General features: G+C 38.6%; 1 protein-coding gene and 1 non-coding gene across 2 annotated transcripts; one reads left to right on the plus strand and one right to left on the minus strand.

The window, feature by feature from the left end:
* Positions 1-24822: 24822 nt before the first annotated feature.
* LOC142175643 (small nucleolar RNA R71) lies at positions 24823-24929 on the plus strand. The gene has a single exon (XR_012704738.1). It is a non-coding gene; the product is annotated as a small nucleolar RNA R71 (small nucleolar RNA).
* A 5418-nt stretch (positions 24930-30347) lies between these two features.
* LOC107820187 (uncharacterized) lies at positions 30348-32520 on the minus strand. The gene is made up of 2 exons (XM_075242126.1): positions 31593-32520; positions 30348-30564 (listed from the first exon to the last, which is right to left on the minus strand). Exon 1 carries the CDS (start codon positions 32466-32468, stop codon positions 31599-31601), a length of 870 nt encoding a protein of 289 aa, XP_075098227.1. The 5' UTR covers positions 32469-32520; the 3' UTR covers positions 30348-30564; positions 31593-31598.
* Positions 32521-72089: the final 39569 nt, after the last annotated feature.

Consider the following 72089-nt stretch of genomic DNA (forward strand, 5'->3'; position numbering starts at 1 on the left):
TGAGATGCTTTAGCAGTATCCCCCTCTCGAATAAGTCTGATGGATCCCTCCTGATCCCATTCCTCATCAGTTTTTATTACATTCACCTCCCTCACCCCTATGATCTGGGAGAGGGTTATTACGGATATTTGGCGCGGCTTCCTTTGCTTGTATAACCTTGGTGTCAATTAGTGTCTGAATTTTATCCTTAACATGCGGCATTCTTCGATGGTATGACCCTTCATGCCCGAATGGTAGGAACAAGTTTTGTTCGGGTTAACCCACTAGGAAGGGTTCTTAATAGCAACAGCAGGAATAAGGGGCGATGTAACCAGCGACCTTTAGTCTCTCATATAGTTAGGCTATGGGTTCGGCGATTGGGGTGTATTGTTTGGGAGCTCTGCGGTCAAACTTTGGTCGTGGATTTGGGTAGTTTTTGTGGGAGGGTGGAGGTGAATGGTAATATGCATTTTGGGTGTTATAGGTGTGGTAGGTGGTGGTAGGGTATTGGTATTTTGGAGGTGATGGTTGATATATGGGTGGAGGTGTTTGGTACGTAAGGGGAGACTTAGGGCCCTGGGCTACCATCACGGCACCCACTACTTTCTTCTTCGAGATGCCCCCCGATTGCCTTTATTTTTCGGATCGCTAAGTGGAGGACCTCTAGATATGGTGTGGTAAGCTGATGATGCTAGAATGCACGAACCAGCCTTTAGGAATGGAAGTAATCAAAAGAAAGAAGAAAACAAAAAAGGTAATCAAGTCAGTAAAACGAAGTAAAAGAGTGTTTGCAATATTTAAGCATGTATCACATAAGGTCATGCAATAATTTGCGTCCTAATTTTGGGGACTTCATTGTGCCTGAGGTAGGCCTAGGGACACATAGGCTTGGAGAAAATTCATGCCAATGTTTGCCTCATTCCATTAGTGCGAAAATAAGCCAAATCAATCTTTCACTAAATCGACAATAATTATAAAGTCACTAATGGCATTAAGCCTTATTACATCGAAATCTAATATAATATAGAAAGCAGTAAAGGACGTTATTTCCTAATCTACTTGGTCCCTGAAGGACCTTCTCCATGCTTGGCTCTCTTAACCCCATCAATCACATTTCCTAGATCGCGCATGTCCAGTAGCAAGTAAGCCTTTTCCAGCTTCCCTCCTTCATCATCGTCCATGCCTTGGCAATCCCAAAGCCTCTTTCTCATCTTCCCCTCTATCTCCATCAATCCTTGCTCTAGGTATTATAACCTCTCTGTCGACTTATTGGCAATCTCCTTCCATTCCCATGTCGCCTCCATGTTCACTTTATGTTGTTCCAGATTCTTAGCTTCGGACTAGAACACCCTTTTGTGTAGCGTCTTATACTTCACCTATGCCTCAACCACCTCATCTATGATCCTATCTTTCAAATTGACTCCTGGTTTGACATCCCCGGCTATGTCGTCCTCTAACCATGAGAGATAGTAGTACATATGACTGGGGTGATACCTGCCCGGTTCAATAGTCTCTCCTTCCACGATGATCTTTTGGTTCCACATGTGTTGTTCTTCGAACTTGAATGGGATGACATCCCCTTTGAAATCTACCTTATACTTAACCATGTTGGAAACTCGGGGTATGACTTGTTTCCTTCCAGCTTGCCTCATTACCCTTATAGGAGTATAAGGGTAGATGCCTCGCATCCCGATTAGTACTAAGTGAGTAGTTCCTTTGGATCTGATAATAAACTCACTACTAGGAAACCATTCAAACATTCAATGCATTTGCTCGTCTGTCAGATCGCTAAAGAAACGCACCCAGCCTACAGCATTTCAAGGCTTTGCAAACCTGTTTGGAATGAATGTCATCTTCTTTGGATGATGACTGGCTATGTAGTCATTCAGTGGCCTTCGCAGAAGCTCCTGGCGATACTCACCCCTCTGAAAGTGTTCCAGCAATCAAACTTGTAGCAAGATATTACAACCCTCAAAGTGTTTGGACCCATGCTTGCACCGATCCAGAGCACGGTATCTCAGCTAAGATTATCGGGATGATAGTGTACGTTTACCCCTCGATACCCTCTATTAAGGTCCTGATGACCATGGCTAAGCGAGTATGAATTCTTTCCCTTTGCATCGGAAAGATCAACAAACCCAAGAAATAGACTATGAAACCATAAACCCGGCGGTGCACCCATCCCAAAGAGGTAATGGCTAGCTCCTCATGATAAAGGCGATATGATTTTCTATGCCCATAACACTCATAGAGAAATTCAAAGGGGGTGTATGATTTCTTCAGATAGACCAGTTCATCATTCTTCATAAAACCCAATTAGAAAATCGCATGGAGTGCAATTCTCTGATACCAATAGTCCTGGACTATCCCATGGTAATTTGGTCAAACCCCCTATTTCTTCCATGAGAGAAGTCATTTTTATATTGCCAAATCGGAAAACTACTCTTTTCTCATCCCAGAACATGGTTGCAGCCTCGATTAATTCCCTGTTTGGTTGAATGTTCAGCAAAAATGGCAGGTTACCTAATACCCTTCTCACATGATTTCTGTCATAGGGCGCAAGGTCATTCCACCAGTCAATTAGCAGAGGCGGGATATTCTGGACCATACCAAACCTAGGGATTTTGTGCTTCATTTTCTGCAAATAAATAAAAGTAACCCTTTCCCCCTCCAAATTCGACTATTTACGCAATAATGATCAGCATGTTGACACGTTTTCTCCAAGTAATGCACATAATATGATGGTGTCCTTTGGGATTATGGAAATTCCATTGAACTTTGGACAAGGTTCATCTAAGCGGGTTGTTACGTCAATGACGTCTCAATCCGTACTAGGTTTAGCATGATGCATGTACATTTCAAATCGGAGTATGGTTTTCTAAAAAGGTTGAGACTGGTACTCTCAAGTGGACAACGTGAGAGGTAAAGGCATGGGACAATCGACTGCACCGCTGATCGACTAGTCTACCGCAAATAAGCCTTTCCGGTTTAAAAGGGTGTTTTCAGGAAATCGCAGACACTCATCAAGCGCCGCTATGTTGATAATAAGCACGAGTGGTGTATGTTGTTGAAATTATGCTTTATGCAAAAATAGTAACACGTTGACAGATATTTGTGTGATGAAAGTTTGTAAAAAAACAGTAAGTAATATGGTAAAGATGAACAGGAGAAGAAAAAAGGAAAGACAAGAGAGAGGAGCCAGTTTAACTCATGAAAATATGCGAGAACTTAATTAAATGAAGCAAATAGGGAGATAGGGACGGGAGAGACATGATATAGAAGTCTTAGACAAGATGAAAGCAACGGAGAGAGGATGTGCATGTCATAGAAAATAAAAAGAAATAAGGTGAGGGTATATGTACATGTCATAGCAATCTAAAAAGATAAGGAAAATAAGAGAAGGCATGTCATGGCAATCTAAACAAGGGAAAATAAAGGAAGGGATGTACATGTCATCAAATAATCCACATAAGTCGACTTCGTTATGGTAAGAGCCTAAATGTAAATCCCCAGCAGAGTCGCCATGCTGTCGCGCCCTGTTTTCTCGCGAAAGCGGGTTTCAACATGTGACAACTCTTTTAAATGGGTATTAAAAGAGGAGAGTTGCCACCTAATGATTTTAAGGTGCGTTAGGGTACCTATTTATAAATAACTCTGTTTTGACTAGTCTACATTACCAAAGATCGGGTAAGGGCTCAAATTACTTCAAAGAGAAGGTGTTAGGCATACTTCGAGGTCCACAACTGTGGGTCCCGACTAAAGTTTACGCTATGTGGATTATTGAATTATAATTAAGCTAGGTAATCATATAAGTGAAGAAAGACGTGGAATTTCAAGGTTCTATTGTAATATAAGGAAGTCTAAAGAAAATAGCATAAGAATTAAACTATATAAATACAAGTCTCAAAGGTTACAAGGATACAACTGTGTTGGTCTATATTTGATGACTAAGAGTGGACAGCAAGCATATAAAGGGAGGGGGGTCCTAAGTTTTTTAGCCTAAAAGATAACCCCGTGCAACATAAATAATACTTCGTAACTCCCTTAGGGCAGGGGGGTTACTTATATAATTCAGCATGCACAAACTATCATCTCCTACTACCTGATTACTATGTTATAGTTGTTTACTTAAAGCGTTCTAATTCAATTCTAGACCGTCTCCTATGAGTGCACTACCCGCCCCATGCTTATGATACAGGAGGCTTTGGACCTACTATTGGGTGGTTCTAGACTATATCTAGGATGCTCAAAATGATAAAACTAGGCACGCATTCAAATCATATAGGACTTCACATAAAGACAATAAATGGCCCAAGTTTGCCTCCACACATAAGCAAGAAATGCACGCGGGCAGATTTAGGCAGTAGACAGTTAAGATGCATTAGAGTCGCTGAATCCTATAGGCATGGTTTCTATATGATTCTGATTTCCAGCATCGTACGGGTAGTACCACAGCCTAAAATTAATGAACTTGCAGCTTATAAAGGTTACAAACCCCATAGGCATGATATCTAATTATGGCACAATGAGGCGGTAAAATAGCTTTGAGAGCCCAGAATTAACAACGTTGATTTTATAAACATGCTTCTTATGCGTGTGAAAATATCCTATAGACAAGATTTATAACAATTGACAATTAGACTTGATTTTATAACACTTTATCCCTATAGGCATGTCATTTAAGCGAGGTAGTATAAAAGTAACAAAAAGCAACTGATTAATTATTTTAAAACCCTATAGTCATAGTATCTAGATGAGTATTACCAAAGGCGTGTATTATTGTATCTTATAGGCATGTTGTCTAATGGTTAAGCAAGGCGTTTGATTCCTATAGACATGCTGTCTAAAGCGTTCAGTAGTAGTTATGGAAACAAGTGTAGCAATTACTTAAGCTAACATGCTTAGGATAATGTACTAGTATTAGACAAGTTAAGTGAAGTGTGTGTGATTCCTATAGACATGATTGCTATTAGTGTGTAGAATCAAAGCACGTCAAAAAAATATCAAACAAGGCAATTAAACCCTATAGGATTGTTTTCTACCCATTTGTGCGAGCATTAGAATACCCCAGCCTCCCCTTTTTACTAATTTCCCCATTGTTTGTTACTACAGGTCATTACATGCACATTGCAAAAGTAACCCAAGGGTATCCCTATGCCTTCTCCGGACAAACAATAAGCCCAAGCAACAAGCTCACAAGACAACTAGAGTGTCGCGCGCCCGTTTTTCTCACGAAAGCGGGCTTCGACATATGACAACTCCTTTTAGAATAGGAGATAGTGTGCTAAAGGAGAAGAGTCGCCACCTAACAATTTTTAAGGTGCGTTAGGGCACCTAATTATGCAGATAACTCTGTTTGACTAGTCAACGCCACCAAAGATTGGGTAAGGGCTCAAGTTACCTCAAAGAGAAGGTGTTAGGCACTCCTCGAGATCCATAACTGTGGGTCCCGGCTGAACTTAAGATTATGTGGATTACGAATAAGCTAGATGATCAAATAAACAAAGGGAATTCAGAAGTCAAAGAACTTTATTACATACAACTATTTAGATCTAATAACAACATATAAAGAGGGGGGTCCTAAGTGTTTTAGCCTAAAGGATCACCCCATGCAACATAAATAATACTTTGCAATTCCCTTAAGATAGGGAGTTACTCATATTATTCAGCGACTATCATCTCCTGCTACCCGATTACTATGTTAAAGTTGTTTACCTAAAAGCGCTCTAATATAATTCTAAGTCGTACCCTATGCGTGCACTACTCGTCCCATACCTATGGCCCAGGAGGTATTGGACCTCTATTTGGGTGGTTCTAGACCTTACTTAGGCTGCTCAGAAATGTCAAAACTAGGCGACATACAAAAAACACATTGGACTTCAAGTATGGACAATTAAGGGCTTAAGTTTGCCTCCACACTTAAGCAACAAATGCACGCAAGACAAGTTTTCATGTTAGGAAATTCCGAAGTAAGAACCTTAAGCCTTATAGACATTATTTCTATGTGACAAGGCATCAAAGCACACAAGCAGTTTCAGAGGCCAGGCACTGCTCATAGATAGGATTATACACTGATTATTGAGATTACAGGTTTCCAGTTATTAACCCTATTGTGTCTAGGTGACTTACGTAGTAAGGAGTAATGAAGACCATTGGGAGGAGCCCGGAATTACTTATGCTTGATGACAGTGGCATAAACAAGCAGTAAACAGTTTTTAGATGTCCATCATTAATATAGAACGAGTAATTATACCCTATAGGCAGGATCTCTAAACAGTTGACAATTGAAACGTATTTTATTGTTATACTTAGTCCTACAGACATGGTTTCTAGTGAACAGTGCGATACAATAGCAAATGAAGTGATCCAAATCCTATAGGCATGATTTCTAGTATATATGCTGCAGCAATGCAAATTGAAGGAAAGTTCAACGATATTTAGTTCCTATGGGCATGTTTTCTAATAACATGTAGCAACAAGGATAATTGAAGCATTTGAGCTCATACTTTGCTAGTAGACAAGTAGTGTGAGTGTGTGTTTCTCCTAATGGCATGATTTCTATAGTGTACATAGAGAGTGAACGACACATATAGCAAACACATTATTAAATCATATAGGCATGTTATCTACCCATCGCATGTAAATATTCAAATCTACCTCATTCCCTTTTACTAACAACCCCAATTATACAAAGATTATTACAGGCCCAATAATGAGTAAAGGTAACAGTGTTACATAACAGTGATAAGAGGCCCACAACAGGGCTAATAAATACCCAGCATTGCCTGGGCCTTTAATAGCTCTTACACAGCATACCCAGGCCTTCAACAACGAGCCACATTCAATACACGACTCAGGGATCCATAGAGGAGTCCAGAACCAGTTTACTCAACCATGGAACCAAGTGTTGCACCATTTAAATCAGCCAATTCAAGCACACAACACATAATAGGGGGAAGTAGAGTGAATAGGAACAGTTTGAGATTAAGGGAGTGACTAAGGACCAAGCCCTAGTGTGTCAAAGTTCACAAGGGTCTCAATTGGACCCCGAGCAGTGCTTACACTAGGGAGGCCAATAATAGAACCTAGGTAGCCTTGGCTTTCAGCTGGCTAAGAATGAAGAGTTCAGAATAGCATAAGTTGCCAGTGAGGAAAATGGACAGAAGTTAGGAGATACATTCATATCATAAAGTAGACATAGCTAAATTGAGCTTATAGAGTAATTAATCAAATAGGCCAGTAGGTTCAACAGGATAGCAAAGCACCACATAGATAGGCTCATATTGAAAGAAATTGGGGAAGAAACAGGTTTGCAAGATATACATAGATTATCATTCATGACATTAAACCAATTGAGACCTAAGAGGTTCAGATTAATCTAAGCATGCATCTTAGGGTCATGCTAATAAGTATTTAGATATTGTGATAAACACTGGAAGAGACAGGGTATCAAATGAACAAAAGATAGACTGGAAACATATTAGCATGGAAACAAGATCATAGTCGCTAGAAAATGGTTTTAATACAAATTGCAACACATTGTACATGCAAGACAGACATTAGAGAGATTCAGGACAGTGTGTGATAGCAAACACATGTAGGTATTCTAGGATTGATATAATAGACTAATCTACTAGAGAAGATCTAAGTTATGTCATAAAGCAAAATATTTCAAACCGGGTAGAGAGATGAAGTTGAGATAACTGTCAAGATCTTAGTCAATCACTAATGGGGTAGGGGGAGCATGCTGAGTGACAAAAGAGCAGGTGAACATGTCACAATTACCACAGGAAGTTCTAACACTAGTATGACGCATTCACTATAGAGATTAAGGACAAAGCAGGTAAGCATGTATTAGGAAATGTCCAGACACCCATACACTTAAGAGGATCAGATTATCTAAGTTGGACTTAGGCATACTCAAAACTAGTAGCATTAGGAAGAAGTTAGATGCTAAAACACTTAGAACAAAGTAGAATTAACAAAATCATGCACAAAAGTAATCCAGAAAAACATATTAAGCCAGGAATTTCAAAGGCGATAACACATGCAAATCAAAGGCACATAGGGATGAAATTGCAAGAGTCAAGTAGCTTACCAGTTAACGGACAACAATAAAGAACAAAAGATCCACAAGAACCCAGAAACCTCGATGTGTCAAAGTTTCCAAGAGCTTCGATGAACTCAGGGCAATGCTCGCACCATGAAAAGGTAACAAAATGCTAATGGCCTTGACTTCCAGCTGGCCAGTACAGAATACCAAGTAAGAGAGTAGCAAAAATCCCAAATTTTAGTAAGAATCGATTCTTTTTTAGTCCCCCCCCCCCAGAAGGGAAAATGAGGGGGTTTATATAGCAGTCAAAGAAAAGAAAACAACAAATAAGGAAAGAATGTAAACCTTAGTTTTTGAAATAAGGAAAGAAAACATGCAAATCAATTTGAAATCGATTTAAGAGAGAAATTCGGTAAACCTTAGTTTTTTAGGGAAAGTGTAAATCAGCAAAAATCCAAACGAAATCGGACTCACACAATATAGTATTGAACGTATGTAGATGAGATATGGCCCAGATTCAAATGATTGAAATTTAAAGGACAGAATCGGAGAGATAGTACTTGTCGTGTTTAGGCAAGTACTAAGTGATACCATGGGGGAACAACCAGTAGCGGAAAAGCACAGATATGGCAAGTAAATGAGAGGAGAATCCCATTAGGAAGGGATTTAGGGAGTGGCGGCGATTTAGAGTTCTTCAGAGAAGGGGGAGGGTTCCAGGGCGGTGGGTGAGAGGGAAATGGGGATTAGGGTTTGGGGGCTGGGCAAATAAAAGGGTAGGTTAGTTGTGGGCTGTTGATCTTAGAGATCAACGGCTAGGATTTAAAGAGGGATTGGGGCAGGTTAATTAGATGGGTCGCGACCGGGTTGGGTTAGAAAGCTTGTTTGATTTGGGCTGGGGTTATTGGGCTTAGGTATTGGGCTAATTTAGTCCGAAAAATCACTTAGATAATTGGCCAGCCTTTTAAACACGTGTAATTTAGCAAAAACTAATTTATAAAAATAATTAGTAAAGGAGTGAAATATTTTTTATGCACTAAAGTGATTAAGAATAATGATTTAACATTATAAAAATATAAAATGATATTTTTGACACAAATACTATAAATAAAGAGCATTTGTATATGAATATAGGCCATTATTGCAAAATTAAATAAATAGCTTAAAAATGCTAATATAATTATATGGAATGAAATAAAATATTTGAAACATATATTATAGGTGCAAAATAATTATTTTAGGTAACTAAGTCATTATAAAATAATTTAAAAGGATAATTACTAGATATTTACATATAATTTAAATACAAGAAAATTAATTTAAAGCTCTAAAAATTATGAAAAATTATAGAAAAATGTTTGTATAGGTTTGTAAATTAAATAATGATGCAAAAATACTATTTTCAAAGTATGTATGTATATGTATATATATATATATATATATATATATATATATATATATATATATATATATATATATATATATATATATTGAAAAATATGAGTGTAAAATTAGGTATCAACAGGTGCCCATCTTTACCCGAGAATGATGAAAGAGTTGTCGGGTAACGATTATGATGACCAATTTTGGCCGAACTGAGTGAGGGGTGGTGTGATTTGTAAAAATGGGGGTCGAACCCTGATTCCTGAGTTGCCTACATATCCCTGGTGTTACGGGAATCAGGTCGTGTGTAGTTCTGGATCCAACGCTAAACTGAACCGATGGAATTTTTATAGGAACGGTCGTATGCTTCGGAAAGGGTTCTTTTGGGTAGGACAATATCAGATGAATTTGCGCGAAATCATGAATGTGAATTTGAAATGTTATGGATGTATATCAAACGAGTATCTGAACGGTTATCAAGTAAAAGTGGGTAACTGATGGTGGTTGGTTGCGTTTGAAATAATTGCAGGATGTGAACGTTGAACGAAAACCGGAGTGAAGATTGCTCAGGTTAGGAGAACGGTTACTTCTTAGATTACCTGCAAAACTTAAAACATGATGCATGCAAGTATATATGGATTATTGCGAGAATTTAAACATGATGCAAATTCCCTTTGGACCATGAAAGTTGTCTTTGGACGGTGAGGATGATGTCCTTAGACCATGATATCCTGGGTCATGAATCATGTGATAAGGGATTCATAGGCCATGAAAATGGTGCCTCTGAACCATGACGCCTTTGAATAATGATGTACAATACTGAGAGATCCTCAGGCCATGGAATGGTGTCTTCCGGTTATGAGGATGATGCCTTCGGACTATGAAGCCTTTTGGACAGAGATGGCGATGTTTCAGCCCATGAGATGCAAAGATATGATGCTAGGTCGTATGTAAAACGAAACAGAGCTTAAGAAATGCTTAACCGCAGGCGAATAAAAGACAGTACTAGGTCTTAAATAGCATAATGAAGATAGTATTTAATCTTGAGGAAAAGGTAGTGCTTAGCCGTTTGCAATAAGGGGAGGCAGGGCTTATCCTCATGCAAAATAGGAGACAATGCTTAGTCTCATGCGAAGAAGGCAATGTTTAGCCTTATGCAGTTAAGAAGGCAGGGCTTAGCCTCGTGCAAGTGGGAGACAATGCTTAGTCGCATGCAAAGAAAGGCACTGCTTAGCCTTATGCAGTTAAGGAGGCAATGCTTAGCCTCATGCAAATAGGAGACAATGCTTAGTCTCATTCAAATAAAGGCAGTGCTTAGCCTTATGCAGCTAAGGAGGCAGGGGTTAGCCTCATACAAAATAGGAGACAATGCTTAGTCTCATGCGAAGAAGGCAATGTTTAGCCTTATTCAATTAAGAAGGCAATGCTTAGCCTCATGCAAAATAGGAGACAGTGCTTAGTCTCATGCGAAGAAGGAAATGTTTAGCCTTATGCAGTTAAGGAGGCATGGCTTAGCCTCGTGCAAATAGGAGACAATGCTTAGTCTCATGCAAAGAAAGGCAGTGATTAGCCTTATGAAGTTATGGAGGCAGGGCTTAGCCATATGCAAATAGGAGACAATGCTTAGTCTCATGCAAAGAAAGGAAATGCTTAGCCTTATGCAGTTAAGGAGGCAATGCCTAGCCTCATGCAAATAGGAGACAATGCTTTGTCTCATGCAAAGAAAGGCAGTGCTTAGCCTTATGCAGTTAAGGAGGCAGGGCTTAGCCACATGCAAGAAAACAATGAGTGATAATGAAAAAGCAGAGTATTTCTAAGCTGGAGATGCTTGGGATAGATGATTTGCTATCTTGAAGGGAGTGACCTGATGTATCTGCAGATATTATTGTCTTACTGTGCCTGCATCCAAATAAAAAAATTGTGGGTTTTGTGGGGGAGGTTGGTCTGTGCTTTCGCCTTCTCTCTTTGCTTTTGCTCCTGTCTTGAGATCATGTTTGAATTACCCTGGGCAGCATCTGGCTGTTTATAAAAATAAAGTTTTCGAAACATATGTGTACATTTGATGAATGTAGTTATTTAAATACAGTAGTATGCAATATCAAGTAATTTGGATGAACCAATGACTGTAACATATTTTAGAGACATTGCGACTTCTTTGCTTTAGAATTTTTAAGGTCCTCCTCAAATTCTGCCCTAGTTTAAAAGAAATTCTTTGACCGTTCTGTGTATGACGAAGTTGGCTGGACGTGCTTCAGAATTTTGTGGGTCCTCCTCAAAATTCTGCCCCAGTTTCTGACCATGGCAAAATTAAGATCTTATTGAGATGTGACCGAACCCACGGGGCTGCCTACGTATCCCCTCTTAAATGGGAATTAGGTCAAGCGTAGTTCAGTTATATCAGATGAAGAACAACAAACAATCTAAACATAATATATTTTGACTGCGTCTGAGTTGATAGGTTTTGGCCAAACTTCTCCGTCCATTTCTGCGAGTATGAGTGCTCCTCTTGTTAGTACTCTGTGAACAATGTAGGGCCCTTGCCAATTGGGTGAAAATTTCCCTTTGGCTTCATCTTGATGCGGGAAGATCCGCTTTAGCACCAACTGCCCTGGTGTGAATTGTCTGGGCCTGGCCCTTTTATTGAAAGCTCTGGACATCTTGTTCTGGTAAAGTTCACCATGACATACTACGTTCATTCTTTTTCCATCAATGAGAGACAGTTGTTCATAACGACTTCGTATCCATTATGCATCACTGAGTTCAGCCTCTTATATGATTCTCAAAAAAGGAATTTCTACTTCGGCAGGAATGACGGCTTCGATACCATAGACCTGCAAATAAGGAGTTTCCCCAGTTGATGTGCGAACCGTGGTGCAATATCCAAGTAGGGCAAATGGTAACTTCTCGTGCCATTGTTTGTGATTATCTACCATCTTCCTTAGTATCTTCTTGATGTTCTTATTGGCGGCTTCCACAGCTCCATTCATTTATGGCTTGTATGATGTGGAATTTTTATGCTTGATCTTGAAGGTTTCACACATGGATCTCATCAAATCACTATTAAGGTTGGCAGCGTTGTCGGTGATGATTGACTCTGGTACCCCGAATCGACAGACAACACGATCCCTAACAAAGTTTGCTATGACCTTCTTAGTTATAGCCTAGTAAGATGCGGCTTTAACCCATTTTGTGAAATAGTCTATGGCCATTAGAATGAACATGTGCCCATTTGAAGTGGAGGGTTCGATTAGACCGATGAAATCCATCCCTCAAGCGGAGAAAGGTCAAGGTGCACTTGTTGCATTGAGTTCATTGGGTAGCACTCGTATCATATCAGCATGTACTTGGCATTGATGACACTTTTGGACATACTTGATGCAGTCTGTTTCCATAGTCATCCAAAAATATCCTGCTCTTAATATCTTCTTAGCTAAGATGAAGCTATTCATGTGTGGTCCACATGTTCCGGCATGTATCTCTTCGAGCAATTTGGATGCTTCCTTGGCGTCAACACACCGTAACAACCCCAGATATGGAGTCCTCCTGTATAGAATTCCTCTGCTTTGGAAGAAATGGTTGGATAGCCTTCGGAGTGTTTGTTTCTGAGTATGATATGTGTGCTCCAGGTATTTTCCTTTTGCCAAATATTCTTTGATGTCATGGAACCATGTATTTGCATCAATTTCTTCTTCAACGTGAGCACAATAAGCTGGTTGGTTATGAATCCCTACCGTGATAGGGTCGATGAAATTCTTGTCTGGGTGTTGTATCATGGAAGATAGAGTGGCCAATGCATCTGCGAACTCATTCTGGATTCTCGGAACATGTTTGAACTCTATCTTTGTGAATCTCTTCATCAATTCTTGTACATAGTACAAATACGGCAGTATTTTGGTATTCTTTGTAGCCTATTCTCCTAGAACCTGATGGGCCAAAAGGTCTGAGTCACCAATTACTAGCAATTCCTGAACGTTCATGTCAATGTCCAACTTAAGTCCCAAGATGCAAGCCTCATATTCTGCCATATTGTTGGCACATGGAAACCTAAGCTTTGCGGATACTAGATAGTGTTGACTTGTCTCTGATACTAAGACGACTCCAATACCTATTCCTTTGAAGTTTGCAGCTCCGTCGATGAACATCCTCCAACCGTCGTATGCTTCAGTGATGTCTTCTCCCACAAATGATACTTCCTCGTCGGGAAAGTATGTTTTCAATGGTTCGTATTCTCCATCTACAGGATTTTCTGCCAAATGATCTTCCAATGCTTGCCCTTTGACTGCCTTCTGAGTTACATAGATGATGTCGAACTCACTCAGCAATATTTGCCATTTTGCCAACTTTCCGGTAGGCATGGGTTTCTGGAAGATGTATTTTAACGGATCCATCCTTGATATGAGATGTGTGGTGTAGGCACAGAAGTAGTGCCTCAACTTTTGAGCTATCCATGTCAAAGCGCAGCAGGTGCGTTCCAACAAAGAATATCGTGCTTATACGGCATGTTCCTTTCTTCCCGTCTCTTCGTGTTGCCCTAAGACACAGCCGAAAGCCCCATCTAGTAGAGATAAATAGAGTAGTAGAGGTCTCCCAGGTTCCGGTGGGACCAGGACAGGTGGTTTGGATAAATATTCCTTAATCTTGTCAAAGGCTTCCTGGCACTCTTCAGTCCAACTTGTTGCAACGTCTTTCTTCAACATTTTGAAAATCGGTTCACAGATCACAGTTGATTGTGCTATGAAACGGCTGATGTAATTGAGACGCCCTAAGAAACTCATCACATCTTTCTTGTTCTTCGGAGGTGGCAAATCTCAAAAAGGCTTGACCTTTGACGGGTCTAGCTCAATTCCTACGCGGCTGACGATGAACCCTAACAACTTTCCAGTAGGGACTCCGAAGGCACATTTTGCGGGATTCAGTTTCAGGTTGTATCTTCTAAGTCGATCAAAGAATTTCCTCAAATCTGCTATATGATATGTGCTTCTCTTGGATTTGATGATGACATCTTCCATGTACACCTCTATCTCCTTGTGTATCATGTCATGGAAAATGGTTGTCATGGCCCTCATGTAAGTGGCTCCAGCATTCTTTAGGCCAAACAGCATCATTTTGTAACAATATACTCCCCATGGTGTAAAGAAGGCTGTCTTTTCGGCATCCTCTTCATCCATCCAGATCTGATGATATCCCGCGAAGCAATCCACAAAGGATTGAAGTTCATGCTTGGCACAATTGTCAATCAGTATGTGTATATTGGGCAAAGGGAAATCATCTTTGGGACTCGCTCTATTTAAATCCTGATAGTCGACACACACTCTGATCTTCCCATCTTTCTTTGGAACTGGCACAATGTTAGCCAACCAGGTCGGATATTCAACCACTCTGAGAACCATGGCTTGATCTGCTTGGTGACTTCCTCCTTTATTTTCAGACTCATATCTGGTTTGAACTTTTTGAGCTTCTGCTTTACAGGCGGACACATAGGGTTGGTAGATAGTTTATGGGCCACTATGGACGTGGTCAAACCGGTCATATCATCATAGGACCATGCAAAAATATTCTCATACTCCTTCAAGAACCGGATGTATTCTTCTTTCTCTGACGGCGATAGGTGAATGCTTACACTAGTTTCCTTGACTGTTTCGGAGTCTCCCAAATTAACGGTTTCAGTCTCATCCAAATTGGACTTAGGCTTGTTTTCAAAATTTTCCACTTCTCTGACAATTTCCTCGGGTATTATATCCTCTTCCAAATCCTCAAAATCACTATTCTTATGGTGCGTTGTCTCGGTACATGTCACAGTCGTAGGTTCATCAGGATAAGTAATAATAACGCTGAAAAGAAAAATGTAAAAATAATAATAAATACGAAAAGCAGTAATGCATTAAAAAAATCTTAAAAACGTCAACAAGTGTGGCTTGATGGCTCGAGCAATTATTTCAAAACAGAATATTGAAAAATGTCTCAAATGCTCAAAACTATTTTTTAAAGTAATTCATGCTAATTTGCCAGGCTACCCAGGAACTCGACAGGCCCGAGATGGTGCAGCGGTCCAGTTCTTGAGAAGATGCCAGTATGCATGAACCAACCTTTAGGAATGGGAATAAACAAAAGAAAGAAAAAGAAAAAGGTAACCAAGTTAGTAAGGAATATTAAAAGAGTGTTTGCGATATTAAAACATGTTTCACAAAGTCATGCAATAATTCGCATCCTAATTTGGGGACCTCATTGTGCCTGAGGTAGGCCTAAGCGACACGTAGACTTGGAGAAAATTGATGCCAACATTTGCGTCATCTCATTAATGCCAAAAATGTTTACACAATAATGATCAACACGTTGGCATATTTTTCTCCAAGTAATATACATAGTATGATAGCGTCCATTGGGATTGTGGAAATCCCGTCGGACTTTGGACGAGGTTCATCTTAGCGGGTTCTTACGTTAATAACGCTTCAACCCGTACTAAGTTTAGCATGATGCATGTACATTTCAAGTTGGAGTAGGGTTTCTAGAATGGTCTAGACTGGTACTCCCAAGTGGACAACTTGATATGAAAAGGCATGGGACCGTTGATTGCACCGCTGATCGACTAGTCTACCGCAAATAAGCCTTTCCAATTTAAAAGGGTAATTTTCGGAACAGCGCGGACACTCATAAAGTACCGCTATGATAATAGTTGGCACAAGTGGAGTATGATGTGGAGCATGCTTTATGCAAAGATAATAACACATTGCCAAGTATTTGCATGATAAATATGTAAAAAGCGGTAAATACAGTATTAAGGTAAAACATGAAAAACATAAAAGAAAGACAAAGGAAGAAGTTATTCCGTGGAATATATGCGAAAATGCAATAAAGCGAACAAGGGAGTAGGGACGGGAGAGACATGATGTAGCAATCTTTAAACAAATGAAGAGAAGTTTAGAGCAAATAAAGGTGAATAGGAAAGGGATATGCATGTTATAACCAATTTAAGCAAAGGAAGGTGGAGCAGGGAAGGGATGTGCATATTACAACGAATTTAAACAAATAAAAGGAAAATGGGAGAGGGATGTGCATGTAGTAGCAAATAAAAACGGAAAAGGGAAGCGTGTTTATATTAAAGAAGACATATCCATATGAGCCAAATTCGTTATGGTAAGAACCTAAGTGTAAATCTCCAGCAGAGTCGCCATGCTGTCGCGCCATCGTTTTTCTCGCGAAAGCAGGCTTCGACATATGACAACTCCTTTTAGAATGGGAGATTGAGTGCTAAAGGAGAAGAGTTGCCACCTAACTATTTTTAAGGTGCGTTAGGGCACCTATTATGCAGATAACTCTGTTTGACTAGTCAACGCCACCAAAGATCGGGTAAGGGCTCAAGTTATCTCAAAGAGAAGGTGTTAGGCACTCCTCGAGGTCCATAACTGTGTGTCCCGGCCGAACTTAAGATTATGTGGATTACGATTAAGCTAGGTGATCAAATAAACAAAGGGAATTCAGAAGTCAAAGAACTTTATTACAACATGATTAATACAGATCTTAGTGCGAATATAGGGATACAACTATTTAGATCTAATAACAACATATAAAGAGAGGGGGGGTCCTAAGTGTTTTAGCCTAAAGGATCACCCCGTGCAACATAAATAATACTTCGCAACTCCTTTGAGATAGGGAGTTACTCATATTATTCAGCGGGCACAAACTATCATCTCCTGCTACCCGATTACTATGTTAAAGTTGTTTCCCTAAAAGCGCTCTAATTCAATTCTAAGTCGTACCCTATGCGTGCACTACCCGTCTCATACCTGTGGCCCAGGAGGTGTTGGACCTCTATTTGGGTGGTTCTAAACCTTACTTAGGCTGCTCAGAAATGTCAAAATTAGGCGACATACAAAAAACACATTGGACTTCAAGTATGGACAATTAAGGGCTCAAGTTTGTATGTACACTTAAGCAAGAAATGCACGCAAGACAGGTTTTCATGTTAGGAAATTCCGAATTAAGAACCTTAAGCCCTATATACATGATTTCTATATGACAAGGCATCAAAGCACACAAGCAGTTTCAGAGGCCAGGCACTGCTCATAGATAGGATTATACACGCTGATTATTGAGATTACAGGTTTCTAGTTATTAGCCCTGTTGTGTCTAGGTGACTTACGCAGTAAGGAGTAATAAAGACCATTGGGAGGAGCCCAGAATTACTTATGCTTGATGACAGTGGCATAAACAAGCAGTAAACAGTTTTTAGAGGTCCATCATTAATATAGAACGAGTAATTATACCCTATAGGCAGGATCTCTAACAGTTGATGCTTGGAACTTATTTTATTGTTATACTTAGTCCTATAGGCATGGTTTCTAGTGAACAGTGTGATACAGTAGCAAATGAAGTGATCCAAATCCTATAGGCATGATTTCTAGTATATATGATGTAGCAATGCAAATTGAAGGAAAGTTCAACGATATTTATTTTCTATGGGCATGTTTTCTAATAACATGTAGCAGCAAGGATAATTGAAGCATTTGAGCCCACGCTTTGCTAGTAGACAAGTAGTGTGAGTGTGTGCTTCTCCTAATGGCATGATTTCTATAGTGTACATAGAGAGTGAACGGCACATATAGCAAACACATTATTAAGTCCTATAGGCATGTTATCTACCATCGCATGTAAATATTAAAATCTATCTCATTCCCTTTTACTAACAACCCCAATTGTTTATACAAAGATTATTACATGCGCAATAATGAGTAAAAGTAACGGTGTTACAAACAGTGAAAAGAGGCCCACAGCAGGCCTAATAAATACCCAACATTGTCTGGGCTTTCAATAGCTCTTACACTTCATACACAGGCCTTCATCAAAGAGCCACATTCAATACACGACTCATGGGTCCATAGAGGAGTCCAGAACCAGTTTACTCAACCATGGCACCAAATGTTGCACTATTTAAATCAGCAAATTCAAGTACATAGCACATAACAGGGGGAAGTAGAGTGAATAGGAATAGTTTGAGATTGAGGGAGTGAATAAGGACCAAGCCCTAGTGTGTCAGAGTTCACAAGGGTCTCAATTGGACCTCGAGCAGTGCTCACACTAGGGAGGCCAATAATAAAACCTAGGTAGCATTGGCTTTCAGCCGGCTAAGAATGAAGACTTCAAAATAGCATAAGTTGCCAGTGAGGAAAATGGACATAAGTTAGGAGATACATTCATATCCTAAAGTAGACATAGCCAAATTGAGCATATGGAGCAATTAATCAAATAGGCCAGTAGGTTCAGCAGGACAGCAAAGCACCACATAGATAGCCTCATATTGAAAGAAATTAGGGAAGAAATAGGTTTGCAAGATATACATAGATTATTATTCATGACATTAAACCAATTAAGGCCTAAGAGGTTCGGATTGAGCTAAGCATGCATCTTAGGGTCATGCTAATAAGTATTTAGATATTGTGGTAAACACTGGAAGAGACAGAGTATCAAATGAACAAAAGACAGACTAGAAACATATTAGCATGGAAGCAAGATCATAGTCGCTAGAAAATGGTTTTAATACAAATTGCAACACATTGTACATGCAAGACAGATATTGCAGAGAATCAGGACAGTGTGTGAAATATTTTGTATGCATTAAAATGATTAAGAATAATGATTTAACATTATAAAAATATAAAATACTATTTTTGACACAAATAGTATAAATAAGGAGCATTTGTATATGAATATAGGCCAGTATTGCAAAATTAAATAAATAGCTTAAAAAATGCTAATGTAATTATATGGAATGAAATAAAATGTTTAAAACATATATTATCGGTGCAAAATAATTATTTTAGGTAACTAAGTCATTACAAAATAATTTAAAAGGATAATTACTAGATATTTACATATAATTTAAATACAAAAAAATTAATTTAAAGCTCTAAAAATTATGAAAAATTATAAAAAATGTTTGTATAGGATTGTAAACTAAATAATGATGCAAAAATACTATTTTGAAAGTATATATATATTTTGAAAAATACAAAGGCAAAATTGGGTATCAACATAGAGCACACCTGAATCCAGTTCCCAGGTTCAACAACACACATGGGCTAATCCCAGGCCCAATGAATATGTTACTTTTCCAAAGGGATGCCAGATTATACAAGTGACGAAATACTCAAAGAACAGTTTAAACACTTAGTTCCTAAAGTTGTAGCCATCAATAGCTCTAGCCAAGACACATAAATAGGATTATGCTAAATTGAAAGGCACACAAGACACATATGAAGCAAGTCCATGTTTTGTTTTCCAGGACAAACAGGTTTACAGCGACATGATTAAACATTGTAAGATCACAAAACATTCCAAGTAGAATTTTAAAGCGTAGCATGATCCATACCAGCTTGAAAGAGACTTTAGATACAAGAGTCCTAATTATAAAAGGCTAATAGAATCACCGCCAAAGAGGATAGCAATTTTCTCATGAAATTCTCTAACATGGACCTAATATGATCATAAACAGTATAACAAACAACCTGAGCATGAAGAACCGAACATGCTGGGTATTAGTCATAACAGAGAGGTTCTAAATATAAAAAACAGTGTAAGAACTCATGGCATATGAGAATGAGCCAACTTCCAGGTTAACATGGAAAACATGTGACGATCTTGAAGCACACACTTAACTTATGCTCGCTAATAAAATATAGTATAAAATAATTTCGTATCTACAGGGATTGGATAATCGCTATCCAAGAGAATCAACAATTGAGGTTTATATGATTTCTAACTAAAATTAACTAAGAATCTAAAGCTATTGACTAATGATAATCGAAACAAAGATAAGCAAGGAAGTTATCAATGGGAGAAAATAGGGGTTGATAGGATAGGTACAAGATAATTGGTTGGGATCTAACTCTAGGTAATTCACTTCTAATATTCAAGTGAGTCTCTCGAATTCACTCAATTATTAGTTCAAACATTTAGCAAAAACTCCTCTTTCGATTAAGTCTTAACCTCACAAGATGAACCAATTTAAGTACATGAAGATATGCAAGAATGCGTAGTGGATTAGTCTTTAGGAAAACCACTTTCGATTATTCTCCTAACTAGGTTTAGTCAATGATTAAACTAGCCCCTTTCGATTACTAAGAAGAATTAATGAACTCAACTAACAATATAATGCAAAGATATCACAAGTTATGCCTCTCTCAATTACATGAACAAGTGGGTATAGATGCAACAATTAAATCATCCAAAAATGCCTCAATACATAAAACTAGAGTTATAATCCACAAACAATCATCAACAAATCCATCAAACCCTAAAGAGAACTACTCCATAGATATGGAGCAATTCATCAAAAATATAGTTAAAGTAATAGAAAACATAAATTCAATCCAAACTCGTGTCTTGAGTGAGGAAGGAATGATGAAATCCTTGTGCTCGTGTTCTTCCAACTCCTCCTTAGCCTCCATAGGTCCAATATGTGTCAAAAGTCCAGAAAATAATGTTTTCCATGTATTTATACCAAGTAGGGTCGGACCCAGACGAAATCACTTTCTTCTAGCCGAAATAGGAAAATAACTCTGTAAAAATTGCACATGTGCGCCGCATGGGGCGACGCGCCATGCGGGGCATTAGTGGGGAAATTCAGAGATCTCAACAATTCAACAGGCAGCAAAAATACACTGATGTGTCGCACTATGCCTCGCACCCTGCGTCGCACTAGTGAAAATTTCACAGAGTACGACTCAAATCTTGCGTTTTGACATCCAGACTTGGTCTTCGATCCCCGAACACTATCCCGACTTAATCCCTTGGGCTTTTACTCAGACTTCAAAGCTCCAAGTAGCTCGAATTAGCTTCACAACATCTATATCACTCGGAATCACTACTACAAGGCATAAAGCAAATAATAAGTACAAAACACTAGCGATTAAAGCTTAAACACAATTAAAGTCCAGTGAATTAGAGTGCAATAAGTGACAAAAATACGCAATTATAGCCTACCATCAATACCCCACACTTAAACCATTGCTCGTCCTCGAGCAATCAAACTACACTTTATATAGACACGACATATTCCAACAACTCTCATAACTCATCACACCAAGAATATTTACAACAGATTAAGTACAATACTGTAACATCCTAGCCTCAAAATTTGACTCAAAAGCACCATGCATTATTTATAACCCGCTCACTTACTCTAACATAGAGGTCAAGCATTACCTTTTTCTTCGTAAATCAAGTGCCCTCACACAACAATAGAGCATAGTTCCACACGCAACAGAAATTAAGAACAATTAGTAACTCAAGATAAAAAGAATTAGCTCACTCTCAGAAATAACATTCATATGCCACAAAAGACGTACCATAAGCTTGCCCGTAGTGTACTACTCTACTAATTGAGCTCATTCAGTCAAGGATCAAATAGGACTTTATTTGGTTGTAATGTAGGCAGCGGGATGGGTAGGATACATTTGGATATAAGGGTGACTACACCTCCCTAAGCACTTTAATACATACATTTCATTGTTCAACTTTTACAAATTTCATAACAAATTCAAAACCCCACACTTATATCCAACCAAAACTCCACCTTTACATTAATATACATTAACTCCATACTTCTCCAAGCACAATTACATCAACTTACCACTATCAAAGAACATTTTTCACAATCATACACTTATTTTTTTTCTTTTCTTTTTCAATTCAAGTGGCTCTTATTTTTTTCAATACAGTGTAACTTTCTCCTTAGTTCAATAGTTCCACTCAAAAGCCAAACCAACACCTCACACTTCAACTTTTACAAAGTTCATAACAAAATTCAAGTGCTCACGAGAGGTACACGGTTCAAATAGATGGTCAATTCAAACAAATGGTTAGGGATTGTGGTTGCCAAAGAAACAGGATTACAGGCTCAAGGGGGTTAAATACGATACATAACAATTAGGTGGGCAAAAGCATATATCTGGCTCAACAAAGAAACACCTATATCCCTTCCAAGACTGAATAAAACTACCATTTCGCTTTGCAAACACACGGGGCAAGTTCTAGACATCAAATGCAATGCACATAATAACACAAAACCTCACACACACATGGCACATAAATCACTCAGGATCGGACTATCAAGGCACTTTATTCAAAGCAGTTAAGCAAAATTAAGATCAAACAATTTAAGGTACTTATACAAGAGTCAAAAACTGAACCTAAGCGTCACAACTAAAGCACTCACTATTCTTAAGGTATAATAAAGTTAAGAGATATTTTCTTCAATTCAAATCACAACACAAGGTTTCCCACTCCTAACAAAAATAAAAAGTAACTACACCCGGTTCAAACAAAACCCTTGGAAAAGAACCGCGGCACAAAAGAAAAACCAAGGGAGAACTATTACACTACCTAACAAAAGAAAATCTTTTTGTCTTTTTCTGTTCGACTTTAATCTCTCAAGAAACCTGTCGATAATATCCATCGTCGAGAAAAATCAAAATTTTTTAAAATTTTTATGTTTTATTTTTTAATTTTCCAACTACTACAACTAACAAAAATAACACATATACATACAACATACAATTATCCCCCATCCCACACTTTAAGTTGTTACATGTCCCAATGACACACAATTAAAAAGTATAAGGTAAAGGAAACTTTCCTGAACATCTAGTCGGAGTCTGGGTCGAAGTCGGGCTCTATTCCTCACCTTCGAACTAATGCGCACATCCAAGCAGACAGCTTCTTCTCAACCTTCTTGGGGTATACCCCACACTTATCTTTTTCGCTCACTCCAGCCTTTTCCTTTCAGCCCTTCACTTTCTACTCAACACTCGCAGCTAGTTTTTCTTTTTTCACCCCTTTTCTACATTCATATCAAAAGTCATTGTCCTCTCACTCACTCTAAGCATGAGTTTCCTCTCATGTATATCCAATATTGCTCTACCCGTTGCTAAGAATGGTCTTCTTAGGATGAGGGGGAACTCCTTGTTCTCCTCCATCGTCACCACTATAAAGTCTACAGGAAATATGAACTTATCCACCCAAACTAATACCTCTTTCACTATCCCCTCGGGTATTAGAGTCGTTTGGTCCGCCAACTGCAAAGATATTGGCACCGACCTTATCTCTCCAATCTACTTCTTTAGTTTCCTATAAATAGATAGAGGCATTAAATCAATTGAGGCACTAGAATCATAAAAGATTTATCAAAATTTATAGAACCTAAAGAGCAAGATATAGTAAAATTCCCTGGATCTCCACACTTTTGTGGGAGTTTGTTTTGCAATATCGCGTTGCAATACTCTGTGAGCTTGACCACCGAGGTCTCCTCTATTTTCCTCTTCTCTGTAAGGATCTCCTTCAAGAATTTGGAATAAGCAGGCATTTGTGAGAGCACTTCTGTGAATGGTAAGTTCACATGAACCTGTTTCAGCACATCTATAAATCTCTCAAATTGCTTGTCCAGCTTTTCTCTATATAGCTTTTGAGGGAAAGGTAAAGCAGGCATATGCTCGCTCTCATCGTGTTCCTCCCTTATTGATTTTTCTTCCTTCTTCTTCTTCTCAGTTTTCATCTGGCCTTTCTTCATTTTATCATCAACATTTTTCAGCTGCTCCCCACTTTCTTTTTCGAGTTTAACATCATTTTGGATCGGGGTGGGATCTTTCAACACTTACCCACTTCTCAGGGTTACAACATTCACTGTTTCTTTGGGATTCTTTTTAGTGTCAGCAGGGAGAGTTCCTGGATCCCGCTCGGATAATATTGTTGCAATCTGTCCCACTTGTCTCTCCAGGTTTTGAAAACCAGTGCCCAATTCTTTGATAGATGCTCCAGGAGCGTCCAGCCTCTCATATGTCTTGATAATGAAAGCCTTCATTAAATCCTCTAGACCAGCCTGAATGGGCTTATAAGGCTGAAATTGTTGCCTCTACTGATTTTGGTATGTTGGAGCTCCTTGTCCCTAGAGTCTAGAGTTATTTTGTTTCCAAGCATTCGCAGTACCTCCAGGTGAACTCCATGAAAAATCGGGGTTCCTCTGACCCATTGCATTAAAATTGAAGTTCCCTACAGCATTTACTTCCTTAGTTGAGGCTTGGCACTCATGAGTAGGGTGACCTTTTCCACAAATATCACATGCTATATGAGGCTCATTTTGTATCGAGGCTAAGGTCAGGTTTCGTATTTCTTTGGCCATAGCATCAAGTTGTACCTGCACAGAAGTAGTAGCATCAACTTGGTGAGCGCCAGTTGATCTTTTTCTTTCAGCACTCTCAAAGGGCCACTGATTTGCATCTTCAGATAACTAATCAAGGATTGTGACTATCTCCTCCGGAGTCTTCTTCATCAATGGGCCTCCAGCTGCATTGCTCAATGTTCTACATGAGGCCGGTGTCAATCCATCCCAAAAGTCCTGGAGTTGCATCTAGAGTTCAATTCTGCTATGTTGACACTTTCGCACAATCTCCTTAAACCTCTCCCACGCTTCAAAAATAGTTTCAGTATCTTTCTGGCAGAAGTTATGGATTTCTCTTCTAAACTTGTCCGTTTTAGCTGAGGAGAAATATTTATCAAGGAATTTTCTGGTCATCTCATCCCATGTTCTAATTGATCCCGTGGGCAAGCTCCAAAGCCACTACTTTGTATCAACTTTGAGCAAAAAGGGGAAGGCCCTTAAGTACACTACATCTTGTGACACCCTATTATATTGAAATATGTTCATAATCTCCTCGAAGTCCAGTAGATGTGTTTTTGGATCTTCATTTGGCTTCCCTTTGAAGACACATCAATTCTGCAGAGTTTGAAGCAACCCTTGATTCAATTTAAAGTTGTTTGCTGCAATTGGAGGTGGTCTAACACTTGATAAAACTTGATTGTAGACCGGTCTAGCATAATCTCCAAGTTGTCTCCTAGGCCCAGGAGCTATATTTCCGAACTGGTCTATAGCCAAGGGTTGATTTTGAGCAATTCTCCGACCCCTCTCTTCTTCATAGATAATCTGTGCATCTCTAATAGCTGCTTCCTCAGCATCCCGTGCAGCTTATTCTCTTCGTTGGGATGCTTCTCTTGCAGCCAAATCTACATTATCATCACCATTTCCAACCATAGTCTCTTTGGTTGAGGATTGCCCAACCTTTTCTGATGTCTCAGTGAGATTTCTCTCCTTCCTCAACTGTCACAGTTGTTTTTCTATCTCTGGCTCGTATGGTAGCACTTCTTTAGCAGAAGCTCGAGTCATGCACCACTCTAAACATGTCACTTGCGCACAGTCAAAGAATACCAAACGTAAAAAGAGAAAAAGAAAAATTCCTGAATTAGAAGTACAAACTATTTCAAACACTATTGATTGTCAATCCCCGGCAACAACGCCAAAATTTTACGAGCTCGAAACACACACTTAAATTATGCTCGCTATTAATATATAGTATAGTATAATATCGTATCTACAGGGATTGGATTTAAACAATATTCTCGTAGTTTCTAGCTTGATCTCTATCCAAGAGAATCAATAATTGAGGTTTATATGATTTTTAACTAAAATTAACTAAGAATCTAAAGCTATTGACTAATGACAATCGAAACAAATATAAGCAAGGAAGTTATCAATGGGATAAAATAGGGGTTGATAGGATAGGTGCAAGATAATTATTTGGGATCTAACTCTAGGTAATTCACTTCTAATGTTCAAGTGAGTCTCTCGAATTCACTCAATTATTAGTTCAAACGTTCAGCAAAAACTTCTCTCTCGATTAAGTTTTAACCTCACAAAATGAACCAATCTAAGCACATGAAGATATGCAAGAATGCGTAGTGGATTGGTCTTTAGTAAAACCTCTTTCGATTATTTTCCTAACTAGGTTTAGTCAATGATTCAACTAGCCTGTTTCGATTACTAAAAAGAATTAATGAACTCAACCAACAATATAATGCAAAGTTATCACAAGTTATACCTCTCTCGATTACATGAACAAGTGAGTATATATGCAATAATTAAATTATCCAAAAATGCTTCAATACATAAAACTAGAGTTATAATCCACAAACAATCATCAACACACCAAATCCATCAAACCCTAAAGAGAACTACTCCATAGATATTGAGCAATTCATCACAAATATAGTTAAAGTAATAGAAAACATAAATTCAATCCAAACTCGTGTCTTGAGTGAGGAAGGAATGATGAAATCCTTGTGCTCGTGTTCTTCCAACTCCTCCTTACCCTCCTTAGGTTGAATATGTGTCAAAAGTCCAGGAAATAATATTTTTCCATGTATTTATACCAAGTAGGGTCGGACCCAGATGAAATCACCTTCTCCTAACCGAAATAGGAAAATAACTCTGTAAATATTGTACAGGCGCGCTGCATGGGGCGACGCGCCATGCGGGGGATTAGTGGGGAAATCCAGAGAGCTCTGTGCATATGGAATTCACATGATCACAGATTGATTTCAAGAAAGTAGCAGGTTGTATATGAAAGACTTAGAAGGAAGAAGTACATTCGAACAAGTTCTGGGCATGAATTAGTTTCCTGGGAGTTTTAGCAAGGCATGAAGATGGGCAAGCAATAAATATAGGAAACTCATGTATACATAAACATAGTAGACTAAGCAGGTTTAAGATGATCAGAAGTCACACACAATGAGCAGATATAAAAATTTTGGATTTAGGCAGGTTTGGGTGCTAGAAAATACAAGACTGCAGACTAACTTCAAGAGTGGATAAGATTGCAAACAAAGACAACACAACACCGAAATCATATTGGTTCACAAAAAAAAATTCGAACAACATGGATATACAGAGCATGAACACAAGTAAAAGATGGTAGAATTGCAAGAGTCAAGGTACTCACTAGTCACAAATTAACGAGCAAGTAAAGGAAAAATCAAATGCCAAGAGTAGTTCAGTCAGCTGTAGTAGAGAAAGAACAGCATGACTCCCGAAATCCCAGTGCGTCAGAGTTCCCAAGGGTTTGAAGTGAACCCCGGGCAGTGCCTGCACTGAGAAAAGAGAAACAATTGAATTCTGGTGGCCTTGGCTTTAAGTCGGCCAAGGTCTCAAAATTTAGAATAGTAGAACGAGTGAGAGTAAGAGAGTAATAGCAGTGGTTAAGGTCTATCCTAGGAGAGTTGGGGGATGGGTTTATATAGTAGCAAAATTAAACACACAAACAAGGGAAAATAATCAATTAAACAAAGAAAAAGGAAAGAATAGCATGCGAAATCGATTCAGAATCAATTTAGGAGAAATCAAGTAAACCCTAGTTCAAGATGGAGAACAAAAAAATAGCAAAAGATCTCACTGAATCGGACCCATATGGCCTAGTAGTGAGTATATATGGACAAAATATCGTCTAAATCTAGAAAATCGAAGGCGATGGCACTTGATTTGAGTGATTGGTACTTGCCAAAAATGGGGCCAGTACTATGTAATATCATAGTCTTGTAAGAAACAACGATATAATCCATAAAAGGTAAGTGAATCATGTAGGAGATCCATGGCTTGATCGGATTTGGTGAAGACTGGGGAAGGCGGCTGCTAGGGTTTCTTTCAGAGAAGGGAGAACATTTGAGAGGGTTTAGGGGCGGTTGTTAGGTAGGAAATGAGGTAGGGTTTCCGGGTTTGGTTAATTTAAAGGGCTTGGGTGAGCTAGGGTCGTTGATCTTGAGAGATCAACGGCCAGGATTTAAGAGATGAACGGGGCGGGTCGAGAAAACGGGTTCCGGCCGGGTTGGAATAAAAGGGTCATTTGGTTTGGGCCAGGGGAGATTGGGCTACGGTTTAGGCCATCTTTTGGTCCGAAAATTGGCTTAGGATTGAGGTATGAACTAAAATATGCGAAAATTATTTAAAATAATTTATAAAAATAATTTATAAATAATACAATATTACTTATGCAGTAAAATGATTTAAAATAATAGCTTAACATAATAAAAATATAAAAATGCTATGTTAGCATGAATAATATAATAAATATAATTATGCGTAGAACATAGGCTATTATTTCAAAATTATGTAAATAGCTCAAAAATGCAGATATAATTATATGAAATGAAGTAAAAATATTATAAACATGTATGTGGATGTAAATAATAAGTTTGGATGATTAAGTCATCACAAAATATTTTAAAAGGATAATTAATAAATATTTGAACAATTTAAATGCAATAAAATTAATTTTAAAGCCTTAACATTATGAAAATATTACAGAAAATACTTATATGGCTCTTGTAAATTTGTGATGATGAAAAAAGGATATTTTGAAAATATACATGATATTTATAAAATATGAGGACAAAATTGGGTATCAACAATATACAAAACAAAACGAATATAATCATAAATTCGTGTTGCATGACCCCGAAACTCCATAAATGAACTCGAAAGTCATGGTGAAGCATTGAGTATTGGTCACTAGGTTGTTTTCTATAGACCTACTAAATGTTAAGTCAATCAGAGTCCGTCAAAAAATTTCTACTAAGTTAGCATGTACTAATATACACTAAAAATTGGATATAATCACAAATTCGTGTTGCATGATCCCGAATTATCATTAAATAAACCCAAAACGCCAAACATAGATGTTAGTCATGGAAAAGCGGCGAGTATTTGTCACTAGGCCGATTTCTATGGACCTACAAAATTCCAGGCTAATCGAAATCCGTCAAAAAAATTCTACAAAATCAGCATGTACTAATATACATGAAAAAGTGGATAATCATAAATTCGTATTCCATGACCCTGAAAATCATGGTGAAGCAAGGAGTATTGCTCGCTAGGCCATTTCCTATGGACCTAGAAAAATTCAGTCCAATTAGAGTCCGACAAAAAAATTCTACAAAATTAACATGTACTAATACATATAAAAAAGTGGATATAATTACAACTTGGTGTTGCATGACCCCAAAGCGTCATTAAATGAACCTGAAACGCCAAAATGCAATGTTAGTCATGGTGAAGCGATGAGTGTTATTCACTAAGCCTTTTTCTATGGACCTACAAAATTTCAGGCCAATCGGAATCCGTCAATTTTTTTTTTACAGAATTAGCATTTACTAATACACACAAAAAATTAGGTATAATCATCAATTTGTTTTGAATAAATCCAAAACACCAAAAAATAAACTCGAAAGTCATGACGAACCGATAAGTATTAGTCACTAAGCCATTTTCTATGGACCTACAAAGTTTCAGGCCAACCGGAGTCCGTCAAAAAAAATCCTACAAAATCAGCATGTACTAATACAAATAAAAAAATGAATATAATTATAATTTTTTTGCAGCAACTAAGAAGAAGAAGAAGAAGAAGAAAGGAGGAAGAAAAGGCCTGAAATTATATATATTTTGAGTACTAGTTAAATATTTTTTTAAAAGTGGATACAAGTTAAATAGATCATGTAAATATCATTTATATCTTCTTTGGGTAGAGGTAAGGTTTGCGTACATTCTACCCTCCCCAGACAGGCAGACTCCACTAGTGGAATTACACGTTATTATTGTTGTTGGGTACAAGGTAAATAGGACGACAAGTAAGGCACCCCTGAAATTTTTACCTACTTTTTTCTGACTTGTAACTCCGCCCTCGATAACCTGTGATTTGTGAACATTGTATGGACTAGATTGTTCGGTTCAATCAATAATGTGTCCAAAATTCCATGGTCCTACTTGTCTCATTTTGACGATTTTTCTCTTGTTTGATATCTACATCTTAAGTTACAATCTTCAAATTTTACTGTCCTGAATATCTTACTTGGGTTAATATACGATAGCATCCTTCGAGGCAGACGATTACCTGTGTGTTCAGTAAAACTCAACAACTTTAGTTTAAATTTTATATTTATATTAAAAAGTTCACAAAATATGTACAAAACATTTTCCATAAAGTTTCTCTTATAACACAGACCAACAAACGATTTCAATAAACTAAATTAGACAAGATTAAAGATTGAAAAATAAGTCCACTTAAAGATAAAAATTTACTTGGTTCTTCACTTCTTTGCAACAAATGACATTGAAACAATAATACACTGAAATAATTTCATAAATAAATCGCTATTCAACAATAGCACAATCCACAAAGATACAATTTTGAGGGAAGAGGAAGAGAAAATAAATCAAGAAACTCGACATCCTCTCATGTCGATCCAGGCAATTAATCCTTCAAATCTTAGCTTGGAACCTGTAATTCAGACAGAATTTATGATTAATGAGTTTAAGTTCCTTACTTTAAAAAAAAAAAAGAAGCAAAAAGACCAAAAAAAAAAAAAAAAAAAAGGAAGAAGAAGAAGAAGAATATTGCCGACAATTACTTCACAAAAAATCTTAAAATTATAAGGTTACTTCTACTCAGACCTCTACGTTAATTCACCCTAATATTAAGATCCACTTGACTGAAAAATTTAGCTTCTAGTCTAGTTATATATAAATGAAGAAAATAATTACTATCCTAGTCCCAATGGTCTTGGTTTTGTAAATTGACCTACAATACAATAATAGGTAATAACTATTATGTAAAGTCAGAGTAAAAATCTACTACTAATCAATCAATTTGCATTAATAGTGTAAGTTTTTCTTTTACACTGTCAAGGCATAATTAACTTAAAACCTTGTACTATATCGAATAGTACTAACGTACAACAATCATTCTACATGATTTTCTATCCTTTTTTTGGCCAAAATTTTTTTCCACTGGCATTACCAATTCTTTATTAATAAGTCGAGTTATGCAATCAACTTTTTCCTCAAAATAGGAACAAAAGCAAACGCGCATACAATGCAGCCAGAAGTTTTTAAGATGAGGTTATGGGAAAAGGATTTCACTTACGAGTTTAACTTACATATACTAATAATATTATGATTGACTATACTACTAATATATTTTAACTTGTCATAACAGTCATTACTTTGTTATATAAATAATTTTAACCCGATTTGAACTTGAAGAAGCGAGCCCGGTTAACCAGACAAGCTGGAGGGACTTCCAAAGTGTGTATCTCTTCTTTACTTTTAAGTGACAAGAAGGTAACAAAGGGTTCTCAAAGTATATATCTCTAGTAGTCCTTTCTCCTGTTAAACTCCGTTCAAGTGGCAAGAAGCCAAGTACGGAGTAATGGACTTCCTTTACTTCGTAACCTTAGCCTGTTAAAAAGTTATACATTGTCAATGCAGATTAATTAAGCTTAATGGAAAAAGGTATATATACTTAACTTAAATCTAGAGAGAGCAAGTGTAGCCAGGTGGTGGAGTCTTCCCACAGGTAACAAGGAGCTGAAGAGCAAGAGGGACATAGATTTTAAGGTTAAGAAGCTTGACTTTAAGTGTTGTGCAAAGGCAAGCAGCAGCTTCAAGTTCCACAAGTCCCTGTAGAATTGGACAACATTCATTAACGGCGGGATCACCAATTCCAATATGAACTAGCCCACCAAGAAGATCTACACAAGCTCCAAGTTTTAGTGTGTCAATTGGGCATGTTGCCTTTGTTGTTGTTGGTGGAGGGCATGGTTTTCCTTTTGGGGATGGTGTAACTGGAGGAACAGTAATTGGTGGAACTGTCACTGGCGGAATTCCTATAGGTGGCAAGTTGATAGGAGGTTTTACAATAGGTGGTATACCAATTGGTGGCTTAACAACTGGTGGAACTGTCACCGGTGGAATTCCGATAGGTGGCTTAATAACTGGTGGAATAATGGGTGGCAAGTTGATAGGAGGTTTAATAACCGGTGGAACTGTCACTGGTGGAATTCCGATAGGTGGCTTAATAACTGGTGGAACAACAGGTGGCAAATTGATGGGTGGTTTTACAACTGGTGGAACTGTCACTGGTGGAATTCCGATAGGCGGCTTAATAACTGGTGGAACAACGGGTGGCAAGTTGATGGGTGGTTTTACAATCGGTGGAACTGTCACTGGTGGAATTCCAATGGGTGGCAAATTGATAGGGGGTTTAATACTTGGAGAGGGAGTTTTGGGCTTTTTGGGTTTGTGAGAGGGTTTTCCACAATATCCACAACCAAGAATGGGAGTGAATGAAGAAAGGAAAAGCATGGAAATGAAAAGAAGACATGTTATTTTAGATGACTCCATTTTCCTACGAGGAAAGGAAAGAAAGAGGGAATAGGTTGAGATTTTGGTACAAAAAGTATGGTGTTATATAGATATGAAAGTGAATTGATGATTGGTGAATGCAAACAAAATAAACCCTAAAACCAATGCACGTGAACAAGGGGTCTATATGGCCAATTTTTGCTAGTTGGCAACTCAATTGTCTTGCATGTGCATGAATCTGTATTAGTACTTTTACTTAATCTTGATTATTATGTCTATATCATGATTACACATGTCAATCAATCAGGGGCGGAGACACCTCTTCGCCGGAAAAATTACAGTACTATATCGCTAGATAAGTTTTTTTAAATTTTATATAGATTTACTATACGTTAACTTTTCTTGACTTTTCGATGTATCTAATTATTTATATTTTGACACCCCTGGATGAAAATTCTGGATTTGCCACTGATGTCAAACTTAGCAAGGAAGCTCATTAGCTTCACTTGCCCTCTATAGGAGGCTCGCTCTGCGAAGATTCGAATCATTTAGAATATATACATGCAGAGAGATTTAGAATTTGAAGTCTATCAAATTTTATAGCGATTTCTAACTAATATTATAATAATAAATAATTACAAAATCAAATATTTATAAATACTTAGTGAATTTATGTATAAAATTTGAGCAAAAATTATTAAGTTCACATAAATCTATAACTAATACAGTAAATCTGCCCCGGAATACATGGCCAGCTCCATGAAGGAAGGAATTGAGTTATGAACGTTTTCAATATGAGTCTTTTCCTGTATTTATTCGATAAAAAATGCATGTTAATCTTTGATCTAAGTCAATTTTAATACAATATCTTTGTGGACAATATTAAGTATATAAAATGTGTAAAAATTGGAGCGTTATACAGATAGTTGATACAAAAACCAGACAAATCAACTTCCTGGCTAGAGCTATCCCGTAACTTATGCTACACAAAAATTTGAATGACAGGAAATCCATGTTACAAGCTGCAGGATAGAACAAATCTTCCATTTGTACACAACAAAAGAAGGTATTTTTAATAAAATAGTACTTCTAGTAAGAATTAGATGGATCTACATGAGCAAGTTGTTTTTTTATCCCGGAATGACAAAATCTAATTAACACTAGCCAATATACAAGTGAGAACTGTGGCATTGCATGCAGAGGCGAATCCAGAATTTGAATTTTATGGGTTCGGAATTATAATCCTTAAGTTATTGGGTTCTAAATTAATAATGTGTATATGTTCAATTGATTTCTTAAGACAAATACATGGTTTGAATAAAAGCTATTAAAACCCGCATCCCACGCTCTGGCTCTGCCCCTGATTGCATGAAAGGAAAAAACTTTTATTTTCTTTGTATATGTTTAAATTTTGAAGGATAAAGTTACTATCAACTTAATTAGTGACTAACTACATAGAAACTATGCAAACATCTAGTTTTATTTTTTGGTAGGAAGTTATTAGGGGAATTCGGTTTTATGACTTATTTCTTACCCGAAAAACGGATAGAGTTGAATTTGTACGTAGTTCTAAGGATATGTGGTACAATTTTAATATAAATCATAAGGATAAATAAAAATGTCAAGTATGGATTGCAAAGAATACGAAATAAATAAGGTTGTAAAGAAGATGAATTTTAGGACTAAACAAGTGGAATTAATTTAAGAAGCTTGAAAGAACAATTCTTCACTATGGGAGAATATGGTGCTTGGATTACAATGTAAGTATAAAACTTAACTTTTACAGAAATGATGACTATCTCCTTTATAGTAGAGGGATCTTACTTTAGATATAATTAAAAATACGTAGTGGGAGACCCATAATAGATCAGCTTTTTCACAATTCTTGCCAAGATTTTCTTCTCTAGTGGGACTGCAACGGCTCTTGTATATAAGCTCGATATTGACTCGAGTTTTCGGTCTTAACTCGAGCTATCGATCTCGGCTTGAGCTCGATTCTGAATCGGACCCATGAATTGATTCGGGGTCAATGTTGGTCGGTCTCTGGATCATAAGCTCGATAACTTTACTTTGCATCATGGCTCAATTTGGATTCGAGCTTGATTATAATATCGAGTTGTACATTGATCGGCCCCTCAGACTCAAAGCTCGTTTGTACCATCTTCGGAACCAATCTCGAAGTATTACTTCGATCGATTATGTTTCGAACTCGATCAATCGTACGAAGGCCGAAATCTATTTCGACCGTATACAAATAGTCCCCTCGTTTCTCAGGAAGAATATGGTGAGAAACGATATGATTTTTCAACGGCTCGATCGGATTATAAGTTGACATTTACGTTGGGCTCGACCATGACGCACGTGATAGCTGTCCCGTCGATTTAGTCATTCAAGATATTTAGTGCATGTCAGGCGGTGGTCGGCCACCGCTAATACTGAACCGTCATTGCTTACCTATAAATAACCCTTCCTTTTATCATTTATCACTTTTACATCTTCAATCTTCCAAATTTCCCAATTCATTTTTCGTGTTTTCTGAGTCTATTCGCAAATCTGTGATTCGTCTTTGCAAAATTCTTCTTCTGAATTACCAAATCTTTGTCACCTTCTTTAAATCTAAAATGGTGAAGACATCCAGAACTGTCCCCCAAAAAGAAAAAGCTTCTTCTTCCCAACCCGCCGCCGATAAAACACTGGTTGATCCCCGTCCTGAAGAGTGTGTTCCGGCGGCGTGTGTTCTTACTTCCGATTTCAAACTTGATAAAGGTTCACCGGTCCCTAGCCGATGTGATCCCGTATCGAGATATATTTGTTCGATAACTCAGGAGCACATCGAGCGGATAAAGAGAGATTGTAACTGGGAGAACAAAGAGGTGGTAGTGCCGTCTCCCGAAGAGGATATTACTACTCACGTGAGAGGATTTTTAAGTGTGTATACTTACCCTTTCACATTAGGTCCCCTCGACCCTGTTATCATAGATTTTTGTCATAAATACTTAATAACCCTAGGTCAGATACATCCTTCCTTTTGGCGGATCGTTATTTTGATCCGATATTTTGTGAGTAAAATTAAGGGGATACCTTTCACCCTCGATCATCTTATCCGATTATACCGTCCTCGCCTTTTTTGATGAGGGTTAATAAAACTCCAACGTCGAGCTACTAAGGCTTTGTTCTCGAGTATAGACGAGGATAAGGATCGAGGATGGATGGGCCGGTTCATTCGAGTGAGGACTTCGGACCTGATCCCAACCGAAAAGATGCCTTTTCCCGAAGAGTGGAACATGAAGCGTAAGTGTAGTTCTGCTGTTATCTCCTATTATGCTGTTCTTTCATTTCTTTTCTCACCAATATTGCCCTTTTGTGATGCAGTAGTTCCCTGGATGCCTGGCGTAGTGCCCGATCTCAAGAACTGGGTATGAGATCTGGTTTTGACCTCCTCATATTCCGAGCGCTCATGGCACGACTTGTCAAAGGGCCGATGGGAGGCCAAAATTCACGGTGAGCACTTCTCTCGTATCTTTTAGTAATTCGAATAAGATGTTTTTCACATACTTTAGTAAAACTTTTCGTATGTAGGTATGGGCAAGGATGCGGTTTTGAGGCCATCGTCTGCCGAGGAAGAGTCTTCGGCCTCTGTCCCAAAGCCGGTGAAAGATAATAAGAGGAAAAAAGCCCCCGTCCTCGAAGATCAAAAATCGAAGAACAGGACGGCTCGTAAGATGAACAAGAATGTCATTCCTTTAACCGTAGAATCAGTTCTGCATCTGAGGGATGAAGAAGAAGAAGATAATGATGGGTCTGCTCTGGTGGCCCGAACAAAGAAAACCACCGACGTTTCACAGGCAACTGGATCGATGGTGGTTCATAAGGCTCCGCCTCGATCTGAGGATATATCGGAGGGAGATTCGGGCAGAGTCCCCGAGTTGCTGGAGATCGAAGATGTTTCCCATCGAAGCCGACGGATGGGGGATGTGTCTGAAAGGGCTCTTCCCGAATCTTTTCGGACCGAAGAGAATGTCCTAGATGACTCATTTGGGGCAGTAGCAATCGAAGGCTCGCCCACCTTTCCTGCTTTTTCTGCAGGGGCGATTCGGGAAGCCCAAGCTTTGGGGGCCCTCGAATTAGATAGGCCTCACGATGGGGAGGATCCTTTTCGTGACCTATTCATTGGTGTCGAAGACACTGCCGGTACAAGTGATGCATCAGATCTTTTTTACGGAGTGCAGCAGGCTTTGAATCAGGTAGGCCTTAAATCATATAGCGTTATCTTTAAGTTTTCTATTATTTTATGACTTCGTTTCTTCTTTCTTTGTAGGCCGCGACAGTTCATCGAGAATCATGTTCTTGGTCTTGAACCTAGCTGCGTCGATATGAGGCTGAGCTTCAACGGGTTACGGAGGAGAGGAACTCCTTAAAGCTCCTTTTGGGCCAAAAGGGAGAGGAAATAAAAGACCTCTAAGCTGAGTTGGCCAGGGCTCACCAAGATCAGATCGATCTATCCAAGCAGGTAATAATTCTTTTAAAAGCCTATGGGCTTGATACCGGAATGATGGCTAATCTTTCGGTCTCACAGCTGTAGTAGAAAATTGAAATGATAGGAAAACTCCGTGAAGAGGTCGATGTGATAAGAGCGGAGTCTTTGAAGTGGAAAGAAGGAATGGACCTCTTTGCTGCAGAGAAAGAAACCGCTCGAGCCCAATTGTCATTAGCCAAAAACCAACTTCAAAAAATGAAGGAGAAAAGCTCAGTCCAAGCAAGAAGAATAGAGGAGCTCGAGGCTCGGTTGGCCTCTGTGCTTGCCAAGGCCGAATCTGACGCTGAAAAGGCAAAGGCCGGTGCGGATGCACTCGTGGCCATCTATCGGGCCGATGCTGAAGCTGCCCAGGTACAAGCACGAGAGGCAGCCGAGACCGCCGATACTCGAGCACATTGGGTTGTCGAACTTTCTAAATGCCGATCTCAGAGGGAGACCCTCGAGGAGATCCATGCTCGAGGTTTCGACCTCGCTGAAGAGATAAAAAGGGCCAGAGAACCCGAAGTCAATTCTGAAGCCTTGGTTTTCGATGACAGTTGATGATGACAATGATGATGACGATGGGAGTAAGAGAGGATCTGAGAATGGGGGGGAGCCCGATAGAGAAGAGACCGCTCCTGGGGATGACCAGGAAGCTTAGTCCTTAATTTTTTGATTGTAATCAATCATGTAAACAATTTTTGTATATAAACATATCCCCTTTTTGCCGACTTGCTTCTATTTTGTTTCCTGTCTTGTGAAGATTTTATTCACGCGTTATGAATATTTTCACAAGGATTTAAATAACTTAATCAAATTTGGACTTTGTAGCCTCTATAACCAAGTGAGCGCTTACTCAAACTTGAAATAAGGTAGCTCGTATGCTTAGTGGTCGAGTTGAGTGATTGTCTGAACATAGGCTTTACTCAAACTTAAAGTGATGTAGCCCTTGGGCTTATTAGTTGAGCCAGTGATCCGAGCTCGAAGTAATGTATCTCGTAGGCGTAACGGTCGAGTGAGTGCTTGCTCGAACTCAAAAATAAATAACCCGTAGGCTTAGTAGTCGAGTGAATGATTCGAACTCGAAGTAATGTAGCCCGTAGGCATAATGCTCGAGTGAGTGCTTGCTCGAACTCGAAATGAAAGTAGCCCATAGGCTTAGTAGTCGAGTGAATGATTCAAACTCGAAATAATGTAGCCCGTAGGGGTAATGGTCGAGTGAGTGCTTGCTCGAACTCGAAATGAAAGGAGCATGTAGGATTAGTAGTCAAGTGAATGATTCGAACTCGAAGTAATGTAGCTCGTAGGAATAATGGTCGAGTGAGTGCTTTCTCGAACACGAAATGAAAGTAGCCCGTAGGCTTAGTAGTCGAGTGCATGATTCGAACTCGAAATAATGTAGCCCTTAGGCATAATGGTCGAGTGAGTGCTTGCTCGAACTCGAAATGAAAGTAGCCCAAAGGCTTAGTAGTCAAGTGAATGATTCGAACTCGAAATAATGTAGCCCATAAGAGTAATGGTCGAGTGAGTGCTTGCTCGAACTCGAAATGAAAGTATCATGTAGGCTTAGTAGTCGAGTAAATGATTCGAACTCGAAGTAATGTAGCCCGTACGCATAATGGTCGAGTGAGTGCTTTCTCGAACTCGAAATGAAAGCAGCCCGTAGGCTTAGTAGTTGAGTGAATGATTCGAACTCGAAATAATGTAGCTCGTAGGCGTAATGGTCGAGTGAGTGCTTGCTCGAACTCGAAATGAAAGTAGCTCATAGGCTTAGTATTCGAGTGAATGATTCGAACTCGAAGTAATGTAGCCCGTACGCATAATGGTCGAGTGAGTGCTTGCTCGAACTTGAAATAAAAGTAGCCCGTAGGCTTAGTAGTTGAGTGAATGATTCGAACTCGAAATAATGTAGCCCGTAGGCATAATGGTCGAGTGAGTACTTGCTCGAACTCGAAATGAAAGTAGCCCGTAGGCTTAGTAGTTGAGTGAATGATTCGAACTCGAAATAATGTAGCCCGTAGGAGTAATGGTCGAGTGAGTGCTTGCTCGAACCCGAAATGAAAGTAGCATGTAGGCTTAGTAGTCGAGTGAATTATTGGAACTCGAAGTAATGTAGCCCGTAGGCATAATGGTCGAGTGAGTGCTTTCTCGAACTCGAAATGAAAGTAGCATGTAGGCTTAGTAGTCGAGTGAATGATTCGAACTCGAAATAATATAGCTCGTAGGCGTAATGGTCGAGTGAGTGCTTTCTGGAACTCGAAATGAAAGTAGCTTGTAGGCTTAGTAGTCGAGCGAATGGTTTGAACTAGAAATAATGTAGCCCATAGGCGTAATGGTCGAGTGAGTGCTTTCTCGAACTCGAAATGAAAGTAGATTGTAGGCTTGGTAGTCGAGTGAATGATTCGAACTCGAAGTAATGTAGCCCATACGCATAATGGTCGAGTGAGTGCTTGCTCGAATTCGAAATAAAAGTAGCCCGTAGGCTTAGTAGTTGAGTGAATGATTCGAACTCGAAATAATGTAGGCCGTAGGCGTAATAGTTGAGTGAGTGCTTTCTCGAACTCGAAATGAAAGTAGCCTGTAGGCTTAGTAGTTGAGTGAATGATCCGAACTCGAAATAATGTAGCCCGTAGGCGTAATAGACGAGTGAGTGCTTGCTCGAACCCAAAATGAAAGTAGCCCGTAGGCTTAGTAATCGAGTGAATGATTCGAACTCGAAATAATGTAGTCTGTAGGCGTAATGGTTGAGTGAGTGCTTGCTCAAACTCGATCCTGTTTGCATAATAAATCTCGAAATAGAGGAATCTTTCTTGGATATAAGATATCGGTAAAGAAGAGAACTTTCTTTGCAAGTCATTATACATGTGTTCGTGTTTTTCATCAGGGCTCGAGCCAATTACATGAGCATGGTTTGTTTTGACCATTTGGCTCTTACAACTTTTCCTATTGGAACCCTGTTATGAAATAACTTTCTTGCATCAGAACTTGATATATTTAAGGGCTAATGCCCACCCATTATTCGAGGTCGAATGTAAAGAGGCCTCGGATACTGTCATATTGTTTCCAAGTACAGCACGATTATTGGTTGCCTCATTAAAAACCTTGCAGAAAAACCCATTTGGGATAAAACCGGTCTAAGGGAAAAAGAGTGCAACATGTGCTTTCAGACCTAAGGCTTCGTATTGAAGGGTCCATCTTAGCTCCTGATCATACTTCTGCAGGGGTTAGTTTTGAAATGTAAACGAATACGGGAGAGTCGTACCTTAGCAGCAGTATCGTTTTAGATGCAACACATTCTAATTGCTTGATAGTTGTTTGCCGTTTATAACACCGAGCTTGTATGATCCCTCTCCGACGTTTTCGAGAACCTGATATGGTCCTTCCCTATTCGGTCCTAGTTTTTCTTCATTTGGATTTCGGGTATTGAGGGTGACTTTCCTTAGCACTAAGTCTCGGGGCTTAAAATGGCGGAGCTTGGTTCTTCGATTATAGTATCTTTCGATTCGTTGCTTTTGGGCGGCCAATTGGATGAGGGCAGCTTCTCGTTTTTTGTTCGATAACTCGAGGCTAGTGTTCATAGCCTCGTTATTTGATTCTTTTGTAGTATATCTAAATCTGGCACTGGGTTCGCCGACTTCGACTGGTATCAAGGCTTCGGAGCCATATACTAAGGAGAACGGGGTTTCCCCTGTACTAGATTTTGATGTTGTTCAATATGCCCAAAGGACTTCGGGTAGGACTTCTCTCCATTTTCCTTTAGCATCGTTCAGCCTCTTCTTTAGGTTTTGAATGATAATTTTATTCGTTGATTCAGCATGTCCATTCCCACTGGGGTGATACGGCATTGATAATATCCTTCTTATTTTGCGGTCTTCGAAAAAATTTGTCACTTTGCTGCCGACAAATTATTTCCCATTGTCACACACTATTTCGGTCGGTATCTCGAATCGACTCACGATATGATCCCAGATAAAGTCTATAACCTCTTTCTCTCTTACTTTCTCAAACGCCTGTGATTCAACCCATTTAGAAAAATAGTCAGTCGTAAATAAAATGAATTTAGCTTTACATGGGGTTGATGGAAAAGGGCCGACGATATCCATTCCCCATTTCATGAATAGTCATGGGGATAGGACTGAGTGAAGTTGCTCTCCGGGTTAATGGATCATTGGTTCAAACCTTTGACATTTGTCACATTTTCGAACAAATTCCTTTGCATCCTTGCCCATATCGATCCAATAATACCCTGCCCTGATTATTTTTCGGACTAATGAATCGGCACCGAAGTGATTCCCGCAAGTACCCTCGTGCACCTCACGTAAGATGTAATCGGTATCTCCCGGACTTAAGCATACTGCCAATGGTCCATCGAATGTCTTTCGGTATAGAGTTCCATCTGAAGCCAACATGAATCAAGCAGCTTTGGTTCGTAGAGCCCTTGAATCTTTAGGGTCTGATGGGAGCTTTCCGTTCTTTAAGTATTCAATATACTTGTTTCTCCAATCCCAAGTTAAGCTCATAGAATTTATCTCGGCATGACCTTCTTCGATCACGGATCTCGAGAGTTGAACGACAGTCCCTGAGCTCAACTCACCTTCCTCGACCGATGATCCCAAATTCGCAAGTGCATCAGCCTCACAGTTTTGCTCTCGTGGAATATGTTGTAAAGTCCATTGTTTGAAATAGTGCAAAGTGACATGTAGTTTGTCCAAATACCTTTGCATTCTATCTTCTCAAACTTCGAAGGTTTTGTTTACTTGATTTACCACCAGCAAAGAGTCACACTTGGCTTCAATGACTTCTGCTCCAAAGCTTTTAGCTAGCTCGAGACTTGCAATCATGGCCTCATACTCGGTCTCGTTGTTAGTCAACCTAGTAGTTTTGATAGATTATCTAATAGTGTTACCCGTGGGCGGCTTTAAAATGATGCCTAGACCGGACCCCTTCACGTTCGAAGCCCTATCCGTAAAAAGGGTTCATACCCCCGATGACGTACCCGATTTCAACAAGATTTCTTTTTTGACTTCGGGTACGAGGGTTAGCGAGAAATCGGCCCCGAAGTCTGCTAAAATTTGAGACTTGATGGCCGTACGGGGTTGATATTCGATATCATACCCACTGAGTTCGACGGCTCATTTGGCCAATCGGCCTGATAGTTTGGGCTTGTGCAAAATATTACGAAGAGGGTAAGTGGTTAATACGCATATGGGGTGACATTGAATGTACGGTCTTAATTTTCTATAGGCGCTTATCAGTGCAAGTGCCAATTTTTCTAGGTGCGGATATCTAGTTTCTGCTTCCCCTAAGGTCCGAGTTATATAATAAACGGAAAATTGTGTACCTTGCTCTTCTCAAACTAGGACATCACTTACTACAATTTCGGATACTGCCAAGTACAAACAACGTTTTTCGTCTATTTTTGGAGTATAAAGTAATGGCGGGCTCGATAGATATCGTTTTAATTCCTCTAATGCATGTTGGCATTTCGTGGTCCAAGCGAAATTGTTCTTCTTTTTTAGTAGAGAGAAATATTTATGGCTTCGATCTGACGACCTCGAAATGAATCAGTCCAAGACTGCAATAAGTCTTGTTAACCTTTGTACTGCTTTCACGCTGTCCACGATGGTGATGTCCTCGATCACCTTGATTTTATCGAGGTTAATCTTGATTCCCCGATTTGACACCATGAAGCCGAGGAACTTGCCCAAACCGACACCGAAAGCACATTTTTCGGGGTTGAGCTTCATGTTGTATTTTCTCAAAATCTCGAATGTTTCCTGCAAATGGGTCAAATGGTCCTCTGCGTGCAAGGACTTAACTAGCATGCCATCAATATAAACTTCCATTGATTTACCTATTTGTTTTTCGAATATTTTATTTACTAGGCGTTGGTAAGTAGCTCCTGCATTTTTTAGCCCGAGGGCATCACATTATAACAATATGTTCCATATTTGGTGACAAATGAAGTCTTTTTCTGGTCTTCCGAGTTCATTTGGATTTGATTATACTCGGAATAGGCATCGAGAAAAGTAAGGATCTCGTGGTCGGCCGTGGCATCGATCATGCGACCGATGTTGGGCAGCGAAAAGGAATCTCTGGGGCATGCTTTCTTCAAATCCTTATAATCCACACACATTCTAAGTTTGTTCCCTTTTTTAGGCACTACAACAACGTTGGCTAACCATTCGGGATATTTTACCTCCCGAATAGACCCTATCTTGAGAAGTTTGATTACCTCGTCCTTTATGAATGCATGCTTTACCTCGGACTGGGGTCTTCTCTTTTGCTTCACCGGTCTGAACCTAGGGTCCAAGCTTAGCCGATGTGTCGTTATGTCCGGTGGGATCCTTGTTATATCTAAATGGGACCAAGCAAAGCAATCAATGTTATCGATAATAAATTGAATAAGTTTCTTCCTGAGTTCGGGGATCAACCCCGTTCCCAGGTATACCTTCCATTTGGGCTAGTGCTCGATTAGTTTGACTTGCTTCAATTCCTCAATCATTGATTTGGTAGCGTCGGAATCATCGTGAATCATGAAGGATCGAGGGATCCTCTATTCATCATCTTTTTATGTCGTCTGGTTATCTGGTCGGGTCAAAGCCGATGTATGTGATTGCTATTTGGTATCTCGTTCCCTTTCTGAGCCCGATCCCTTTACTGGCGAAGGTGAGGATATTGGTTTCACTTACTCTGTGGTGAACATTTCTCTTGTGGCTGGTTGTTCTCCGTACACTATTTTGACTGCTCTCGATGTTGGAAATTTAAGGACCTGGTGCAGGGTCGAAGGTACAGGTCTCATATTGTGGATCCATGGCCTTCCAAAAAGGGCGTTGTATCTCATATCGCCTTCGATCACGTGGAACAACATTTCCTGGATGTTCCCGGCCACGTTTATCGGTAAAATCATCTCACCTTTAGTGGTTTCACATGCCATATTGAATCCATTTAGAACCAAGGTTGCGGGTACAATCTGGTCTTGCAGGTCGAGTTGTTCTACGACCTTCAATCTGATGATGTTGGCCGAGCTACCTGGATCAATCAACACACGCTTAACTTTAGTTTTATTCATGAGTATAGATATTACCAGTGCATCGTTATGAGGTTGTATGACTCCTTTTGCATCTTCATTATTGAAGGACAAAGTTCCTATGGGTGTGTAATCTTAAGTTCGAGATCGCTTTTCTCTCACAATCGATGTCTTAGTGTGTTTAAGCATCGGTGCCTGAGGGGTATTGGCGTCGCTGATGATCATGTGAATGACGTGTTTTGTTTCTTCTTGTTCATTTTGCTTGCCGAAATCCCTGTTTTTAAAATGGTTCTTCGCCCTGTCGCTTAAAAATTCTCGAAGGTGTCCTTTGTTGAATAACCGGGCTACTTCCTCTCTTAGTTGCCTGTAATATTCCGTTCTGTGGCCATGGGTGCCATGATATTCGCACATTTGATTGGGATTTCTCTGGGCAGGATCGGTCTGCATGGGTCGAGGCCATTTAGTGTCTTTGATGCGTCCGATGGCCGAAACGATGGCGGATGCATCAATGCTGAAGTTATATTCCGATAACTGAGGCACTTCCTTAGATCCGGCAAGCCTATCGAACCTACTTATGTTCATCAGCCCCCGGGACCCTTGACCTTGATCACTTCTCTTGTTATTTTGTTCGAGGTTATGTCTCGATTCGCTGATTCTGCGGTTTCCGTTGTACAGTCGGTATCGATCCCCGATCAGACCTTTTTCTCAATTAATATCCCTTCAAACAGTGGATTCAGCCCCCATTTGGTCATCTTCGACCCTAATTATTGATTGGTATCGATTGTGCACGTCGGCCCACGTGATGGCTGGGTACTCGATCAGGTTATGCTTTAACCGTCATGAAGTCGTCGAACTTCGTTCGTTCAAACCTTGAGTGAAAGCTTGAACAGCCTAATCGTCCGTGACTGGTGGCAGGTCCATTCGTTCCATTTGAAAACGAGATACGAACTCCTTCAGTATCTCGTTAACCTTTTGTCTTACCTTGAAGAGGTCTGATTTCCTTTTTGCGACTTTTATGGCACCGGCATGTGCTTTCACAAAAGAATTTGCTAACATGGCAAACGAGTCGATGGAATTTGGTGGTAGGTTGTGATACCAAATCATTGCTCCCTTCGAGAGGGTTTCTCCGAATTGTTTTAACAACATAGATTCGATTTCATCTTCCAAATCATTCCCCTTGATGGCACATGTGTAAGAAGTGACGTACTCGTTGGGATCGGTCGTTCCATTATATTTGGGAATTTCGGGCATACGGAATTTTTTAGGGATTGGTTTCGGGGCTGCGCTCGAGGGAAAAGGTTTTTGAACAAAATTTTTTTGAATCCAACCCTTTTATCATTGGTGGAGCTCCCGGGATCTGATCGACTCTAGAGTTATAAGTTTTTACTTTTTTATCGTTGGCTTCGACTCGCATTGTGAGTTCCTCGAGCAATTTAGAAATTTCGGGAATAGTCCCCGATTCTTGCTCATTTGACTTCACTATGGCTGGCTCCATTATGTGGGTGATTTCTCGAGGTGGATTGGGCTCCGGCCTGCTTTGTAGCTGGGTTTGGCTTTGCAACTGAGCTATTGCTTCCTGTTGAGTTTGCAATATTTCGAAAATCATACGCAAGCTAACGTCATTTTTCTAGACATTATGGGTATCTCGAGCTGCGGACCGAGTGCCACCATGAATGCTATTTTCGGGTTCAGAATGTAGGTTTGCCTCAATGGCTATATGCAAATTGATATCTATCAGCGCTCCGATTCGAGCTCCAACGGCGTTTACAAGTGGTCTTTGGGTACTGGGTGTCAAGTTATTGTTCTCATCTTGAAGTCCGGCTCCGTTGTCGATTGTGAAGCCATTTGATTGATAATTAGTCGTTGCTAATCCGAAGTCCAAGATATTTTCGGAAACAAGCGCAAAACACAATGGCGTATTTTTTCAGATTCGTATCAAATAACCATTGTTATCCTTAGCCCTACGGTGGGCGTCAAACTGTTTACCCGAAAAACGGATAGAGTTGAATTTGTATGAAGTTCTAAGGATATGTGGGGTAATTTTAATACAAATCGTAAGGTTAAATAAAAATGTCAAGTATGGATTGCAAAGAATACGAAATAGATAAGGTTGTAAAGATGATGAATTTTAGGACTAAACAAGTGAAATTAATTTAAGAAGCTTGAAAGAACAATTCTTCACTATGGGAGAATATGGTGCTTGGATTACAATGTAAGCATAAAACTTGCCTTTTACAGAAATGATGACTATCCCCTTTATAGTAGAGGGATCTTACTTTAGATATAATTAAAAATACGTAGTGGGAGACCTATGATAGATCAGCTTTTCTATAATTCCTGCCAAGATTCTCTCCTCTAGTGGGACTGCAATGCCTCTTGTCTATAAGCTCGATATTGACTCGAGTTTTCGGTCTTGACTCGAGCTTTCGATCTCGGCTTGAGCTCGATTCTGACTCGGACCCATGAATTGATTCGGGGTCAATGTTGGTCGGTCTCTGGATTATAAGCTCGACAACTTTACTTTGCATCATGGCTCGATTTGGATTCGAGCTTGATTATAATATCGAGTTGTACATTAATGGATATTCCTAAATTAACAACTTAATTAATGATTAACTACACAAAAACTATGCAATCATCACGTTTGAAGTTATTTAGGGGAGATCGGTTTTATGACGCATTACAAATGTTATTCAATTTTACTTTTATAGCCATTTTATAGGAGATCAATAAAATAAAATATTATATGAGATCAATAAATGACGCACATAAGATTTTTGTACGATCATTTTATTATATTCAAATTATAACCGGTCATGGGAGATAATGAGTCACAAGAAAGTTAAACAACTAAAAGTGGAACACAAGAAAGATAAGAAAGAAGGAAGATCAGCTTTATTATGGATTTTTATGTTTCTTTTTGTCACTTTTTTGGTTAAATACCTTTGGTACCACCACTACGTTAGAATTCATGCAAATCCATACAATATTATTAAGTTATAATATTCTGGAAATTACCTGTATATTTCTCCATTACATAAGTTATATATTTATTCTTGCTTATTTTACGCGAAATATTTCTGTTAATTAGTTCAAACAATGACAATAAAATGGATGAATTAATTTCTAATAGCTCCATCTATCCTGCCATATGAGAATGACGACCCTTTTGCAAATGTATAATTTGTTAATTTATTTTAAAAAATAAATATAAATTCATAATTTCCCACCGAATTTGGTCGGAAATTTCAAAAAACTGGAGATTTCATTTTGAAATTTTCGACCGAATTCGGTCAAAAATTATGAATTTCTAGGCAAAAACAAATTAATTTTCGACCGATTTCGGTCGGTTTTCTGGGTAAAAACTGGGCAGAAAATGCATGTTTTTAAGTTACACCACCTGCCAATTACAACCAATATCCATCCTATAATGGCAGCATTACATTGCTGTTATTCAACCATAATTAATCAACAACAATGAATATACTAACAACAACAACAACAACAATTAACTAACAAAAACCATTATCTAATTTTATTTAAATAAATAATTAGCTGTAAATTGTAATATATTGTTAATATATTTTAAAAAATAAATATAAATTCATAATTTTCGACCGAATTCGGTCGAAAATTTCAAAAAACTGGAGATTTCATTTTGAAATTTTCGACCGAATTCGGTCAAAAATTATGAATTTCTAGGCAAAAACAAATTAATTTCCGACTGATTTCGGTCAGTTTTCTGGGTAAAAACTGGGCAGAAAATGCATGTTTTTAAGCTACACCACCTGCCAATTATAACCAATATCCATCCTATAATGGCAGCATTACACTGCTGCCATTCAACCATAATTAATCGACAACAATAATATAGTATATATATATATATATATATAAGATGTATATTAGTTGTATATATACTACATGGATGTTTTGTGTCACGACCCAAAATTTCCACCTTCGGACCGTGATGGCACCTAACATTTCACTTGCTAGGAAAGCCAACGTTAGAACAATATTAACCAATTTTAAATAATTTTTAAATTATTAATAATCAAAGAAACAAACGCGGAAGCAAAGTTTGATATATAGCGAATAATCCATAAAAATAATGGTGTCTAAATACCATCCCAGAATTGGTGTCACAAGTGCACGAGCTTCTAGAATAAATACAAATAAAGGTCTGAATAAAATAAAGTTGTCTGGAAATAAACACACAGCTAAAGTAATATAGACGGGGACTTCAGAACTGCGGACGCCATGCAGTTATACCTCAAGTCTCCTCTGGTAGCAGAAATCCGAGCAAGTCTATGGTACGTCGTTGGGACCAACTCCAAAATCTGCACAAGAAGTGCAGAGTGTAGTATCAGTACAACCGACCCCATGTACTGGTAAGTGCTGAGCCTAACCTCGAAGAAGTAGTGACGAGGCTAAGGCGGGTTACTTACATTACCTGTACGCAATATTAGTAACAACAACAATAATAGAAATAAATCAGGTAACTCATTTATAATAATTGAAGCCAACTCAGCAGTTATAACCAATTATCATTTTCATCAATTCGGTTGCAGCGTGCAACCCGCTCTCACAATATATTCACATTCAATTCTGTTGCAGCTTGCAACCCGCTCATCCAATATATTCATTTTAATCAAGTTTGTTGCGGCGTGCAACCATATATATATATATATATATATATATTGACTTTTAAATAAGTCTGTTGCGGCATGCAATCCGATCCTCCAATATGGACTTTTAATAAGTTTATTGCGGCGTGCAACCCGATCCCCCAATATGGACTTTTAATAAGTCTGTTGCGGCGTGCAACCCGATCCACCAATATGGACTTTTAATAAGTATGTTGCGACATGCAACCCGATCCTTCACTATATTCATTTCAATCAATTCTGTTGCGGCGTGCAACCCGCTCCTCCAGTATATTTATTTACCAATTCTTATAGAAGAAATTTTCCCAATAAATGCAACAATTAATATGAAATTATAAAACAACAAGCATACAATAATTATGATTTAATCATGAAACAAACAATGTCAAATAGCAAATTATTATAGAAATCAGGGAGAAAATAGGCAGTTTAATAATTAATATGATAAATGTCAAATAACAATTAAGACAAATAATTCAAGTAGCATGTAACAATTAATGCAAGAATTCAAGAATTAATATTTGGCAAAGAATAGGAGAGAAATAATTATTATAATAATTAATTCATGATTTAAAATAATTTATGATTTTTCAAGTAATTATGCAAACAATTAATTTGACGACGTATAGACACCCGTCACCTCGCCTATACGTCGTTCACATGCATTTCACATAACAAATGATTTAAGGGTTCTATTCCCTCAAGTCAAGGTTAACCACGACACTTATCTTGCTTTGCAAATTTCAATCAATTACTTGACCACAGCTTTTCCTTTTAAATTTGTCTCCAAAAGTTTCAAATCTATTCACAAACAATTCGATATACTCAATACTAATCATAGGAATTAATTCCATATGAATTTATAAATTTTTCGGATAAAAATTCGAAAGTCATTAAAATATTCGGTAGTGGGACCCACATCTCAAATCTCGAAAAACTTATGAAATTCTAACACCCATTCCGAGACGAGTCCAACCATCCAAAAATTATCCAATTCCGATATCAAATGGACCTTCAAATCCTAAATTTTTGTTTTTAGAAGATTTTATAAAAATCTGATTTTTCTTCCATAAATTCATGGATTCATGATATAAATAAGTATAAAATCATCAAATATAGTCAATATAGGATAAGGAATACTTACCCCCAATGTTTTCCCGTGAAAATCGCCCAAAATTCGTCTTACCCGAGCTAAAAAATGGAAAAGAGTTGAAAATGGGTCGAAACCCCATTTCCAGAACTTAAGTTCTGTTTCTGGGATTTTTACCCTTCGCGAACGCGGTCAGTGCCTCGCATTCGCAAAGCACAAATTTGTGTTGTCCAATTTTACTCTTCGCGAATGCGAGGGCAACCTCGCGAATGCAATGCTTACCGGGCTTGGCCTTCGCGAATGCGAGATGCCCTTCGCGAACGCGAAGGCTAATTTTCCTAGCCAGCCTCTTTCCCTTCGCTAACGCGAGGCTTCGATCGCGAACGCAAAGTTTCGTACCTTAAGCCTTCGCGAACGCGGCCCCCTCTTCGCGAACGCGAAGAGTAATTTTCATCTGCCTCTAGTTTCTTCTGCGCGAACGCGAGCCACCTCTCGCGAACGCGAAGAAGGATACCAGAAGCAGATTTCTGCAGTTTTTCCCAAGTCCAAAAATGATCTGTTAACCACCCGAAACCAACCCGAGCCCTAGGAGCCCCAAACCAAACATGCACCCAAGTCCTAAAATATCATACGAACTTGCTCGCGCGATCAAATCGCCAAAATAATACCAAGAACTACGAATCAAACACCAAATCAAAGAAAATTTCCAAGAAAACTTTAAAACTTATATTTTTACAACCGGACGTCCGACACACGTCAAATCAACTCCGATTCTCACCAAATTCAGCAGACAAGTCATAAATATTATAGTGGACCTATACTGGGCTCTGGAACCAAAATACGGATCCGAGGTCAATAAATCCAATATCAGTAATTTTTTAGAAATCATTAAGCTTTCAAGCTTTTAATTTTTCATCAAAATTTCATAACTCGGGCTAGGGACCTCGGAATTCGATTCAGGGCATACGCCCAAGTCCCAAATCACGATACGAACCTACCGGAATTGTCAAAATACTGATCTGGGTCCGTTTGCTCACAATGTTGACCAAAGTCAACTCAGTTGAGTTTTAAAGCTCTATTTCAACTTTTTAATCCATTTTTCACATAAACACTTCGCGAAAAATTGTACGGACAGCTCACGCAAGTCGATGAATGATAAATGGTGATTTTTGAGGTCTTAGAACACAGAATTACTTATTAAATTTAAAGATGACATTTTGGGTCATCACATTCTCCACCTCTAAAACAAACGTTCGTCCTCGAACGGAGTTAGAAATAAAGTACTTGAACTGGAGAAAAGGCGTGGATATTTACTCCGCATGTACGACTCGGACTCCCAGGTAGATGCCTCTATCGGCTGACCTCTCCATTACACCCGAACTGAAGGATAACTCTTAGACCTCAACTATCGGACCTGCCGGGCTAAAATAGCCACTAGTTCTTCCTCTTAAGTCAAATCTTTGTCCAATTGGATTGAGCTAAAATCTAACACATGGGACGGATCACCATGATATTTTCGTAGCATAGACACATGGAACACCGAATGAACTGCTGATAAACTAGGTGATAATGCAAGCCTGTAGGCTACTTCACCCACCCTTTCAATAATTTCAAAGGGTCCGATATACCTAGGGCTCAACTTGCCCTTCTTTCCGAACCTTATTACACCTTTCATAGGTGAAACCCGGAGCAATATGCTTTCTCCAACCATGAATGCAATATCACGAACTTTACGGTTGGCATAACTCTTTTTCCTAGACTGATCTGTGCGAAGTCGATCCTGAATAATCTTGACCTTATCCAAGGCATCTTGTACCAAATCGATAACCAACAACCGAGCCTCTCCCGGTTCAAACCAACCAACTGGCTATCGGCATCGCCTTCCGTAGAATGCATCATATGGAGCCATCTGAACGCTCGACTGGTAGCTATTATTATAATCAAACTCCGCAAGTGGCAAGAAATGATCCCATGAACCTCCAAAGTCTATAACACAAGCACAGAGCATATCTTCCAATATCTGAATAGTGCGCTCTGACTGTCCATCTGTCTGTGGATGAAATGTTGTACTCAACTCCACCCGCGTGCCTAACTCACATTGCACAGCCCTCCAAAAATGTGAGGTAAACTGCGTACCTCGATCTGAAATAATAGACACGGGCACACCGTGAAGGCGGACAATCTCACGAATGTAAATTTCAGCTAACCTCTCTGAAGAATAGGTAACTGTCACTGGAATGAAATGTGCTAACTTGGTCAACCTGTCCACAATAACTCAAACTACGTCAAATTTTCTCTGAGTCCGTGGGAGCCTAACAACAAAATCTATAGTGATGCGCTCCCACTTCCACTCAGGAATTTCTAACTTCTTAAGCAAACCACCAGGTCTCTGATGCTCGTACTTAACTTGCTGACAATTCAGACACCGAGCTACATATGCAACTATATCTTTTTTCATTCTCCTCCACCAATAATGTTGCCACAAATCTTGATACATTTTGGCGGTACCTGGATGAATAGAATACCTGGAACTGTGTGCTTCTTCAAGAATTAATTCACGAAGCCCATCCACATTAGGCACACAAATACGACCTTGCATCCACAGAACCCCATCTTCCCCCACAGCAACCTTTTTGGCATCACTGTGCTGCACCGTGTCCTTAAGGATAAGTAAATGAGGATCATCATACTGCCTCTCTCTTATGCGCTCATATAAAGAACACCGAGCGACTGTGTAAGCTAGAACCCGATTGGGTTTTGAAACATCTAACCTCACGAACTGATTAGCCAAAGTCTGACCATCTGCAGCTAATGGCCTCTCACCAACCGGAATATACGCAAGCCTTCACATACTCACAGCCTTTCTACTCAAAGCATTGTCCACCACATTGGCCTTTCCAAGGTGATACAAAATGGTGATATCATAGTCTATCAACAACTCCAACCATCTTCTCTGCCTCAATTAAGATCTTTTTGTTTGAACAGATACTGAAGGCTACGATGATCAGTAAATACCTCACACAAGACATCGTAGAGGTAATGCCTCCAAATCTTCAGCGCATGAGCAATGGCTGCCAATTCTAAGTCATGAACAGGATAATTCTTCTCGTGAACTTTCAAATGCCACGACGCATATGCAATTACCTTGAATCTTGAATTAATACTGCACCAAGCCCAATGTGAGATGCGTCACAATATATCGTATATGATCCTGAACCTGTGGGTAATACCAACACTGAAATCGTAGTCAAAGCGGTCTTGAGATTCTGAAAGCTCAACTCACACTCGTCTGACTATCTTAATGGGATACCTTTCTAGGTCAATCTGGTCAATGGGCTTGCTATAGATGAAAACCTGTCACGACCCCAAATTCCCTCCGTAGGATATCGTGATGGCACCTAGTCTCTAAGACTAGGTAAGCCGATCAATGCGGAATAATAATAAATATCTGAAATAAATAAACTACAATTCAAACAATTTCAACTCCCAAAAGCCGGTACAAATAAGTCACAAGCTTCTAAGAATTTATTCTTAATGTCTCTATATATCAAGGTCTAGATAAAATATAAGGAAACAACATAAAATGATAGAAGGGGACTCCGGAGTCTGCGGACGCTGGTAGATATACCTCGAAGTCTCCGTGCGCAGGTAACTCAATGACGTCTAGGCTGGTAAAATATACCTGGATCTGCACAAAAAGATGTGCAGAAGCGTAGTATGAGTAAACCACAGCGGTACCCAGTAAGTGCCAAGCCTAACCTCGGTAGAGTAGTGACGAGGTCAGGTGAGGCTCTACTGGAATATAATAATGGCATGGTAAAATATTTATCAATGTAGTAAAATAAAATGACATTGAAAATGAATCAAATAGTATGTCACATTTAATGACACCAAATAATTGCAAATAATATCTCATGAAAATCAAAAAAGAATTTCCTTCAACTTTATGAAAATCACAATAATAATCAAAGGCAACTACGGCCATAAATTAATTTCAACAAGGGCACTCCCGAGGTACCGCCTCGTAGTCTCAAATCATAAATAAATTCACAATATCTCATTTCCTTATATCACCGTGGGAGCCTTCACAATTTATTTAAAGAAAATATTTTTTTCGAAATAACATCCCGCGTTTTAGCCACCCTTATCACACCGCATGACTTCTAGTAGTTTCCTTACTAGCCACGCGTATCAAGCCACCCTTATCTCACCGCATGCGTTTCAACACCCAGACCTTATACCACCGCATGCGTATCAATATCACAAAATATCACAATTTGTACCTCAAGTGCTCAAATAATTTAACTTGCCAAAATAATTCAACAACAATATTTTTTCACAATAAAGAGCTCACGGCTCATGCCAAAATAAATCATCAATAATAGTTTTCCACAATAAAGAGCTCACAGCTCATGTCAAAATAATTCATCAATAATATTTTTCCACAATAAAGAGCTCATGGCTCATGTCAAAATAATTCATCAATAATATTCTTCCACAATAAAGAGCTCACGGCTCCCTCACAATGAGTATAAAAATATTCAGGAGTAAATAATATAGGAAAATAATATTTCAAAATTTTTACTACGTTTCTTCAATATCAAGTTTAAAAATATCAAATACTTCATATTAATAATATTTAATTTAAAGAAAATCAACCTTCAAATAATGCACAGAATAAAAGAAACCAAGTTTCAACTAAACAGGTAAAACAATTAGTAAGAAAAGATCAAACAATTTTGAAGTATATATCTCACATCAATGATGAAGAATATAACAAGATAAAATAATTTAATAAATGCGCAACAGTGATCTACATAATTTAAAAATATAATCTTTCGCAAATTAACCCGTGTACACACTCGTCACCTTGTGCACACGACTTTCAGCACATTTCAATAATCACATCAATACCAATTCTAAGGGGAAATTTCCCCCACACAAGGTTAGACAAGTCACTTACCTCGACTTGCTCCAATTTAATCAAGTATTATGCTTTTTTCTCGATTTTCTGACTCCGATCGACTCGTATCTAGTCATAATTAATTTGATACAGTCAACAAAAATTATAGTAATCAATTTCATAAGAAAATATTACATTTTCATTAAAAATCCGAAATTAGCTCAAAATATGCTCGTGGGGCCCACATCTCGGAATCCGGCGAAACTTATAAAATCCGACAACCCATTCAATTACGAGTCCATCCATGTCCCAAAATACCATAGGAACTTAGTCGAGGCTTCAAACTATGTCAAACAACATCAAAACGACGAATCACACCTCAAATCAAAATCAATGAACTTTGAACTTTCAAATTCTATATCTTATGTCGAAACACATCAAATCAATTCAGAATGACTTCAAATTTTGCACACAAGTCATAAATGATATAACTGAGCTATGAAAATTTTCAGAATCGGATTTTGACCCCGATATCAAAAAGTCAACCTCTCGGTCAAACTTCCCAAAAATTCAACTTTCGGCATTTCAAGCCTAATTCTACTACGGACTTCCAAATAAAATTCTGATCACGCTCCTAAGTCCAAAATCACCATACGGAGCTGTTGGAATTATCAAAATTCTATTCTGGGGTCGTTTGCACATAATTTGACATCCGGTCACTATTTGAACTTAAACTTTTAATTTTTCATTAAAATTTCATATCTCGGGCTAGGGACCTCGGAATTTGATTCCGGGCATACGCCTAAGTCCCAAATCACGATACGGACCTACCAAAATTATCAAAACACTGATCCGAGTCTGTTTGCTCAAAATATCGACCAAAGTCAACTCAGTTGAGTTTTAAAGTTCTAATTCACATTTTAATTCATTTTTCACCTTAAATTTTCCGAAAAAGTTTTACGGACTGCACACGCAAGTCGAGTAATGATAAATAGTATTTTTCGAGGTCTTAAAATACAGAATTAATTATTAAATTTAAAGATGATATTTTGGGTCATTACATTCTCTACCTCTAAAACAAACGTTCGTCCTCGAACGGAGTTAGAAAAAGTACCTGAGCTTGTGAATAAGTGTGGATAACGGCTACGTATATCATGCTCGGTCTACCAAGTCGCCTCCTCGACCGGATGACCCCTCCACTGAACCTTCACGGAAGCAATGTTCTTTGACATCAGCTTTCGAACCTGCCTATCTAAAATAGCCACTGGTTCCTCAATATAAGATAGATCCTTGTCCAACTGAACCGAACTGAAGTCTAACACATGAGACGAATCCCCATGATATTTTCGAAGCATAGAAACATAGAATACCAGATGAACTGCAGAGAGACTAGGTGGCAGCGCAAGTCTGTAAGCCACCTCTCCAACTCTTTCAAGAATCTCTAAAGGCCTAATATACCTAGGGCTCAAATTGCCCTTCTTCCCGAACCTCATCACACCCTTCATAGGCGAAACCCGGAGCAATACCCGCTCATCAACCATGAATGCAACATCACGAACCTTCCGATTCGCATAACTCTTCTATCTAGATTGGGATGTACGAAGTCAATCCTGAATCAAGTCTGTACCCAATAGCCTAGCCTCGCCCGGTTCGAACCAACCCACTGGGGACTGGCACCACCTACCATACAAGGCCTCATACGGAGCCATCTGAATGCTTGACTGACAACTGTTGTTGTAAGCAAGATACGCAAGTGGTAAGAATTGATCCCAAGCACCCCCAAAATCTATCACACACGCACGAAGCATATCCTCCAGTATCTGAATAGTGCATTCGAACTGCTCGTCCGTCTGAGGGTGAAATGTTGTACTGAACTGTACCCCAGTACCCAACTCATGTTGTACTACCCTCTAGAACCGTGATGTAAACTGCATACCCCGGTCAAAGATGATAAATACCGGTATACCGTGAAATCTGACAATCTCGCGAATATAGATTCGAGCCAACTGCTCGAAAGAGTAGGTAGTCATCATAGGATTGCAATGAGCTGACTTGGTCAATCTATCCACAATCACACAAGCTGCATTGAACTTACTCTGAGTCCGTGGGAGCCCAACAACGAAATCCATAGTGATCCTCTCTCATTTCCATTCTGGAATCTCTAACTTCTGAAGCAATCCATTCAGTCGTTGATGCTCATATTTCACTTGTTGACAATTTAGACACCGAGCTACATACTCCACTATGTCTTTCTTCATCTTCCTCCACAAATAATGTTACCTCAAGTCCTGCTACATCTTTGCAGCACCCGGATGTATGGAGTACCGTGAACTGTGAGCCTCCTGGAGAATCAATTCACGAAAACCATCTATATTAGGCACACATAGCCTGCCCTGCATATGTAATACATTTTCATCTCCAATTGTGACTTCCTTGGCATCGTCATGCTGAACTGTGTCCTTAAAGACAAGCAAACGGGGGTCATCATACTAACGTTCCATGATACAGTCATAAAGAGAAGACTGAGAAACCACACAAGCAAAACTCGGCTTAACTCGGAAACATCCAATATGACAAACTGGTTGGCCAAGGCCTGAATATCCAAGGCCAAAGGCCTCTTTGCTACCGGTGAATATGCTAAGCTGCCCAAACTCTTCGCCTTAAGACTCAAAGCATCAGCCACTATATTGGCCTTCCCAAGATGATAGAGAATGGTGATGTCATAATCCTTAAGCAACTCCAACCACCTCTGTTGCCGCAAATTAAGATCATATGTTTAAATAGATGCTATAGACTTCGGTGATCGGTGTAGACCTCACAATGGACACCATACTAATAATGCCGCCAAATCTTCAAAGCATGAACAATAGCTGCTAACTCAAGGTCATGGACCGAATTATTCTTCTTATGAACCTTTAACTGTCTGGATGTGTAGGCAATCACCCTACCGTCTTGCATCAACACTGCGCCGAGGTCAATACGCGACGCATCACAATACACAATATAAGATCCTGAACCTGTAGGTAATACTAACATTGGGGTTGTAGTCAAAGTTGTCTTGAACTTTTGGAACCTCTCCTTACATTCCTCGGCCCATATGAACGGAGCACTCTTCTGGGTCAATCTTGTCTTAATAGTTATTCATAATCAATTACAAAAACGTCAATTAACTTCATGTTAACAAAAATCTCGTTTTAAACCTTCACAATAATGATAACGAGATACGAGACATGAAGACCTCATAATTATTTACCCGAATTAACGAGTCACCTTTAACGTCACCTAGGAGGGAACCTACCTCGTAGGTTAAAAATCAATAATTACAACACAAAATTGGCAAGTATGCACAGAGAATTTCATATAGAATTTTAAATAAGCCTAACAGGCATGACTCCCTATTAGTACTATAGTACAAGTTAAAATTCACAAGAGAGAACTTAAACACAAGAATTTTCCTCACAACGATCTCGTCCTTATATAACTTCCACCGCAGCTCGTAGCCCGGTTTAAACATATCAGTTTATATTAAAATGCGAGGATCTCGTCCTTGGTTCTGAATCACAAGTAATATGCACATTGTGCCAATTGAAAATTTCCATTTTCTCCTTTTAAATAATTTCGGTTACACCAAATCACAACACATAATGAACCCCATACCGGTAAGGCATATAATTCATAATTTGTAATTAATTATTCAGAATTTACATCAAAATTTACCGAAATGAGTAACAGAAAGTCACATTTAGCCTCGCAGCTCTTATTAGTGACCAACACGAAATGATAGGCGTAGTTATCTCCATAAAATCTCCCAACAGGGGTAAACACATAAGTAAATTATAGAATTATGAAGCTCCCTCATAAGTGGAGCACAATAGGAAGACTCGTTTCGATATTGAGAACCGAATCAACTTAAGGAAATTATTCCTTTATATTAAATCGAGGTCGTACCTGTAACGACACCATCTGATGTAGCGACCTCTGCCATACCGTAAAATAAATATATCAACGTCTGGGTCTCCACCTCTAGGACACCTTTTACCCGTCTGTCCTCCACCCTTAACTGATCGTGTGGGTGGTGTAGTAACTGCAATGGGGCACGTAGCCTGAGAGCTTTGATGAAATATGTCTCTCCCATGTTTGGGATAATTTTCTCATGATGTGCCTAGTATCACCATATTCATAACAACCCTTTTGCGGGTTAGGCTGCTCATATTGAGTCTGTGCAGATAACTGGAATAACCATTGTAGGAACTCATGTCGGTAGTGCATTAAAAGAACTTACTGGAGCACCCCGAGTAATCCGATGTGCGGACTCGGCTGGCCGACTGCCCGAGCCCCCTCCATAATGATTTATACTTGCACAGTAGAATCCACTAAATCCCCCAGAACCTTGAGACGTCTTGGTCTCCTTAGTTTCCTTTTTTTTTTCTTTTATTTTTCACCCCGAACACATTCTAATATCTTGGCAATTTGTACAACTAGCATAAATGAAGTATCAGCTTGTAGCTCCCGAGTCGTACAAAATTTTACGATCATAATTAAGTCCTTTAATGATTCTGTGGACTCGCCCTCTGGTTGTAGGAAGCAACGTAGGAGTATGATGGGCTAACTTATTGAACTTGATGGCATATTTTAACATCGTCAATGTTGATATGATGCAACCGTTCAAACCCTATGCGCCACGCATTACAGAGAGTCCAGAAAACAAACTCTTTCAAAAGGGTTTCTCAGAACTGACCCAAGTGGGCGGTGTTGCATTGGCTAGTCTGCTCTCTTCATAGGCTTGCCACGAACACCGGTGGAGAATTATCTCTCCCAAGGCGAATTTCTTCTTTTGTTATACTGACTCTATACTATTGAGCTGACCAATTTCTTAACATACTCTTCGACTCTTCTTTGGGGTAACCCTTACCCCTATTTATACACAACGATCACAAAAGTAGAGCTCCATACAGACAAATCTTTTCATGAACCACATAGTCCAGACTCTCGTCAACAAGTGTACTTACTCCGAAGCACCCCAAAATCTGCAACAATGACGTCCACGCTGAGTAGACCTTCTACAAATTTAGTGTTGTTTCTATAACTCCTTTGATATTGAAGTATAGGATTATTAAGGAGGCGTACATACCGCAAGTCCTAACCTTATCCTCCACAAAATCTCATGTCTTAAACATGTGTAAATTTTAGGGAACCTTTCAGTACCACATATATACATTTCAGGCCAAAACTGATATAATACATGACCTCGCAATCCACCCATTGGTAGTGGACTCCCCCCCACTCGGCGCTAAGTCATAAGTCACAACGTCCAATGGTCCTCAATAATAACCTTCACATCTTGTATAAATTAAGCAGACGCCAACATCCGTTGCACCCCCACATGATTCACTAGGTGATCTCTCAATATGTCCGCATCTTCAGTCGGAACCACACGTTGAGGCAATGTTTGAGCATACCTGGCTCCCTCATAGTCCATATACGGCATTATGAACCGTCGACACACAATTGATACTGAGTGCGCAATGTCATACACGAGTGGATACAAAGGAATATAATATATATGTTTCAAGCTAAATCAATGTCGCACGATAAGGAGTCAAAGAAATGAATATTTCCTAACAGTTCCATAGTCTCTCGAAGATAAGTACAGACGTCTCTGTACCGATCCGCAAGACTCTACTAAACCTGCTTGTGACTCATAACACCTATGAACCTAGTGCTTTGATACCAACTTGTCACGACCCCAAATTCCCTCTGTAGGATGTCGTGATGGCACCTAGTCTCTAAGACTAGGTAAGCCTATCAATGCGGAATAATAATAAATATCTGAAATAAATAAACTACAATTCAAACAATTTCAACTCCCAAAACCCGGTACAAATAAGTCACAAGATTCTAAGAATTTATTCTTAATGTCTCTATATGTCAAGGTCTAGATAAAATATAAGGAAGCAACATAAAATGATAGAAGGGCTAGCAGATATACCTCGAAGTCTCCGTGCGTAGGTAACTCAATGACGTCTAGGCTGGTAAAATGTACCTGGATCTGCACAAAAAGATGTGCAGAAGCGTAGTATGAGTACACCACAGCGGTACCCAATAAGTGCCAAGCCTAACCTCGGTAAAGTAGTGACGAGGTCAGGTGAGGCCCTACTGGAATATAATAATGGCATGGTAAAATGTTTATCAATGTAGTAAAATAAAATGACATTGAAAATGAATCAAATAGTATGTCACATTTAATGACACCAAATAATTGCAAATAATATCTATGAAAATCACAATAATAATCAAAGGCAACTACGGCCATAAATCAATTTCAACAAGGGCACTCCCGAGGTACCGCCTCGTAGTCCCAAATCATAAATAAATTCACAATATCTCATTTCCTTATATCACCGCGGGAGCCTTCACAATTTATTTAAAGAAAATATTTTTTCGGAAATAGCATCCTGCGTTTTAGCCACCCTTATCACACCGCATGACTTCTAGTAGTTCCCCTACTAGCCACGCGTATCAAGCCACCCTTATCTCACCGCATGCGTTTCAACACCCAGACCTTATACCACCGCATGCGTATCAATATCACAAAATATCACAATTTGCACCTCAAGTGCTCAAATAATTTAACTTGCCAAAATAATTCAACAATATTTTTCTACAATAAAGAGCCCACGGCTCATGCCAAAATAAATCATCAATAATAGTTTTCCACAATAAAGAGCTCACAGCTCATGTCAAAATAATTCATCAATAATATTTTTCCACAATAAAGAGCTCATGGCTCATGTCAATAATTTATCAATAATATTCTTCCACAATAAAGAGCTCACGACTCATGTCAAAATAATTCATCAATAATATTCTTCCACAATAAAGAGCTCACGGCTCCCTCACAATGAGTATAAAAATATTCAGGAGTAAATAATATAGGAAAATAATATTTCAAAATTTTTACTACGTTGCTTCAATATCAAGTTTAAAAATGTCAAATACTTCATATTAATAATATTTAATTTAAAGAAAATCAACCTTCAAATAATGCACAGAATAAAAGAAACCAAGTTTCAACTAAACAGGTAAAACAATTAGTAAGAAAAGATCAAACAAATTTGAAGTATATATCTCACATCAATGATGAAGAATATAACAAGATAAAATAATTTAATAAATGCGCAACAGTGATCTACACAATTTAAAAATACAATCTTTCGCAAATTAACCCGTGTACACACTCGTCACCTTGTGCACACGACTTTCAGCACATTTCAATAATCACATCAATACCAATTCTAGGGGAAATTTCCCCCACACAAGGTTAGACAAGTCACTTACCTCGACTTGCTCCAATTTAATCAAGTATTATGCTTTTTTCTCGATTTTCTGACTCCGATCAACTCGTATCTAGTCATAATTAATTTGATACAGTCAACAAAAATTATAGTAATCAATTTCATAAGAAAATTTTACATTTTCATTAAAAATCCGAAATTAGCTCAAAATATGCTCGTGGGGCCCACATCTCGGAATCCGGCGAAACTTATAAAATCCGACAACCCATTCAATTACGAGTCCATCCATACTAATTTTACCAAAATCCGATAACAACTCGACCTCCAAATCTTAAATTTTCGTTTTTGGAAGATTTTGCAAAAATCTTGATTTTTCTTCCATAAATTCACGGATTCATGATGTAAATGAGTATGGAATCATGAAATATAATCAATATAGGATAAGGAACACTTACCCCAATATTTTTTCGTGAAAATCGTCCAAAAACCGTGCTCCAAAAATCCAAAACGAAATGAATGAAATGAGCATTTTTGGTCCTTAAGTTTCTGCCAATCCGTCACTAAAAGTCTATTTTTCGTCACTAAAAGTCTACCAGAAATAGCTCTACCAGTTTTACTTCAATTTATCATAACTTTATGTACAAATGTCCAAATGATAAATGGTTTAACTTTCTGGAAACTACGGAAACTACAATCCACCGACTACAACTTTCATGTTTTGCAATTATTCCGATTCTTTATGCATTGCGAGATATAAACTCCCAAAGTCGGCTGCATGCATCAGAATTTCTGGCGAAACTGCTCTACCAGCCTTCATTCAATCTATCATAACTTTTTATACAAATGTCCAAATAATGCATAGTTTAACTTTCTGGAACCTATAATCCAACGACTACAACTTTCATGTTTTGCACATTTTCTGATTCCTTATTCATTGCGAGATATAAGCTTTCAAACTTGGCTCCACGCACGAAATTTCTGCAACAGAAATTTCTGCAAATAGAAATTTCCAGCACTTTGTCCGAAATCCATTCCGTTTACCTTCCGAAATTCACCCGAGACCCTCGGGACCTTAACCAATTATTCCAACATGTCCCAAAATACCATACGAACTTAGTCGAGGCTTCAAACTACGTCAAACAACATCAAAACGACGAATCGCACCTCAAATCAAAATCAATGAACTTTGAACTTTCAAATTCTATATCTTGTGTCGAAACACATCAAGTCAATTCGGAATGACTTCAAATTTTGCACACAAGTCATAAATGACATAACTGAGCTATGAAAATTTTTAGAATCGGATTTCGTCCCCGATATCAAAAAGTCAACCTCTCGGTCAAACTTCCCAAAAATTCAACTTTCGGCATTTCAAGCCTAATTCTACTACGGACTTCCAAATAAAATTTCGATCACGCTCCTAAGTCCAAAATCACCATACGGAGCTGTTGGAATCATCAAAATTCTATTCCGGGGTCGTTTGCACATAATTTGACATCCGGTCACTATTTGAACTTAAACTTTTAATTTTTCATTAAAATTCCATATCTCGGGCTAGGGACCTCGGAATTTGATTCCGGGCATACGCCTAAGTCCCAAATCACGATACGGACCTACCAAAATTATCAAAATACTGATCCGAGTCCGTTTGCTCAAAATATCGACCAAAGTCAACTCAGTTGAGTTTTAAAATTCTAATTCACATTTTAATTCATTTTTCATCTTAAATTTTCCGAAAAAGTTTTACGGACTGCACATGCAAGTCGAGTAATGATAAATAGCGCTTTTTGAGGTCTTAAAATACAGAATTAATTATTAAATTTAAAGATGACATTTTGGGTCATCACAAAACCCTTCCTCGAACCGACGATAATAACCTGCTAAACCTAGAAAACTTCGGATCTCTATAACTAAAGTAGGTCTAGGCCAATTCTGAATAGCCTCAATCTTCTTAGGATCCACCTTTATGCCTTCTGCCGATACAACATGCCCCAAAAAGGCAACTGAGTCTAACCAAAACTCACATTTTGAAAACTTGGCATATAACTGGTAATTCTTCAAGGTGTGAAGCACACTTCGAAGATGTTGCTCATGTTCCTCTCGACTGCTGGAGTAAATCAAGATATCATCAATGAATACAACCACAAAACAATCCAAATAAGGCTTGAACACCCGATTCATCAAATCCATAAATGATGCTAGGTCATTTGTCAACCCAAATGACATCACTAGGAATTCGTAATGCCCATACCGAGTTCGAAAAGATGTTTTAGGGATATCAGATGCCCTAATCTTCAACTGATGGTAACCAGACCTCAAATCGATCTTCGAAAATACCTTGGCACCTTGAAGCTGATCAAATAAGTCATCAATTCTTGTCAACGGATATTTGTTTTTGATAGTGGCCTTGTTCAACTGCCGATAGTCTATACACATCCGCATAGAGCCATCTTTCTTCTTTACAAATAATACTGGTGCACCCCAGGGCGAGACACTGGTCTAATGAATCCCTGATCATGCAATTCTTGTAACTGCTCTTTTAATTCTTTCAACTATGGCGGGGCCATACGGTATGGTGGAATAGAAATGGGCTGAGTGCCCGGAGCCAAATCAATACAGAAGTCAATATCTCTGTCGGGTGGTATCCCCGGCAAATCTGCAGGAAATATTTCTGGAAATTCATGAACAACTAGTACTGAGTTCATAGAAGGGACATCCACACTGGGATCGCGAATACAAGCCAAATAGGCTAGATACCCTTTCTCTACCATACGTCGAGCTTTCGTATAAGAAATAACCCTGCTGGTAGAATGGCCAGGAGTTCCTTTCCACTCTAGCCGAGGTAACCCCGGCATAGCTAGGGTCACTGTCTTGGCATGACAATCCAATATAGTATGATAAGGGGACAGCCAATCCATACCCAAGATGACATCAAAATCTACCATATCAAGAAGTAGAAGGTCCACACTAGTCTCAAGATTACCAATAGTAACCACACACGAATGATAGACATGATCTACTACAATAGAGTCTCTCACCGGTGTAAATACACACACAGAAGCACTCAGAGAATCACAAGGCACAACCAAATATGAAGCAAAATAGAAGGACACATAGGAATAAGTAGATCCTGGATCAAATAGAACCGATGCATTTCTATGGCAAACAGGAATAATACCTGTGATCACAGCATCAGATGACTTGGCCTCAGGCCTAGCTGGAAAAGTATAAAATCGGGGTTTGGCCCCACCACTCTGAATTGCGTCCCTAGGACAACCTCTGACTGGCTGGCCTCCACCTCTAACAGTCTGACCTCCACCTCTAATGGCCTAACCTCCACCTCTAATAGCCTGACCTCCACCTCTAACTGCCTGAACCATACCTCTAGCTGGCTGAGCAGGAGGTGAAGCAATCGGTGCCGGTATGATGGCACGAGAATCTTGCCGAGATTTGTTACTCGCCAATCTATGGCAATACCTCCTGATGTGACCAATGTTCCCACACTCACAACACTCATCTTGATGCCATGACTGCTGAAACTGATCTAAATAGGCCGGATAACCCCTGTAATAACTCTGGAGTGGTGATGCACTGATAGGAGCTGAATGTGCACTGAATACTGGCTGCCCAGAGTAAGGCATAATAGGACCATGACTCCCTGAAGCACCGGGAGATACTTGAAGTGCTAAATGAAACGGTCTGGGAGGATGACCCCTACCAAAATTACCTCTGCTTCCAGGCGAGGAACCACTGAAACCATCGAACTGATGAGACCTCTTATCGGACCTCTGCCCTATCTCCTGTGCAAGAACCATCTCGATCCTCCTTGCGACATTAGCAGTCGCCTGAAAAGAAATCTCACTTCTGGTCTCCTTGGCCATCTGAAGTCTGATAGGGTGAGTGAGTCCCTCAATAAACCTCCTCACTCTCTCTCCCTCCGTAGGTAGTAAAAGGAGAGCATGACGGGCCAAATCCACAAAACGGCAGTCATACTGAGTAACAGTCATACTGCCATGCTGTAGACGCTCAAATTGCTTGCGGAATTCCTCTCTCAATGTGATAGGGAGGAACTTTTCCAGAAATAGCTAAGAGAACTGCTCCCATGTAAGTACAGGTGATCTGACTGGTCGGGTTAATGTATAATCTCTCCACCACCTCTTGGCGGAACCCGTCATCTAAAATACAGCAAAATCAACCCCATTGGTCTCATCTATACCCATGTTCTGCAGCACCTCATGGCAGCATTCAAGATAATCATGTGGGTCCTCAGTAGGTGTACCACTGAAGTGAACTAGAAAGAGCTTGGTAAACTTATCCAGTCTCAATAAGGCCTCAAAATACATGGTGGGCCTATCATCGATCTGTGCCGCAACAACTGGCTGAGCTACCCCAACTGGCGGGGCTGTTGGAGCCTGATTCTGGGGAGCCATCTGCTCCGGAGCGGGAGTAGTGGGAGTTTGTGCTCCTCCCCCATCCTGTGAGATGGCTGGTGCCCTAGAAATGTACCATTTTGGGCCACGCCCTCCATAAGACTTATCAAACGGACTAGAGCGTCCTGAAGTACTGAAGTGGCTATGAATCATTCCGAGACCTGAACTGGTTCAACTAGTACATTCTGAACTGGAACCTCCTCCTGAAGGTCTACCTGAGGTTCTACAACAGGTGCAGCTGCTCGAGCTCTGGACGGAGCTCTACCTAATTTTTTTCAAAGTGTAAAGCACAACATTTTTTCCCCATTTTGGCATCATCGAAAAGTTGCATAAATAAATAAGATAACCAGATTTTAAAACTTACTCATGGCCACTGGAGCTACTTCAAATGCAATCATGGGTTAATCATCATAGATCAAGCTAAGAATTTTAACCATCAAAAAAATATAAACAAACAGTTAGAGCAAAAGACAGTGAATTTCATTAATGATTGATAAGATTCTACCACAAAGCATAAGAAGAAATAAAAATACTGGAAACATGAGCAAAAGAAACAAAAAATCCCGAATTGGGTCATTGGTTGATCTACACTAGGCTAGGAGGCTTAAGGCTGGGAAGAACTAGGTGCTTGGTTTTAGGCTTGGAGGAGTTTCAGCATATTCTGAAGAATGCCATCATTCTTCTCCTTTTCTCTTGCCAGCTCAGTTTTGAGAGCATCTCTCTCAGTCTCCACCTCTGCCAGCCTTTTCTTCAGCCTCTCAATCTCAGCATCCTTAGACCCACTTTCTTGCACCAAGGCTCACACCTTGCTATTCACTGGTACCTTCTTGGATGTACCAGGATGAAACAAGTTCATCTCTATTTTTCCCAAGTTGAACCAGCCCTTCAGCAGTTTCGCCAGACCCACTTTCCCTTATTTTCTTTATACTCTCCTCTACTCCAGCAGATTTTTCTGCCCAAATAACCATTGCACCTGTGTCTTTGGTTAAACTTAAAGGAGTGGGTGAAGAATCAACCACTCTTTTACCCTTTCCCCTCACAGCACTCCTAACTCCCTTGCTCTCTTTTTCTTTTCCCTTTTTATTTTTACCACCAACTTCTCTAGACTCTGTAGTTTCAACACCTGCTATAGACCCTACCAGCACAAACCTATTCTCCAAATTTATATCAACTTCAGATATTGTCTCAGGAGTAACTTTAGGGCCAGAAGATACCTGTTCAGTTTTAGAAGAAACTGTTTTCCCCCCTCAGTAGCAGATTTAAATGAGTCTTCATATTTCTGAGGTTCCTGAACCTGGCTATCCTTCAATTGTTTATTTAATTTCTTGGATAATGTGCTCCCTGCCGCAGTCTTGCGAGCTAGCATCTTAGTTCTTCCTTTCTTAGACAGAGGTGTGGCTGAAGATGTGATAGATAGTGTGGGTGTGATTTCCTTGGGTTAGGTGTTAGCCATTTCTGTGCTTGGGTATGGAAGAGAAGCGAATTGGATTGTGTTTGGAAGATGAAAGAAGATTGAGAGTATTTTGACGGCTTGAAAGAGATGAAGTGAGGAATACACTAAAGCTGGTCAATTTAAGGAGGAGTAATTAATGGGGTAACGATAGCTTTTCAGACTTTTATAAGTCTAATCAAACTGAATTTCAGTTTTAAAAAGACTTTGGAATGTATCCCTAGAATCTAGGTACTTCAATTCGGTTGGGACTCTTTTGAACGGAACTGGTTCACTTGTAACGGATAAGTCCAAAAGAGTTTGGAATTAAGTAGGACTCTGCTCATGATCCAAATATTCTTATTTCAAATTATGCAGAGTGTAGAAAACATACCGAGTGATCTTGATGAACCAAGTTCTTCACTGAAAATTCTCTTGTATAAGTCTAAATTTGCCAAAATAGAGAAAATATTATTAGAGATTAATGAGTCATTTTATCACATGTCACAAGAGTATACTATTGAAAGTATGAGACTGAGCAAAAATTAATCTAATTATATACACAATTTCTAGATTTTCAAATTTTTTTTTAATTGTGAATTTTGAATTGGTCCTTTTAGGTGATCTTAATCATCTCTAATTCTAACATGTTCCTTTCAAAGTGATCTCTACTTAGGGCTTTTGTGAAGATGTCAGCTATTTGTTTGTCACTAGCACAAAATTCCACAGTTATCAAACCTTTTTCATAGTTATCCCTTAAAACGTGATGCCTAACATCTATGTGCTTAGTTCTCTTGTGATAAATCGGGTTCTTGGTCATACTAATTACACTAGTGTTATCAAAAAAATGGGGATACAACCAACATCAATTCCAAAGTCTATTAATTATTTTTTAATCCACAATAATTGAGCACAACATGAAGCAGCAGCAACATACTCAGCTTCAACAGTAGATAAGGCCACTGAATTTTACTTTTTGGTAGCCCAAGACACAAGACATGAGCCAAGAAAGTGTGCCATACCTGAGGTGCTCTTTCTATTCACTAAAAAACCTGCATAATCAGCATCAGCATATCCGACTAAATTGAAATTACTGCCTTTTAGATACTATAGACAGAGATCAGTGGTGCCTTTTAGATATCTCAAAATTCTCTTGACAGCAATCAAGTGAGATTCCTTTGGATTTGCCTGAAATCTTGCACAAAGGCCTACACTGAAAATAATGTCAGGTTTACTAGCAGTGAGATACAACAATGAGCCAATCATTCCCCTATACAACTTCTGATCAACAGATGAACCAGGTTCATCTATATCCAACTTTGTAGTTGTTGCAAAAGGAGTATCAATTTATTTGGAATCTTCCATTTTAAACCTTTTAAGCAACTCTTTTACATACTTCTGCTGATGGATCATAGTTCCATTTGAATTTTGTTTAATTTGTAAGCCTAAAAAGAAATTAAGCTCACTCATCATGCTCATTTCAAATTCACTCCTCATTAGTTTAGCAAATTCTTTACTTAACTTATCAGTAGTTGCTCCGAAGATTATATCATCAATATATACCTGAACTACCAAGAGATCTTTACCTTTTTCTTTCAACAATAAAGTATTGTCAATTTTACCTCTCTTGTAGTCATGCTCAAACAAAAACTTTAATAATCTTTCATACCATGCTCTTGGAGCCTGCTTGAGTCCATAAAGTGCTTTGTTAAGTTTGTACACATGATGAGGACTTTCCTTGCTTTCAAACCCCGGAGGTTGCTTGACAAATACTTCTTCCTTTAAATAGCCATTGAGGAAGGCACTCTTGACATCCATCTGGTGAAGGGTGAATTCCAGGTCTCTAAAGCTTCGCGTTCGCGTTGAGCCGGTCGTGTTCGCGAAGGGTAAAGTCCCTATAGCTTTGCGTTCGCGAAGAAGAAAAATTCAGCCAACCCAGTTTGCTCTTCGCGTTCGCGAGAGTACATTCGCGAACGCTATGAAGGAAATACCAGAAGCCTGAAGTTGCAAAAAAACTATATTTTCTAAGTTCAAAATCATCATGTAGCCTATCCGAAACTCACCCGAGCTCTCGGGGCTCCAGACCAAACATGCACACAAGTCCAAAAACCTCATACGAACTTGCTCGCACGATCAAATTGCCAAAAATAACACCTAAAACTACGAATCGGACACCAAATCAAAGCAAGTTTTCAAGAAAACTTTAAAACTTATATTTTTACAACCGGACGTCCGAATCACATCAAATCAACTCCGATTCTCACCAAATTTGGCAGACAAGTCATAAATATTATAGTGGAACTACACCGGGGTCCGGAATCAAAATACGGACCCGAAGTTAATAAATCCAACATCAGCAATTTCTTAAAAATCATTAATCTTTCAAGCTTTTAATTTTCCATCAAAATTCCATATCTCGAGCTAGGGACCTCGGAATTCGATTCCGGGTATACGCCCAAGTCCTAAATCACGTTACGGACCTACCAGAATTGTTAAAATACTTATCCGGGTCCGTTTATTCAAAATGTTGACTAAAGTCAACTCAGTTGAGTTTTAAAGCTCTATTTCACATTTTAATCCATTTTTCACATGAAAACTTTTCGAAAAATTTTACGGAATGGGAACGTAAGTCGAGGAATGATAAATGGTGTTTTACGAGGTCTTAGAACACAAAATTACTTATTAAATTTAAAGATGATATTTTGGGTCATCACAATTGTATAGTATAGTATATATATATATATATATATATATATATATATATATATATATATATATATATATATATATATATATACGTGTGTGTGTGAGTTATTTAATTGATTTAAGATCCTAAATTTTAATATTCAATATTTAATATCGAATATAGCTTATCTTATATCGAATATATATATATATATATATATATATATATATATATATATATATATATATATATATGCGTGTGTGTGTACATAATATTTAATTGATTTAAGATCCTAAATTTTAATATTCAATATTTAATATCGAATATAGCTTATATTATATCGAATATAGCTTTTATATATATATATATATATATATATATATATATATATATATATATATCAAATAAGTATTAAATATTATTTATTTAAAAGCTATTTATATAAAGGGTGACAAAAACCGACCGATTCCGGTCGGTAATATTATTAAATTTATATTTTAATTATCTTAAAATCGTTTTTCCGACCGAAGTCGGTCGAAAATATTTAATTATAACTTATTTTGGTTGGTTAATTAAATATATATAATTTTTGTTATATTAAAAATCAATTGTCTTGGGCGGGAAATAATAATTTCAAAATTTCCGACCGAATCGGAAATTTGGAAAAACTTTAATAAAAAATTATTTTTGTACATTATATACAAGTATGACCAGGTGTTGGTCAAATATTGACCAATTTCCGACCGAAATCGATCGTAATTTTTATTTTATTTTTTGTCAAAAATAATTTTGTTGACTTTCGCGATCAATTTAGCAATTTTCGACCGATTTCGGTCGGTTTTGTTTCCGACCGATTTCGGTCGGTATGCCTTGGACGAAATATGTCAGTTTTCTAGTAGTGGATTCACCTACACATCTTGCTTTTACTGTTATCTTGAAAGTTACTTTAAGTATTGGTCGACGTAAAACGTATAATGAATTAGTTTCTATCTTCTGTTGAATCTTTTTCATGGCTCGCAACTTCAGCAACTGCATTCTTTTCCTTTAGAATGATCACCAGGAGGTACAATATCATATTATCACTTAATCATAATTAACTACTATTAAACACTTAGTGTGGATCGCAAATTTTTATTGTATTTAGACTTCTCAAAGCAATAATAGTATCAAGTTTTGCTTTTCTTGCTTTAACATCTTCGGTACATTCTCAAATTGAATGAAATTAATTAATACACTACTATAAACATTTAGAAATTAATTAGACGTCCTATATAATATATATGACATTTTTCTCATATTTCCAATCCAACCCAACACGTATAAAGTTATAACAATCATAGATTGAAAATATAAGGGAACAAGTGACTTTACAATGAGTGTGATCTTACTATTACCACCACTACTACTACTATTGTTATTATTATTATAAGAAGTATTAATTTTTTCATATGTATATACATACTTCGAGTCAAAATATAGATTCAATTAAACTCATAAAAAACCCTCTAAATCTGTCTTCCTTTGAAAAGGATTTGGGCCAAAAAGCAGGCAAAAAATTGGATGGGAAAAGGAAGGGAGCGGGACACTACTGTAGTAAGCCAAAAAAATACAGCA

The sequence above is a fragment of the Nicotiana tabacum genome, chromosome 21 (genome assembly GCF_000715075.1).
Source record: "Nicotiana tabacum cultivar K326 chromosome 21, ASM71507v2, whole genome shotgun sequence".
In the NCBI taxonomy this organism is placed as follows: Eukaryota; Viridiplantae; Streptophyta; class Magnoliopsida; order Solanales; family Solanaceae; genus Nicotiana; species Nicotiana tabacum.

What these genes read in the sequence shown, in the direction of transcription:
- LOC107820187 (XM_075242126.1), bottom strand. Translation starts at nt 32,468, where the DNA reads ATGGAGTCATCTAAAATAACATGTCTTCTTTTCATTTCCATGCTTTTC.